This window comes from Phycodurus eques, chromosome 1 (assembly GCF_024500275.1).
Source record: "Phycodurus eques isolate BA_2022a chromosome 1, UOR_Pequ_1.1, whole genome shotgun sequence".
Taxonomy (NCBI): Eukaryota; Metazoa; Chordata; class Actinopteri; order Syngnathiformes; family Syngnathidae; genus Phycodurus; species Phycodurus eques.
Window position 1 is genome coordinate 4493369 of NC_084525.1, and position 72089 is coordinate 4565457.

A 72089-nucleotide genomic window follows, 5' to 3' on the forward strand; every position below is an offset into this window, starting at 1 on the left:
TCAGAGTTGATTTATTTCTAAACCATTTGTCCCCCTCTCTTCCGAAATGATGGCTACGGCCCTGAATACTACTTCATTACTTCCCACCACTGAATCTCGCCTCACTTGAAGTGACACCCATGGGCATAGACAGGGCAGGAAACCCTGGCCATTTCTTTGTACTTAGAGGTGAAGGGGGCCCTGAGAAACGGCTGACATTGGCCCATATTAATAACAAAACAACGACCTTGCTTTAGACATTGGAAGGACGTGTCGGAAATCTTCCATATGAACCTCCATACTAGCTGTTGGTGGCTGGTGACTAGCTGGGGGCCGCGAGAAATAACTGACATTGGTTTATATCAATGTGTGTCAAGCTTTTTACACCAAGTACCACCTAAAACATTACTTAGCTCTCCAAGTACCAGGATGCTTACAGCATTAAAATATAGTAACATACAGTTATTATAGCCGCTGTAACATAATGCACAGTTTGAAAATCAATGCTGTGCTTAAATATAGGAACATTTAGAAAAAGACATTATCGCAATAATGGTTCAATAAGGCGACACGGCTCACAGTTCAGAGATGCGTGGGTTTTCTGCGGGTACTCCGGTTTCCTCCCACGTTCCAAAAACATGCATAGTAGGTTAATTAAAGAGTAAATTGTCCTTAGTTGTGATTGTTAGTGTGTATGGTTGTTTCTCTATATGTGCCCTGTGATTGGCTGGCCACCAGTTCAGGGTGGAACCCACCTCTCGCCCCAAAAGTCAGCTGGGCTTGGCTCCCGCACACCTGCGCCCCCTAGTGAGTTTAAACGGAATGGATGGATGATTAAATTGAAATGTATAGCACAAAAAAAAAATAACTTGAATAAACTTCTAAAGACGATTGGCTGTCAACCAGTTCACGGTGTACCCCGCCTCCTGCCCGATGATAGCTGGGATAGGCTCGAGCACGCCCGCGACCCTTGTGAGGAGAAGCGGCTCAGAAAATGGATGGATGGATGGATGAACGTCTAAAAACGAACAGTTTTTAACAATTAAATACAAATGTATTATACTTTAGTTAAATGCAACTGACCTGTACTAAAAAAAATATTCTCCATGAAAAGTCAAAATGTACGGTACTGGGTTTAAAAATGTTTTAAACAGGCTGTATAAACATTTCTGATTGGATTTCATGTTTAAAAAATGTTGTAAATCTTATTTATTTCAGTGATACTTTTAGGTACCACTAGAGGGAGCCCACGTAGCACTCGCGGTACTCGTAACACACTGAGAATCACTGGTCTAAATCAACGACACAACTGAAGACTCCATATACATTCTCCCCATGGTGAAGGCTTGTTTATTGTAGTAGTTTTTTTGTTTTGTTTTTTTTGGGTTGGGGGTCCATGGTCCTTCTTGCCCGGGGGCCCCCAGGAGGTCAGAATGGCACGAGTGTGCGGTCTGGTGTGACGTCACAGGCCCAGGCAGATGACATATTCGTCTTTAAAACGACGTCACGGCGGCGGGCGCCATCCTCAGCAGGCAGCTCATTTGTCAGCGGCAGAGAAGAAGACGAGCGGCGGGATTAGACGGGAGCTGCCTTTCTCTCTCTCTGTCTCGCTCTCTCTCGCTCCATTTCTCCACTGACACGCTCTCATCCTCCTTTTCGCTCCAACTCCACAGAAACAACCGCAACCGCCTACTCCGTCACCCCTCCTTATTCTTTTTTTTTCTTTTTTTGGAAATGTTTTGAACCATCTTCTTTTTTTTTTCTTCCCCTTGCCCTACCTCTTAAGCAGAGATGTTACCCCGAGCAGAGACGTGACCTCCTATTTCGGGATGCTGGACCCTCTAAGTGGCGACGACTCCTCTTCAGCTGTATGTCAACATTTCTGGACGTTCATCAGCCTGACGACGACGTAGTAGAGAGAGCAGACGAGGATGCCGAGCAGATCTGGGTTTTTTTTTCTGTTTTTTTTCTTTTTTCCATTTTAGTTCTCTCTGAGTCTTGTTCGCCTTGACAGGGGTTGAAGAAATGAAGGCAAAGTTTGAGGGTTCGTTTTTTTGGCTTCCGCTACACCTGTCCACCTGCACGCGCCCATTAAACTCACATTTTTGAATTTTTTTAAAAATATTTTTTTATTGTAATTTATTTATTAGTATTATTATTATTATTTTTTTACATCGTCTACGAGGAAGATTGCTGCCAAATAGAACAAGTTAGAGAGTGTTTTCCGGCATCGTTGGAGGGATTCTACGTGCGCCCCCTGGGTGGATATGGCTTCAATGATGTTGGCGTCACTGTTAGATGGAGAAAAGTCCGACACTTGAGTGTCATTATCCACTGTGGACTTTGGTTGAACGCTGATCTAAATATCTAAATGGGAGGATACCCGGTGGACTGATTCGGCATTCGAGAAGGAGAACATGTGGATAAAAAGGAGTGTCGCCCGCAGGTAAGACTCTATTGAAGAAAAACAAAAATTATATATAGATATAAAGTATACTGTCGTTTCTCAATGGGGTGGATTTGATAATGTGCGTCGTGTTTAACTCTTCTGTTGGATAACGCCAGTTTTTAAATCTACGTCAGTCCAGTTTAGGAGAGACTGATTTATGACTGGACTCAATGAATATTTAACTCATGTCAACTACAATTATTTTTTATTTTCTTTTTTTTTGGTTGAGTAAATATTCCGTTACTGTCTTCAAATCAGGTGTGGCTGTTATTGATGGGGTTCGTGTTTTTTTTTTTTTTTTTTTTGAAGGAGTCTCATTTTGAGCGAGCAATTCTTAACCTGAACGCTGGGGGTCGCCAATGTAACGGCGCAAGCAGCGCTTGAGAGTCGCGGTTGGGTCTCCTCCCAAGCTCTGGCTAATTACAGGGTGAAAACAACAGCACCATTATTGGATGCCTTCTTTGTTGTCTCGAAAGACCGAAGATAGATGGGAGGTAAATGAAGACCAAGACCACATACAGTACTTCCACTTAATGGAGTGTCATTTTGTTTTGGGGTAACAAAAGATTTACATGTGATATCTACGAGCAGTTAGATACTTGCTCTCAGATCAAATACCTGGTCATTTGCATACCGGTATGCACGACACATGATGAACATCTCAAGGCTGACCTCGCAGCGAAATGATGCTCACGGGAGACATGTGCACAATGCCTAAAACCAAAACAAAACAAAACATAGTTTTGGAAAGAAACCGGTCAGATGTACAGATCTACCAGTTTTGAGTCAATTTAAATGTTCACATTATTTGTTGACTTGATAGGACGTTCACCTGTCAGACTGAACCCTCCCCCGTCGACCTGGTCAACATCCGACTCCAACTATTTGCAGCTCTCAATAACATTGTGTCAAACAGTGTTCATATACAGCGAAGCAAACCAACTATTAGCTCCTTGTTCAAACAGACAAAAAAACAAAAGAAGAAAAAAAAAGCAGGGTTGTGAGCGTTACAGCAGCGCTGTCATTTAGCAAACGTGAAGATGAGCATTTATGTCGAAATGACAAAATGAATAGATGCATCTGGAGCATTAGGTGCATGATCACTTCCTACCAAACTGTTAAATCATTTGAGTGACTTTGTAACAAATGTGATGTAATTTTTAGTTGGTCGGTACTGAAGTAATTCTCCCAGAAAAAAAGGAGCATTTGCAAATGTATTAAATAGGAGCAAGTAGGAAGGGAGTCGTTCAGGAATCATTGTATGTACTGATCGTTTGTCAAAATAAAAAAAAAAATAAAAAAAAAATGCAAATCTGATCATATTCTTTTAATCCATCCATCCATCCATTTTCTGAGCCGCTTCTCCTCACGAGGGTCGCGGGCGTGCTGGAGCCTATCCAGCTGTCATCGGGCAGGAGGCGGGGTACACCCTGAACTGGTTGCCAGCCAATCGCGGGGCACATACAAACAAACAACCATTCGCACGCACAGTCACACCTACGGGCAATTTAGAGTCTTCAATGAATGCATATTTTTGGGATGTGGGAGGAAACCGGAGTGCCCGGAGAAAACCCACGCAGGCACGGGGAGAACATGCAAACTCCACACATTGAACCCGGGTCCTCAGAACTGTGAGGCTGACGCTCTAACTTGTCGCCCACCGTGCCGCCCATATTCTTTTAATCCGTCCAAATTCTTCTTATTTATTGAAAACACCCAAAACAAAAAGAGACAGACAGTGAGAGAACCCTCAATGAATCAGGTGTAGAGCAAATTGGGGAACCTGTAATGCAGCTAAGATTTTTCCCAACAGGGACAGAGCCTTCTCATTATTAGCATTCTTGGGCACATTTCATGCTTATTTCCTGGTTAAAGTTCCCCACACAAAGCTCTCTTACTACCAAACCGCTGGAAAGAATATAAAGCTGCAGCACAATACAACTGCAAAAATATCACTGGCAGAGACACTAGTTGCCTTTCAAGTGGGCGCTGTAGGAGCTCTTCACATCAAAAGGATAGTTAAATATAGGAAACAGTTTAGTTGCAAATAAGAACAAAAAGAAAGTTGGTACACTGAGATGAAAGATTTGGGTGCTACTTTGAATTGATGCTCAGGTTAGACGGACGAACAAGATGGAATTCCAAGCAAGACGACAAGGATTGGTCAACACCGTTGCCTCAAAAAGCAGCTTGCTTCTGGCTTCCTCCCAACCGTCGTTTGGTTCAACCACTTTGAACTCTCCAGTATGTGCGAATGCAAACGGTCGTCAGTCTCTATGTGCCAGTGTTGTGATTGACAGGTGAGCTGTCCAGGCTCCAGTCTGCTTCCCGACCGAGTCAGCGAGGATCAACATATAAATCATATAAAATACTTGTGTAACGTCTATGATATAACTGATTCCAATTACTCCCTTGTGAATATGTTCAATGTGTTTTTAATCCAATCAAAGGTTTCTACCAAAGGCATTTCGAATATCATTTCGCATCGAGGTGCTTTCTGTGGTCAGAGATGAATGCTTTTGATACGGCCAGTTCAAGTCTTCGCAGACGTCGCGGCGTAAAGGTGGCACCGCTGATATTCCTGTATTCATGTTATTCAGGTGACACCCTGATAGCCTCAATGAGGGTTATTAGCAGGGCCTCTCTGGAGCGCGATTAACCTAATTTGCAGTGAAATAGGCTGTGTTGCTTCTCCGAGGTTCTATCCTCTGGTGACGCGTGCGCCTCGGTAAGCTCCAGCGTCATAAATACCCAGTGCACAGCAGTCTGTTAAATCCAGAAGGACCAGAACTGGTTGTTCCTGTGAAAAAGCGTAAGACACGAGACGTGTATGCTGGTGCATCTCAAATCCTGCTCGGCAGCACGCTGTTGCCAAGCACAAGAGTGGAGCAAAAAACAACTTGTTTACTTGTACAGAAATGACAATGCCACTCATGGGTGTTGGAACATTAAGTTTCGTTCATAAACGCATTTTCAACAACCTCATGAATACATTCTAACTATCTGAAGGGTGTACAAAAAATGGCATTATACTGGCGTTTCCTCGGTTTTAGAATCGGTGCACCAGAAACATCGCGTACCAGCGGTTATTCATTTGTGCCTTTGCGCAGCTGTCGCGGCTTCGCACGTGAAGATAATTAGATGCGTGGCGACATCATTGCCACTGGCTCTATGGCGTTAAACGTCTGGACAGAAGCAAACACATTTGCAGGTTGATTTCAACCCCCCCAATGCAGCTCGGGGCAGTTAACCCAACTATATTAAATGGATTAGAGTTTCTTGTTCTGGAAAAGAACTGTTTATAAGTTCCCGTGTTTTTCCAAGCAGCCGACTAAAACCTCATTTATCCTGACCTAATTAAACCACACTTCTAGTTGTGTTGACCTCCAAATAATAACAGATTTGTCTGTAAATTGCGTGGCATCGGGTGAGCCTTACAACCTACACAGTATGTCCATGAAAGAGCAGTTGGGTGTACTGCGGGTGTGATGCAAGTGTGCAGGACAACAGAGAGGGCTCATTTCTACTCAGCAAGCACCTTATGCAGTGCCTCAGGCGTGGGGCTGTGACAACCTGGCATTCGTGTTCCTGCGTACATATGCCCACATTCAAATCTCAAAGTCCAGGTTTTTCACCATGTCGCCGGCAGCAGTCGGGAGGACTGCCTTAATGAGCATCGTTTCAGTTCGGTGTGTGTCCATACCACAGAGGGAAGGACTTAACAACACAGAGTCCCACCCTGATTCATGTAGTGAGCTTTTTCGGGATCAATACCGTCTCTCTCCCTGCCACTTACTCGGCTACCTTGAATGAATGAAAACAGTCTCAATGGCTCACAACACTGGTAATTGATGTGGATTGAGACTTGGACTGCAATAAAAACTGATTTTTGACTGATGGTCTGAGGTTATTGGAGCATTCTTTTCAGCTGCATTGTAGCGAGGACCTTGTGCAGAAAGAGTAATTCATTACAACGATGCAAAATCCTTAGCAATTTCACCTTCAAAACTCTATAATACCACACACATTCCGTGTCCTGTCTATTTTTATTCTTTTTGTTTTTCCCACTTTGAATCATGGTTCAGCTTCACAAGTGTAGCAACAGCTAGATCAGCAGCTGCGCAGCCTTACCAGTTTCTATTTATTCATTTAGTGTATTTATTTATTTGTTATTGCGTTCACCGTTCGCTCCGCAGAGACCCGCCACACAGACGCAATCCAAAGATTTCTGCAACTCTTTGCAGAGCCAACTGTGATATTTATCGCCTACAGTAAACACATGATATCTGCTGTGAAGGGGCTTAACTCGGCACCCCAATCCTATTTTTTAAAAGCAATAAAACTGCTGTTAAATGGAGGGGGACGGGGGGGACGGAGACGGACAATAAATAATCATTGGATAAGTATGTTGTATAAAATAACCCCCTCGCTCCAAAACGGCAAGAACAACAACAAAAAAACCTAGGATCTGTCACCTGTCTGGATATTATTTCATAGCCATGTGGAGGCTTTTGAGGATTGGTTAAGGGGCACTATTATCATTTAACAGGTAGTAAGAGAATGAGCTGGAACAAAAGAATACTTGGAATACCATTTGTAAACCTTTTCTGCCACTTTGAGTATGGAGCTAAGTTGTGGTCGATTTCATCATCATGTAAGGCGAACATAATCTCTTCTGTTGGCAGAAGTAGTAAGCAATCTTGTTCATTTGCAACTTGACATTCAAGCTCACAACTGAAAAGACATTAGTGTGCTTGAATGAGTGTGCATTTATACATCCTGGGTTCTGTTAAGTGCACAATAAATGTAAAATGGGGAGTGACTAACGACACCACGGCTTTGGTCAACTGCAACTTGACATTCAAGCTCACAACTGCAGAGACATTTGTGCGCCTGTATGCATGTCTGCATTGAGACATAGTGGGATCCCTGCTGCCTCGTCGGAGAGATAGCTGCAGTTTCAATAAGCATCAGGCAGTCAACAGGCTGCAAATGGACGTGCATCCCAGCTCCACCCTTCAGTGCTGTTTTGTTTTTTTTCCAATTGTTTCTTCAAGCAAGGTGCATATTTGCTTAAATCTCACGGCGCGCCACCAAACACAAAGGTCGTGTACAAAGAGAACAACATTTTTCTGCTTGTCAAGAAAAAATAATAATGCTTTTGTTGTGTACTGAATAATGTAACTCATTTCAAGATAATCATTATTGAAACAATTCTTTTGAATGATAAAGCCTGCGGTCCCCCCTTGGTATCCCGAATCAAGTGGCCACCCCTTACGGCTCCAAACAGCTCGCTACTTGAAGTCATCACAAAAGAAGGAGGGAAAAAAAACAAAAAACCCGAAAATGTTTTGCTGATGTAGTTTGCTTAAAAATGTTAGGAAAATGTAATTGATTGTGCAGTCTTGCAGATTTGATCAAAGAGCGAGTGCGGTCTAGTGAACTAACATTAAAAGCTACGTGTTAGACTATCAGTCTATATTGAACTCAAGTATATGACACGGATGAATTTGATTTAAGCGACATTTTTAATGTGTCTGGAGTGATCTTGTGAACATTGCAGGAATTTTGCATGGAGACAGACCAAAGGAACCCAAGCCGGTTTAGTCCTTAAAACAGAAAGTCCATGGCATTAACCCCATTGGAAAACCCCCAAAAAACGCAGTCCAGAAGGGTTTAAAGTCCCGTGCAGATCTTACCGACCGGTACTCGAGTACTGTCCTATGGCTAGTATACAGATTATGGAGTTAAAAAGAAGCTTCATTCAATTGATCACTTGGTAAAACTAACAATTATAAGCAGATGGCAGAGAATTGTAACTAAAGTGTGCCATGTGTAAAAGAAATTCAACAGAAAACATGTATTCTTGTGCAACTGCTTCAGCAATAAATAAATAAATAAATAAAAGAATTAAAGAAAAGAAAAAAAAACTCATTTAACAACAAAGGACCTGACAAAGATTGAACTGCGACAGGAAAATGAATTAGACTCAGGTTAATCACTAAGACAAAACACTGCTGGTAGATTACAATGGCAGTCAACGAGCTGATTGGCGGAAACAGGAGGGGCGAATCAAGCTGAGATCAAACTAATGACAAAGAGTAAAAAAAAAGAGAATGCAATTGTGCAGCCATGGGAAAATGAGCAAAACACGAAGATAAAACTGACCAGAAAGTAGCAGTGATAAACTAAACAAAGTCCAACAGGAAAAGGAGCCATAAGCAAAATGTAGTATTCTACAAATATATACTGTAGTACTTTTTTGACATTTGCCGTTTGCTTCTTCTTTAACAGCTTATTGAGTTGATTCGATCGGAACGGCTCTCCCTTAATATGCTCGTCCAATCTTAGAGGCAGTTCCAAGTTTTTGAAATGACAGTTGAGTGTTTCTTTTGAACTGAATGTGTTTGCACTTCCTTATTGAGCACATCTAATCACATCTTTTACAAATTGTAAATTGAATAGTAGTAGAAATTAATAATAATAATAATAATAATCATAAATTCAGGGCATGAACCTCCGTTTATTTGAATCTCTTAAGCGAAAATACTTGCTCGTGCAAACACAAATGTGGCCGTTGTTCAAAAAGTTGACCAGGTTGAGCAAAACCAATGCGATGTTTTAGATTCAGCACGTCCAAATTGTCCTAAATCGGCTAAAAAAAAAAAAAGAAGTCTTAGCCAATACATTTGTTGTTGACCAGTGTTATAGTTCTTGATTTTGCATAGACTTCTAGGCATCAACAAGCTGTATTGTTTTCTAAAAGTAACATTTCGCTCCCTTATTCCTTTTCCCTGTACATTTAAAATTGAGCCATAACAGTTCCTCCATTCAGCAAACTCTGTTAACTGCCACCGCGGAAGTGCAACCAAACGAGATAATGACAACGTAAGTTTTATAATCGCATAATGGGCTTCCGTTCCCTGCGAAGACAACCAGATAGTAAATTGGGAGTGACTGTAGCCGTCAATTAGACAATGATTATGGATGCCGTCATAACTGCAGTTATTAGATAGTAATGACTCAAAACAAGCAGCATCTTCAAATGCCTTTTAACATTGCCTATTGATGAAAAGAATCCACAAGCCCATTCCATTATTTTGAATGATAGAATTGTGCCACCAATAGGTGATTTTAGAATTGAAATTGCAATGTTATTGAAATAAAGTATGTCAAATACATAATAATTCAATTTCAATTTACACTGTAAACTGAAAGATTTGTTTATGAGGCGACAAGAAAATGTGTTCACCTTGGCATTCATACAATTGCCATCGCAATGCATATCTGGAGCAATTGTCTCTCCCACCCGTAAGAGATGAGCCTCAAATATGTATTTGTATTTGGTGAAATACAAATGCTTCTCTGGTTCTCTTTGATAAAGAGACCATTAATCAAGCATGAGTAAGCCAGCGTACACCTCTTGACAAAGGTGATTATTCTCGGTCACATTCCCTTCGAGCTGCTTTCCTAAATTAATAGCATTGGGAAGGGCAGAGAGGCACTGATTTGCCCTCATTTTAACAGACCGGGGCTTGAGCGTGAAAACAAATTCCCATGGTGATTTTATAAAGGTCAGAATAGTTTCCACTATATATCAGTGTATGGTTTCTGTACAAAACAGGACAATTAAGGATTTTAAGGCAGCAATTAAGAGTGATGTAAAAAGAATGCATTCTTTTGTTATTTCATTATTGTTTGTTATGCCATTGTTTGTGGACTGTGTGTTTTTCGAGCTCAGTTTATTCTTTGGGAAATTGCGCAGCGGTTTTAACATGAACAGAGTGAATAACATTATCCAACGTTACAAGTTGGTCTGTTATCATAGTCTTGACGGTGTATTATGACATTTGTTCATTGTATATGAATTGTTTCAGCTGACCTGGCAGTGATCTGTGGAGTTGAGTATACGTGTAATTCCTGGACAGTCCAAATCCGGATATGCGCTTACTTCAGTCACAAAATTTCACTTTATGTTCAAGGCTCAGCAATAAATGTCGGCTTGTCAGCGTGCCCGCACTTCCGACGCACCAAACAATAGAACTGTCACAGCCATGTAGTGTTTTTGCGAATTGAGCTGTCATTTTTGCGTCGGAAAGGAAGGCCGCTGAGACAGACACACAGCGATGGAAACATTTTAATTGGAGCTGGAATCAAATGAGTTGTGATTTATATCGACTATTAGGGATAGACATAATAATCAATTAATCAATCATTAAGGGTTTTTAATTTGGTGTAATTGATGGTTGATTCAGCGCTTCTTGTAGCAATTAGGCAATTCTCACGTTGTGCTATGGTGGTGGGAGAAATGGATTCTTAGATGCTTCACGGGTATAAAATGATTCGATTAGGACATTTTATTAATCCATTATTCAATAATGTAATGCTCGTGGAATGATCAAAAGTGAAGTGCAGTGCCTCGCAGTGTTGGGAGGATTACTTTGGTAATGTAATACAAGTTACCCTGTTGAAAATGTAACAGTAGTGTAACTAATTTCAATTACTTTCTCAAAGTAATGTAGCAAATTAGATTTGATTACATTTTGATTAACTTTCTTAATTTAGGATGAATGCATCAACAGGACTCTCGGATGTTTCGTCGAAAAAGTGGATTAAAACCATAGAGCATTATCTTGGAATTAATCTATTTGTTCTTGCATAATTTAGACAACAGCACTTCATAGTAATGCTCCTTAAAAACGTTCAAAATCATAAAGTTGAATCTGTTCAAAAGTTCAACGCATTACGAACGAACAAAGACTACATACACCACGAGGTGGCACTTTGAGGTCATATTTGGAATAATAATGTCATCTTTGAGACTAATTGTTAGGCTACATCTTACATCATAACAATGTTCTCGCATCAGAAATGTTATTGACTGACTTATTATTATTTAACCTTCAAGGCCCGGTTGGCCCTTCCGCATTTTATTGTCGGCGAAGTGCGCGCTTGCAGTTGCAACGAGACGATATAAGCTAGCAGGCTACGTACCTACGTAGATGTGTTCTCGGGTTCGACATCGACAGCACCTTCACTGCCGGCAAACACTCTTTGCGTTGTGAGAGTCCAGCGGCAGAAAGGCACATGACCAGTGAGAGCCAATCACAAGCGTTGGCTTTCGACGGCAGAAGGAAAAAAAAAAAAGTGGAGTTGTCTTTGAATAGCCACAACTGAAAAATCGCTGTTGGCTTTTTGCAATGCAGTGGAACGTTTGTTGGCAAATATTGCCTTTTAATTCATAGTATGCACATTCCGTTGTGTTTAAAAAAAAAAAAAGATCATGGGACTACATCGGTCATTTGTTTTACTGTTTTAAAACTAGTAAGTAGTCATCACACATGAATTCTTTCAAAGGGAATTCGGTCAAACACACAGCTTTACTTACTACTGCACATTTCTTTTCGTATGCCCCTATAGAGTATTTCCTGCATTCACACTCGCGGGGCCATTGTTAATAGTTTGACGAAGCAGTCAAATGCAGCTTTCTTAGCCAGTAGAGTCGTATCTGCCCTCACAGTGAGCTGTGAAAGGGGAAGTGCCCTTGTTCTATGGCCTGGATGTTATCAGAGAATATTCACCCCCCTAGAGGGGAAAGATCGCTGCACAGCACCTTCCCTGGTCTTTCTTTTTCAATCTCTGTTGCTCTCTTTGGGTAATATAAATGCATGGTCTCTAGCCCTCTATTTTAAGTCTCCCCAGTGTGAACTGGTTTTCCTCGAGGCTGGCCGAATTAGGGGAAGTGGAATGGATGAAACCACAATGTATGCGCTCTCACCAACATCGCTTTATTGTTCCTGTTATTCTCTCTGTTTCTCTATGAACCTTTTGAATTTGCTCAATCAAGCAACACGACTATCCGAGATACTTAGGAATATGTCTTGGAGTGTACAACTTAAAAAGAAGTCATAATCCACACGCTTATTCCCCTGAGGCATTTAAAGAGAACTGTGAAAGTGTCAAAGTTTTCAGGGGGAAAAAAACTCTTCAGACATTTTTAGCTATAAATAAAATACAACAGTCATTTTTAATAGGAAAAAGAAAAAAGATCATTGTCATATTCTTACAGATTCTCTTTCAGTGTGTTGAAATAGAGTAACACACTGATTATTATAAATAAATATTACGCAGAGGAACCTGTAAGGGCCCACCGCAATACGATCATCACGTGTACATTCCATTTTTCTACTAATGCATGTATCGCTTTTGTTGCTACGTTACCACTGCCTCACAATAACTTTTAAAATTCAAAGTTCTGTGACCAGTACAGTCTGCATCTTTTTGCACAATTGTCAAAAAAAATAATAATGTACCGGCATTACCAGATAACTAGCAACCCTTTACTGCTCAGTGACTGTTTTTTTTTTTTTTTTTTTGTCAATGTCTTTCTGTCTCCCAAGCGTTCTGTAAATTGACTGTCTGTTGTCGTACAAGAGCGGCTCCAACTACCGGAGACAAATTCCTTGTGTGTTTTTTGGACATACTTGGCAAATAAAGATGATTCTGATTCTGATTACATTTCCCACCTTTGCCGTCACTGGTACACCACTGGTGGTATCACCCAAAAGAATGAAGAAGCCACAAACATTTAGAGTTAATACTCTCACAAGCTATGTGGAATGTGGTCTGGCGTGACTTTATGAAGTATGGTGGTCTGAACTTTGGATTTTGGTGCAACATATTTTTCGGAAACATTTTTTTAAACCTCCAAATTGTACATTTCGGTCAATTCGGTCCCACTATTACCACCTGCTAAAATAGGAATTGTGAGCGCACGCGCACAGTCACAGCCTTTTTAATTCGACAAATATTTTGTTGAAAAACTCTGACTTACTGTAATTGCTGTTGGGATTGACTCATCAAAGCTAGTGGGTGTCAAAAAAGATATATCCCAAAAAAACAAAAACACAAATGTGCAACAAAGAAAAAAAGTTAATTTGTGATAAAAAGCTACTGTATTATTTCTGCTGTATGTTCACCTTCTTCAGTGTCTGTTTGGACCCACCAGGGGAAACCACTCACTGCAGTTTGAAACTTCATCAACTGAAGCTGTAAATTGTTTTCCCAGTGGCTTCTTTTTCAAAGTGACATTTATAGATTTGCGTGGGAAACGTAGCTTCGTATCATCAAAAGCACCATCAATTGGTAGCGCTACCATGAATAACAGAACTCCCTGAAATTTTAGCAAGGGCCTGAATACAACATAGAAACGTCCTACTGAGAGTTTAAAAAAAAAAAAAAGAATCTAAATCCTAAATCCTGTCTGGTAAAGACAATCTGCTGCCACGCTTGCCTTTTTTCAGGACTGGAGTCACCTTCACCAAGCGACTTTCAATGGCTGTGTGGGTCCAAAAATGATGTGTACTCAAGTGGTGAGGCTGTCAAGAACGCTGATAACATTTCTTTTGACAACACTTGGGATGACCGCCTATTGAAGCACCACTTTTGCAAACTCAAGAGAAGTTCTAATTAAGACCTACACACGAGTGATCACAGTGTGATACCGACACTAGAAGTGGGCCAAGGATACAGTACAATAGACAATAATTAGGTGCCACATCTAATTAGCTACAGGCATAATTGTTTACGGGTTGTTATGTGCCACAAAGAGTGAGTCAGAAAGAACGTAATGACTGTTGATTTAGACAATGTAAAGGAGGATAGAGACCGAGCCTGACCGCAAATACAGTAGCAAAATTCTGCGAATAATTTACAATGAAGAATTACTGTACCAGTACAGTCCGATGTTTTAACTGCCGGGTGCCGGTGCTCCGTGGGGCGAGTCGTGCTGGTAGGAAAGGCTGCTGCTTCGTAGGCTGCCGAGTGGGTGGGAGTTTCTGTGTTCATGAAACCGCCGGATCAATGCTCTGACAACTTATACTTGCGATGTTAGATTTGTGATTGGATGAGCAATTTGGGGGCTGGGAGATCAGCAAGTGAGCGTGTCCGGAGGTGGAACTTCTGGCTACACACAACCTTCTGCTGCAGAAGTTTGGTTATGTGAAGTTTGGTTATTTTTTATTTTTTTTTGGTGTGGTTACGGCTGACAATAATTGTTTGTTGTCACAGTTATAGAGATGCTTTAATACAGTAAAATATCATGCATACGGTAGATAATATTTTGCCACGAAAATAGCAAAATAACTTTCAAACATCTTTGCCCTGTTAGAGAAAATTGCAAATACCGTAATTTCTCGTGTATAATGCGCACCCATGTATAATGCGCACCCCCAAAGTTGACCTCAAAATTCTGGAAAACCCTTCTACCTATGTATAATGCATTTTTACAATGCATGATTTTGCTTCTGGCGGCACGGTGGAAAACTGGTTAGAGCATCTGCCTCACAGTTCTGATGACTGGGGTTCAATCCCCGGCCCCGCCTATGTGGAGGTTGCGTGTTCTCCCCGTGCCTGTGTGGGTTTTCTCCAGGCACTCTGGTTTCCTCCCAAATCCCAAAAACATGCATGGTAGGTTAATGGAAGACTCTAAATTGCCCGTAGGTTTGAATGTGGGTGCGAATGGTTGTTTGTTTATGTGTGCCCTGCGATTGGCTGGCAACCAGTTCAGGGTGTACCCCGCCTCCTGCCCGATGATGGCTGGAATAGGCTCCAGCACTCCCGCGACCCTTGTGAGGATAAGAGGCTCAGAAAATGGAGGGATGGATGGATTTTGCTTCTACCCATATGATCAAAACATCAAGTATTATCTGTATTTGGTTAGTTTTTTCAAATAATTATTCTGAAGTTAAACACCGTATTTGAACGCAGAATGTGGTTCGGCATTGTCTTGCTGAAATAATTCTGTTGTATGAATGGCAACAGGTGGATAAGCAGGTTCATTGTACTTTCTGCCATCTAATGGAAGAGCATTTAACGGTTTTGCCTTTCACAATATATTATTGACAAAGACAGAAGCAAAGAAATATTTGTAATTAATAAATCATTTTCAGGCAAACAAAGTGAATTTTAACTCCTTCCTGCGACGCCGCTGATGATCACTCACAACACACAAACGTGCCACTGCACCTTGCTTCTGAATATCCTTATGGCTGTCCTCCTTCGCGGAGATGATACCATGCCGTCATTTCTGCTTATCTATGTCCCACTGGTACATAGTTATAAGAATCGTACTTTACATAATGGTATTTTTCTGGTGAAAAATAAACAGACGTTGGTCATTGTTTGTCTTATTTCAGATCTTCGACATGTTGCCACAAGTAAAGTATTTTTATGATGGTGATGGTCTCCTGTTACAGTTTAAAGGTCCTCTTGCACTATCCTTGGTTGGTGTACATTGATATACATTATACAGTAACTGTTGGTTCAGTGCGTCACGCCGTCTGCTGCAGATGTCCTTATTTCTGCTTAACAGTTTTCATTTCAACATGTTCAAAATGTGTCTGTCGCAGTATTGCAGCTCAACACAAAACTACAAATAGTATCTCTTTTCCGTTTATTGATAGTTTTTTTTCAAACCTTTGATGAAACCTTATTTATTTCCCAAATTCACATCGTGGTAGATAAGCAACACTTACTGCACTTGATTAACGGAAATAGAAAATCCAGAGAATGTCCATTGGAATACAATAGCTGGAAGGTTTGTGGCTGGTATTCAACATCTTATAGCCTATCGCGTATGTAGTCCTACATTTCTGTCTAAGGGAGTCACTATACTGTGGCAAAAACACATACAATCACTTGTTTAATTGAATGAATTCAAATATTCTTTGAGGGAGGAAGGAAGACGTAAATGAAAGAACTCCAGCATTTTCCCGTAATTTTCACGGACTTCAGCAGTGCAATGATTACTTCTCTTACATTCTCCCTGTGCTTGCAGTCTAAAAACAATAATTGATTAATTGAAGTCTCTTGGTGTAAGATAGAGTCAATACTTTTTTTGTCTAGAGTTTGTACCCCGCCTTTTGCCTCCAAGTCAACCAGGAGAGTATCCATTTTACAGCAACCCTGGCAGGATACATGCTAGCAAATGGATGGATGAGATAGTGGGTTGACTTAATTGTGCAGGGTTGATGAAAGAGCGCTGACGAAAGGTGCTAAGACCAGAACAAGTAAAAGCAGCATCACAGTGGAAACAGGTGGTTGGTGCAATTAGTCTGAGCTGCAGTGTTGTGACAGTTCCAGGCCATTATTCTCTCTCTCTCTCTTTTATTTGTCACTTTATCATATCCACACGGTAACTCTTAAATGAAGCAAAAAGAAGGGATTTATAATATTTTTCTCTCAAGTGTGTCAGTCCTCATATTTCCAAAGCTCTCAACTTCGACTCTGGCTCATTTCAAACATTAAGAGAACAGACTAATACTCATACAACACCCAAAAAAGGTTACTAGGGCAATATCCGCTCATGCAAAACAATCTTTATCTTAAAGGCCCTGTAACCAAACAGTAAACACACGCATACTCATCCTTTCCTCTTCATTTTGTTGTGAAGTTTACTATAAAGACTATTCTTCATTCATTTTGATGACATAATGTGGGTCATGTGATGCTTCATGATGTTAAGAACTTGGCTCATTTGTTTAATTAGTCAGCCCTCACTTTTCATGTTTGCAAAGCACCATGGACCGGGACCGGTTCCCTGCGCATTTATTCGATTTCATTTTATAATAAAAGGCGGCACGGTGGGCGACTAGTTAGGACATCTGCCTCATAGTTCTGATGACCCGGATTGAATCCCGGCTCCGCCTGTGTGGAGTTTTCATGTTCTCTCGGTGCTTGCGTGGGTTTTCCCTGGGTATTCCGGTTTCCTCCCACATCCCCAAAAACATGCACGGAAGGTTAACTGAAGACTCTAAATTGTCCGTAGGTGTGAATGTGAGTGTGGATGGTTGTGCGCCCTGCGATTGGCTGGCGACCAGATCAGGGTGTACCCCACCTCTCGCCCAAAGTCAGCTGAGATAGGCACCGGCACACTGGCGACCCTACTAAGGATAAGCGGTTCAGAAAATGGATGGGTGGATTTTCTAATCAAATTATTTTGGTCTGTGCTGAAAATGTTTGCCATCAAACCGCTGCTATAGTATACTTTAACATAATAGTATGGCTGTTGAAGAATCAGTTTACAGTATATAACAAACAAATGTATCTTGGTGAAAATAATCAAGTACCTGTGCCAAGTATTAGATATTAAACATGACCCTCATGTTTAATATCTATCTTAAAATAGCACAAGGGAGTGGGAAAAGTCATGCCCGGTCACCCACCACCACAACTTACTGCAAATTCCAATTTCACTTTACAGCTGCAAAAATTAATTCTGAACTATTCTCCCGTTTTACACAGGGCTCACCATACTGAGATCCGTGTAGTAGGCTAGTAGCCAGTTGGGTCACTAAATAGTGCTCATAATAGCCTGTGGTCAACTTAAACCTCCCTATTCTTCTTATAAACGTGAGTACAAATTGTTTTCCATCACACCAAAGGTTCCAATTTTTCAGTGTTCTGCTCCAAATGTGGCTTTTAGATGAAAAGCCATCTGTCATTTTCCCTACAGAGAGAGCGCAGACTGCCACAATGCTTTGTGACCCTGCGCTCCGAATCAGGGCTCATCACAATCTGCACTAAAGGGATTTCCCAACGTATTGTTTAGACTTAACTCTCTACTTAAGTTTGTAATAATGGTATGATGGAGCATGTGCTCCTAAAGTAGGACACCAGGCACCCATTTCCATCAGAAAGCAATCTGGTATGCTCACATCGCTAATACTGGTCTTTAGCTGCCATCTGTGCTGTATGCTTGCAAATTATATTTTCACCGCATGGGGTGTCAAAATATTAGACTTGTTCTTAAATTATGAATCCATGATGCCTGTTGAAACAGTTTGTTTGGCAGAGGTGGCAGATTGTAAAGGTATGGGCAGATCCAGGTAAACAAATAGGGGCCTCAGTATATGTAACACTGACTCTGGCACAGTCCTTAGGAGATGCAAAATGTTTTATAAAAATGTGCACCCAACCTCATTTTCTGGTCTGTGGTCAACTATGAGCTATATGCTTCCTAATTCAGCTCTCTTTTTGAAACATTGCAAGAGACTTCATTTTCAAGATCAGAGAAGCCACTCTATGCCTCTTTGTTGTAGCCAGAAGCAGCAGAGTAAAAGGCAAAGAAGGTGCTTAATAAACATAGCCATCAAAAAAAAAAAAAAAGGTCCAGACGTTGCATTAATCTGGCTGGAGTCGCCTCCAGTGTGCTGATGACCAAGATTTCAGTCGAGGTCAGGGCTGAAGCTCTTGAAATACTAATTACAGCTGTCAATAATATGTCGACCTTGTCGCTGCTGTGTCATGACCACATCAATCACCCTTTATGGCTCAATTAAAATGCCACCCTAAATTATTTATCAGCCAGTATGTTTGTGCTTTATTTCCCACCCTTTCTATTTGAAAGCAAGTTTCATGATCTCTCAATGTCAGTCGGTCAACAATAAAAGACATCGGTGGAGAATAGTATGAACTCATTCAATGTGTCGACTAAAATCCAAGTATTAACTTGATCATATCATATTTTTACAATCTTATTGATTGGTGATTAGAATTGATGAGGTGATTCCAAATCAAATCTTCTGCGTACTTGAACTGAAGTTGTTGAAGGACGGTAGCCTTTAATGAGTCCAGGAATGCACGTGTAGTTTTGTCGCTGGGGCTCGTGAAGGTTGTCCACTGTTGATGTTTAAACATAAAAAAAGGAACAGAATTTGGTGGTTAAGACATGAATGCAACATCTATTTCGGTCAAGATTTTTGTGATCTGCCTGTTGTTCTCTCTCTGCAACAGCTATAGAGTGCTACGTTTCTTATCATCGCAATGCGTAATCAAACAAGCTAAGCTCTGGGAAACCTACAGTATCATTTTTGTGCCCGTCGTAACTAATGCATGAATGACGATAAGCTGAAGGATAAATGACCTTGTGTTTTACCTTAACTATCCCTGGGTTCATATGCGTCTGTAAATTGAAGGCGTTCCACCTGCTAAATGTAAACGGGAATAAAGCCATAATCTTTTGTGTTGTACATTCACTTAGTCTGATCTTTACACTTGAAATGAAGTGTGTTTCAGTGAAACAAATTATTATCACTGCTTAATTGAGTAGAAGTTGTGGAGCAAAACTTGGCCAAGAGTTTAAATGGAGGGTAAATAGAGGCGTTAATCTTACTGATAGATGCTTACTTATCAAATTTGTATGGTATGAATATGTAGTGCATGGCCTGAATCTAAAATGACTTTTCTCTTTTAATGTCTCTTTTTATCAACAGCCCATCTGCTTTGAGGCAAGGCAGCTGTGTGGGGCACCGGGTGTGGATTCTGCTAGCAATGACCCACATGACCTTGGACTTCTCTGTCTGCAGCCCCCTCAGTCAAGGTTTGGGGATCAAACTCATGCCTAAGCCGGTGCCTCGCTCAAGACCTCGCCTGCAGCCCGATTGGGACGCGCCTAGCAAGTTCCACTGGAGAACGGTGGGCCCTCTGGTCCCGCAGGCTTTTGAACCCTATCCCTGCACCCCAAGACAATAAATTAGGGATATGGCCAAAAGTCACAGTCCAAAAGCATCGGAAGCCCCTGCACAAACGACCAACGCCGTGTAAGGAATGCCGGTTGGTGTACTCGGAAATGGAGACAGATGATCCGGTAATCGCGGAATCTCCAGCAGCTTTTTCCAGTGGGAACAGGGGAGACACAGCAAGGTTGCTACTTAGAGCCAGAAGGCAGCTCAAATGGGAGAGCTTTGACAAGTCTCAGGAGGGCCGGACTACTACGGTGGCCGGATTTATTGACTGGGGACCCACAGGGACAGATAGTATAGATGAGTATGGCAAACCAGAGCCCAAAGTTAACCTGCCTACTAGGGCCTCAACGACCACAGTGGCCACAACCACTAGCACTACTACAAGGCTCTCCCAAAGGACGTTCAATGTGGTGACTACACCAGAACCCAAGAGGCTAAGCACCACCAAGGCCACAAACAGCTTCGGGGAGACTGTCAAGCCACCAAAGCCATATGGGGATACATCAGGTAAGAGATCCACATCTATTTGCTTAGCGGTCCATCTGCCACTGATACAGAGATTTATTGTGCACAGAACACAGGTCACAGTTTTGTTTGGATTGCCTTCACATTTTGACCAATGACAAGCATGATGAGAGGTTGTTTTCATCCCTCTTGATTTTTTTTGTATGTTATTGACTTTGTTCAGATTGCACAAAAATTTCAAATATTTCAAATGCATTAGGTGACGCATGCATTGCATTGCATTACTTTTTGTAATTAAAATGTGGGTTGAGGATTTTTTGTTTTTCTCGTCATCGTTTCGCCTCAATAGAAACATCAACCCTGCCCCAAAGTGCATATAGTACCATCTTATTCGCAATATAACACACTATCTAACATACTACAATATATCAACCATGACTTTGCTTCTTTTATTACATTTTGTATCAGTAATTGGATAAAAGGGGATGATGCATTATTTATTTGCACTTTTTACAAATTCACTATAGCCTACAGCCATTCACCCCCCCCCCCCCCCCCCCCAAAAGGTAGTACAGTTGAGTAGCCTCATCTAGCATGCACTGTTTTTCCGTTTACAGTAGTTTTGTATTAATCCATTGTTCATACCACCTTTGGGATTTGGCAGATCGACTTCATATATATATCTATTGCGATGTAATTAACAGAGTCGTGTTTAACTGTCTTTTGTCAGGTATCCTTGGTGTTATGTAGACTAAAATCTTTGCCACCTTGGTGGACGTCGGCACTCTCCTGAATTATTCTAATTTTTGTATGTATGTAACAGTACTTGATGATCTCAACATGGACCAACAACCTTCTGTTTTGCTGAAGTTCTAGACAGTTCCTCTGTGCTGAGGGCACACAAAAACTTCATCTAGGAATATTAGATTAACAGTTCCCTTAAATCCGCAAGAGGACTCATCTTGGACCAATTACACGTCATGTTGAACAACATTTAAACATATGCTGTGGCTGCACGCCAAAGGGCAAATTGTCTTGTCAGCATCGTTTTGTCTCCGTTTTCACATGATTAGGATGTTAGTGGGAGATTTAAAAGTCCGGTTTGATATTAATAAAGTCGACAACTGTTAACTGAAAGCTAATGAGGGGGGGGGGGCATGATTTTTCCAGTTGGGTGCGTGCTACTACATCAATGGACTGACTCATCAGAGGAGATGAATAGAATCACTTTCCATGGCAAAGCCCAGGTGCCTTGCTGTTGTAGGAAACGCCTTCACAAGACATTAACATGTCTGCCTCATGGTGGCCCCGAGGTAGGATATAATTACCACACAACCAGCAACATCTCGGTTCTATGGGAGGCCTGGACAATTTTTTTAGGTTTGGTCAACTCTAAACAGATACCGTATGGGCCAACAGCCATTTAAATGATGTGACTAATGAAGTGACTAATGGTTGCACACTACCATTTAGATATAAATTATTACAATAACAAAAACTAGACATTTCTTTTTTTTTTTTTTTTACAAAGGGCTTTGTGTTCATTATGTATGTTTCCTGTGTTGTATTTTAGACTCTCAACAATACTTTCATACAGCAACTGTGTGCAATTGGCACCCAGCTGTTGTAGGGGGTATGTGCATATATGTTCATTGTCCTGTTGTCCTTTAGACTGACCCTCATTGTGCCAACTTAACTATGATAAATATGTCAGGAGAGTGATTAAAGATTCCATTTTGATGTGGCCTATTTGAGTAAAGGCAAGCTTAAACATTCCCTTTCACCAAGCAGGCGATTTCTCTCATATGGGGTGCATTATAATACAGCCTATCGAATTAACCTAAATCAGTTTCATCACCAGTCATTCATCACCATTGTGTTTTGCTGTTTTTGATTCCCTCAAAGCCAGAATCTTTTCATGGCACTGTCATTCAGCTTATGCAAATAAACAGAAAACTCAGTCACCCTTTGGAATACTTCTTCTTCTTATTATTATTATTAATATTATTATTATTTTAACACATCTGGCATCAACCGTACACCCTGCTGATTCTAACATTATTGACGGAGAAAAGAAATCTCCTAAATACATTTTGCCTCAGATTCGATTGATTAGTTTAACTGAAGAAACTGCAGTGGATTGTGTAACTTTAAAAATACTAATAACTTTACATAAGGCTCCTGTCACTGCAGATTAGAAAAAAAAGTACTTATCATAATTAGTCAGGCTCTCAGTAACTGTGAGATTACAGTATGTGCACTCACCCTTGCACTAAATAAGCCGCATGAGTCAAACTGACTCATGAATAACGTCAGCAGTCAGCACAAATAAAATCCATTAATGTACAGTATTTTGTCTCAGTGAATAAGCATGCGTGTAAAATGACCATAATTATCTGATGTGTGTTTATAGTTGTCTGGGATGTATTTGGTGGGCGGGTGCTTCGTGCACTATTCCAAAAAATTCATTCTGAAAAACGCCCTTCTGACAACAATGTAGTTGATGTGCCAGTGTATGGATAAAGCTTCAGTTGACACTTCCGCAAAGGAAGTATTATCACAGGATTATCACAATACGAAATGCAAGCTTCTGAGGATACTAAAAACACTGTCAGGTTTTTGCCTCCCAAAATTAAATGTCTCTGTACATTACATCACATTTTCTTGCTCTTCAGTAAAAACGCTACAAGGACAACGAGGGAATCCTCATTAAATTTGCCGTGGAGGCTTTGTCTCCCCCTTACTGTAGGCATAGTAATTACTACAAGCCAACTTTTGTTGTTTCCATTGCCATAATCCAAATCCTAGAGCTCTTTCTGTAAATAATACTGGGAGCATAACAGTATGTCCAGTAACAGCAACATGACATTCACTTCGTTTTGCCACTGTGCAGACGATTACCAACCCTTAGCCAGCTCAGCCATAATTGAAATATTGCCATTCATAATCTATGTTGTTGCTCTTGCAAAACAGAATGTGACTCATTGCCTAAATGAAGAATTTAGTATTCTGCAATTACATTCCGATTAATTTCTGACGTGAGGTGCTGCTTGAAGGCAGGTGTACCCAAGCGCCCGGGCAGGGGGCAGCAAAGTGAATATCTCGCCAGCCACTAAAAGACACAAACAATTAGCAAGGAACAAATAGATGCAAAGGATCTTGTAAACAATTATAGAAACAGCTGGATAGAACATGTAACTGATAATTAAAGTAAGTGCCTCTATGAAAAATTCAAAGATTAACATGAATAATTAGTATCTAACGTATTCATTAAAACAATACAGTGGACGCTTTAAAGATCAATGCCTCAATTCATAAACTTGCAATCATGAAAGACCCCATAGCGTCTGTTTTGATGTCTCCAGATGCTTACTGGTTGTACCTCAAAGGTTGCGTTCTTTTTAATTTGTAACTCACTCAATGCCACACAGACGGGGGGCTGAAAATACAGTCAGTAAAAACATTTGCGATAATTGGACCCTTGCCAAATGCTAATGAAAATGTGAATAAAAGAGTTATGTTTTACAGGTCTGTGTTGAGCAAGCAAACATGGTCATTTGTAATATATTGTGGTCTTACGCATTTCTCCTAGAATCCTGAAGGGTTTACAGGTGACTAAGTAAGTGGACGGTTGAGCAAGTGAGTGAGTTAAATGAATAGCGGAAATAAGTGGAGTCAGCGTTCACAGCACAGCTAAGTGAGGTCATGTAAAATGAATGTTAAAAGTCTCAGGAGGAGTTTAAAGAAGTACATCCACCGAGTATTGAAATGGTGGCATTTTGACTCGTGGTTAGACCTGTAAAGGCATATAACAACTCGACCTCTTGAGCAATGTAAGACAAGAGAAAACACATGGAGATACAGAAACCACTTTTACCATCGGTTGCCCTGGCAGTCCAATTAATTGACCCACGATCAGTATTGACGATTGAAAGTGGATGAAAATGAATCCCCCTCTCCCGGGTATTTAATCTCGACTTAAATGCTGACTGTCTGTTGACAGGCGAGGCGAGTCACACCCCCTTTTGCGCGATTTACACCCAGCCAAGAGGACACGAAGAGACCAGAGTGTGCAGACGCTCTTTAACTGTCTGTATGTCCTTTGCTCAGCAATTTCTTCATGGGTTGACAGAGAGTCTAACCGCCTAAAGCAAGAGAGGTCCAGATGCTGGCCCGCCTAAAGCAAGAGATGATGCTGGCTATTTTTGATACGACTATTAGATTAGGGAAAACAGTCTTTTGGAATATTTGAGATGAATGGCTTTCTAATGTCCATCTGCTAACCAGTGAAGCTAATCTTCTCAAGATAGAAACATGACATGACACACACTAACTGATTTTAAACGTACCCAGTGTTAATTGGGCATTCAAAATTCTGACATCGATTGTGGATTCATGTCTTGTAGCAGGTGAGGCAAAATGGAGTGCACAATATATACAACCCGTGTTGTAACTATTGTGTGCTCTTAAGAATTTCAAGAAAATCAGTTTGGAATGTTGAACATCATCTCAGTCCCGGATAGAAATGTCTTTTGGCATCGCTAGCTGATACAACACTGACATTGAAAAAGGACTTCAGAACATCCAGAGAGACATTCCACCACACCCACTGAAAATATTAATAATAAGAATAAAATAAGAATTCTAATAATGGCTTGTTCAATTCCCCGTTAGTCCAAACAAGTATTTGCAGGATGCGAACTATTTAATGAATGCAGATGCACATTACCCTCTTGAGATGCCACCAAAGTACCAATACACCCGAGCTTCCTCTTTTTGGCCTCCTTTTTAGAATTTTCCATCCAGACTGACTAAATTATTCAGTGATGTCGATGACAATGAGAGCGATGCATCGTAGAACAATTGTTTCTGATGTCTCCTTCAACCTTTCCCTCATCTCTCTCCGCCCCACTCGCCACTCTGCCTCTCTCAGCACTCTGTCCTTCAGTAAGTGTTTTAGATTGCCTGGTGGCTCGGTGGAAATCAGTATAGATTGACACTTTGACACCAACGTTAATTGCCAATTCCTAATTATCAGCATGCTGCCTTTGACGGAAGTCTTTCCCTCACCTGTCCTGTCAAGGTTTCTGACTGTGGCAGAGGTGATCTTGGATGCGTTACAAAGTGTATTAAGGTGTATTCAATATGTCTCCATCTCCAGCTTTATTTCTGTCAGCTCCAACAACATTTCAAAGGGGCGTTCCCCACATTATTCAAGAGCTTTATGAGTGAATGCTGCGTGGGTGCTGTTGCCATTAGTTTGAAATGGCTCTTATTACAAATGCTTGCAATTACACACTGATAGCCTGGCATACGCACAAAATGAAAGCTGTTTGACACTCATAACTCATTTGCTCAGTAATTTCAACCTCGTCGCCTATCATTTCTCCATATATCCCCATTAATGCATTGTTAGGTCATGCATTTTAGCAGATAAACAGCCCCTACTTCCACATAGTTGGTTGATAGTTTGAATTTATAGTCATTGTCTCACAAATTCAACACAGATTTTTGTGGAGAGCACAGGGTAGTTATTTTCCTTGGAACATGTTCATATTCTGTGTTCGTAGCAGACATGCGGTCTCAAAATAGACTATTGATAACCACGATATAATTAAATGTGGGTGTGCTGTTCTTTTCTGTCATTGGTAATACAGGAAAGTGCGAGTGTCGTGTCTGAGCGAGGGAAGGCAAGGCAAGGCATCTTTATTTACGGTACATAGCGCATTTCATGCAGAAGGTAACTGAATGTGCTTTACATGATCAAAAACATTTAAAAGCAGAGCATAAGAGATTTTAAAACAAAGTACAGAAATAAAAGACTTAGAAAAATCACTAAAAGAGCATACAGTGTTTTTTTTTTTTAAAGCGCCAAATTGTAAGCATGAATAGTTTTTAACATGGATTTAAGAAAAAAAAATCTTCTGTTGGAAGCTTTTTCCATTTGTGTGGAGCATAACAGCTAAATACTGCGTCACCATGTTTGGTTTGAACTCTGGGCTCCACTATCGGAGCCAAGTCTGCAGATCTCGGAGCCCTACCGGGTTTACATTCCATTAGCATTTCTTTAATGTATTCAAGACCCAAACCATTTAGTGCTTTATAGACCAGTAGCAGAACTTTAAAGTCTATTCTATAGCTGACTGCGAGCTAGTGTAAAGACTATAATTGGAGTAAAACTTTAGGACGTGATCACAGTTCCCGGTGAGATTGTTCTGTAAAACCAGACACCATAACTATCTGCTTAAAGTGGCCTTTTCTTGCGTTGTATTATTTATAGAAACTGGTCACACGGGGTTCCATGGGTGCGAGCATAAACCACTGCTGGTTGCTCATTGGCTGAGGAGATTTGTCAATGCTACGCCATTGTTGAGGATATGTGGCAAGAAATGACAAAAAAAAAAAAAAAAACACCAATACTCACATTAGGGATTAGGGACCAAGCCGTGATTCAAATAGTAAAAAAATCTGCAAGCAATTAAAGCCCCCCCCGACCCCAAAAAACATTTTTTTTTAGAATTGTTTATTAAAAGTTTAACCGTAACTATTCCCCAATCTACATTCCCTGAACACATTAATATCATGTGAAAATGATCTTTTTTTTTAATACTCAAATGTTTGAAATCCATATGTCAAGAAGACTTCAGTCTCCAATTACTGCTAGCTGTTACCGGCTGATCAACTGTTAACTTCCACCATTGCCAAAAGTCAGCTATGAGCTGGTGGCCAATTCTAGCTACTCCTCCGCTAATATGGCACCGTGGAAGGCATTTGGGTTTGATCTTAGGGTGTAACTGGAACCACAAATCAGTGAGTTTTGCAGTGAAGACTTGTTGGTTATGTTCCACGGGAAAAAAAGTCACTAGTGAGTTCCCGAATGGTGAAATGCGAAAACATTGGGGGTTTACTGTACTCTAGAGTCTCCACTTTGCTATTATAGACAGTTTTCTTGTTAGATATTTGGGAATTCTATTGGTTTATCCACTGTTTCATTTTGTAATAGATCATATTTTAACAGTCCTACAACCTGCACTAGTGAAACTTCAGATTACCTTGTACATTTATTACCACTGCTCTGAAGTTTTATATGAAGATCAAGATCTTTTATTAAATTAAGTAGCATGGGGGCATAATCCATTTCTCCAGTCTCCTTTGTCATGTACATCAAAGCATCATGAAGGATGACTGCAATGCTTGCTGCCCAGAGGTCTGTTCTGTACCCTTCATTTTTATCTACTGTATCATCTCCTCTGCCTCTTCTACTTGGCAGCAATTTTTCCAAACGGAGTATCTTTAAAGGAAGGTGCCTGCCAAATGCGATTTTTCAACCTGACTGCCAGCACAGAATGAGTTTTACATAGCCAGGCCAAATGCTCCTCCCGTTTCCTCCCTTGCTTTGTATATCGCCATAATAGTATTGTTTGTTTAGTTTCACTTTACATACTATATACTGTTCATTATATTATATAAGTGTCATTATTTATTCATAAGAAATGTGCTTCTGCAAATGAAGGCCTCCCCTGTGGTAAACGGCATTCTACTAATAGTCGCCTGGTCCTCTCAGCAATGAAACAATGCTGGCCAGTATATTGGGGAATACGACATATGACTCAACCTCCTGCGGTTTCTGTGCAGGATTTAATTGTTTGCGGTTTCATAAGATCGATGCAGTATATGTATTAGATTTACTATATTGTGACCTGAGAATAGCCCCTTCTACCCTGACCATCCATATAAAATTAAACTATTCTGGACTGTAGGGACCTCAGCTATTGATCAAGGTCAGGGGCTCGCTCTATTATGGCTGAGCTCGGACAGATGTTAATTTATACAGTAAATGGACACAGCCTTGACGTTTGTCACGGCCAGAGAGTGTATGAAGGGAATGCAAATGACTTGTCAGAAGTTAATCTGCTTTTCCTTTGGCAATGGACTCCTGATTGCAGCTGGAAGCTAAGTCTTTCCCTTGCCAAGTAGAGCTATCATTCATCTAAGGTTGACTTGGACCAGAGAAGTTTATAATCCAAGAGGAGGTTGTCCAGCTAGGCACCAGGCAGCTTTTCCAAAATGACTGCACTTCCTTTTGAGCTTTCCAAAGACGAATTGGCTTCGATCAGTCCCACTCGACAGCTGGTTGATGGAGAGGTGAGATGTGTAAGGCCCACCGGGGCCTTTTCATCATGACGCCGATTTTCTTTCTCTCTTCTCCTCTTGAAGCGTGTCACCTGCTGCAACATGTCATTGTGTCCAATAAGCTTTCACGTACTATCGCTCACCCACACACAGCATAATTAATCCTGAAATATGAAACAAAAAGTTTATGCACAAAAGATAAACTCAGGCATAAATGTCACCTTTTTGTTGTGGGTTAGGATTATCGTCTAAATTAGTGTGGGGGAAAGAGATGCAACAAATATTTGTAGCACATTCTGAACTGAAAGTTTGTTAAAGGTGAAGTTCACTAATTCAAGACTATCATCAAAATTAGTGACGCACCGAAATCAAAAATTCTTGGCCGTAAACCTAAACATATCAAAAAAAATTGTCAAATTTGACTGTGTACTAACCTCACTAAAATCATATCGCAATTTTTTTTTTCTGATCAGTCTATCAATGTGATTATTACAATATGAAACAAATCACTATTTACAATTTTTTTCCCATCTAAAATGTTCCGTGTTGCTCTTAACCTTTTGAGTTAAATATTTATTTTCGGTCAAACTGTCAACCTAACTTGGCCTGGTTCTATTGACGCCACAATTATTGTCTGTCCTGTTTCGCAGTTCTTGTTTCGGCAACAGAAGTCCTTCGGCCGAAAACCAAAAATGCACTTTTGTGCCATTTTCAGCTGTAAAATTTCTGTGGCCGAAAATTCGGTGCATCACTGACAAAATCTTTTCCATATTGAAAAAACCTACAAGGCGGGCTGGGTGTTTCACTGATATAAAGGATTCGCTGAGAGGTGGGGTCAGAACAATGTTTTGCTTTTGTTCCATCGAAAACGTCTTTTAGTTCATTTTTAATGCATTTTTATTTATTGATGTAAAATTGTCGAAATGTCCTCATGTTTTATTAAAATGTATTAAAGGAATGTGTTTAAAAAGACATTTTCTCCAAGGAATTAGCACTTTTTGTTTCCCCATATTATGTATAAAGAAATATTTTGGAGGTAAAATTCTGTGGAAGTTTGTACAAGTTAATGCTGTTACTGTATTTGTGTTCAGGACAACTAAACCATATCCCAGAAGAGTAAATTTATTTGAAGTCATGAGTCAATGTCATTTGCTTTTGCTTGATAAATATATATATATAAAGAATTTTCTCTTCTAATATTAATATTTCTTTTTGTGTTCTTGTCTTGACTGTATTTTAGGTTTGGCAGTTCACCAGATAATCACTATCACTGTGTCTCTCATTATGGTCATCGCAGCCTTGATCACAACACTCGTCCTTAAAAACTGGTAGGAAAGTCCCCTTTCTTTATACTCATGATAAGACAATAAAAAGAAATCTTCACTGTCTTCTTCAGGTAAGGTATGATTTGAGGCACAAGGTATGATTTTATTTTGTTTTCTTGTCTTTGGTGCGTGTTTTTGTAGCTGTGCACAGTCAGGAAATGGCCGCCACAATAGCCATCAGCGCAAGATCCACCAGCAGGAAGAAAGCTGCCAAAACCTGACAGATTTCACCCCAGCCAGAGTTCCCAGCAAGGTGGATATCTTCACTGCCTACAATGACAGCATGCAGTGCTCTCATGAGTGCGTTCGGACTGCTGTGCCCATCTACACTGACGAGATGATCCAGCAGACGCCTGTCTACAAGACTTCTTACAATGGAAACAGGTACACGAAACAAGGCCCCATCACACTCATGTTAGTTATTCAAACAATCACTGCCATCATCATGTGCCTCATACAAAAAGCGTGTACTACTGTTACAGTGGAATTCCTGAGGTCGTACAATTTGGAATTTGGCCAAACATTTTGGTCTCAAAATCTTACGTTTGAACCTCCGGCAGCACTGTACTGTATTTCAGGCTCATACACACTGTTTCACGTGTTTTATCACTGACAATTAAAAGTAGTTTTCATTTATTTGACACATTTTTGAAAGGGAGCTGGGCTCTGCGACATGGTTCGCCATCCATTATACTGTCATCATTTGCCATTCATCCATTCATGTTTTGATGTGTATTTTAATTGCAGTGTTACTTGAAAATGCCTTTACAGTTGAAGAGTGTATGATAGAAACAGTTTGCACCAAGAATGGATCATTTTCATTTCCTGTGCGAAAAATCTTTTAAACTCGGAACAAATCCGGGGCTGACCAGTGACCCAGAGCAGATGATGATCAACGTAAGAGGTTCATCTGAATATCGTGATTTTTGTTATCTATCTGGCTGGACAAACCCGAACAACCACAGTTTTTCCGAGTTGAGGCTGAAACTATTGTTTGCGAGTCAACTATTATTTAAGCACAATTTTTGTGTCGGGTCAAGAACATGAGAACATATTCTCTTCAAATGAAAATCTATCTACCTGTCACTACATTTCAATTACATTATGTAAGCCTAAAATGCCCATTCCATGGTCTTCATGTTTGGAGTGAGAATCCTAGCTCCAGGCCACATACTGTTGGAGGAATGTGTCGATTTAAATGACCTGTTCATTTACTGTATATACTTGTGTACTTAATTGCTCCAAAAATTATATTTACAATACATAATGTATCTTTGTTCATCTATTTGTGCCAGTGACCGACAGAACAAATGATAAATGGTCTTCTATTAGATGGCAGGAAGTACATACAGTAATTCATGTGTCCACTTTTTGTGACATTTTTGTTTGGTGGTGTGCCGTGAGATTTTTCAATTGTAAAATATGTTCTTTGGCTCCATAAGGTTGGAAATCAGATTATGTATTCTAATCAGTCAGGTCAAACCAACATTACATGACAGAAATAATGGGTGCTAACTTACTGTAATTAAATTACTTGATTTTTAATCAAATTACTTCACCCACACCGAAACGTTGGAGCAGGATTCGACAGAACGGCGGCATGTTTAGTCCAACCGTTCGTGGTTCGTGTTTTTTATTTATTTATTTATTTTCTTTTTCCAATAACTTCATTGGCCGTCAGATATTTACAGTACGACGTCAAAAGACACACGACAAGGCTAAAAATAAACTAGCCTTTGGATTCAAATATACTGTGCACGCGGCGACGCGGAGTAAATATCTTTTGCGGAGCCGATCAATGACGTCATTAATCGGATCGGCGAATTATGACATGAAAGCCGATCAACATAAAATGCTAAATATCGGCCGATACCGAATAAAATCGGAGTAAAGTCAAATATAAACCTGAAGTAACCTTGCAGGTCCCAAGAGTGGTGGGTGAGCAGCATGCCCTGTACACTGAGTCGCACACTCGATTGATTGAAATCTGCTGCTGTTTTTGTGTATAATGACTCGGCCCATAGATGTGGTGAAATGGGTTAGGAAGTCTCTAAAGGGATATTTTCTGCTTAATAGAAATTGCAAACAGGTACTGTATATTATTTTGAAACGTCAACTTCACCTCTCAGAAGGCTCGCAATGTAATATTTGACAGCTGCAATATATCCATGTCGAATAAAGTAGAGTCACCACCGCAACCTAACACTTAAATCCATGTTTAGATGTTAACCACGGGGACATCCCAAAACACAAATGCTCGTAAAGCATTGGTGTGGCTGTGTTTCACTCCAATTTAAAAAGCGTTCCACTTTGTGGATGAGGATGGCAGGCATGGGTAACATTAAAACCTTGCCTTTTGGAGTTTCATACCTTGAACATTGTGTGCGTCGTGTGCCGAGAAGCTTCTTAGTTTTAACAGCATTCACTGTCAAGAGTGGATAACAGTTACTGTCATTTGAGCTGCTAGGCATGCAAAGACGGTCACACTTGCTTATTGTATCCAAAGCCTGCAACAGATTTATTATGCTGGCAGTGAGGGAAGAGTAATTCATCTGGTACAAACAGTCCAAAGCGTCTTCAATAATTAAACACCCTGCCTACAAAGTCTACTGCCGGTAAATATGTATACATGATTTCTGTTGCTTGTGACTCATTAGTTATCCAATTATGATAATTGCCCACATATAAGTGCCTGTAGACAGTATACTTTATGACTGTCCAATAAAACGGCCTAGTATTTGAATATTGTAAGATGATGATGTAACATATTTAAACTTCACTCACAGGCCTTCCCCCTCTGAAAGACAACTGATTCCTGTCGCCTTTGTGTCAGAGAAATGGTTTGAAATCTCATGTTGACAATTTAAAGGCCTTGTTCAATTCCCTTGGGAGGAAGAGGATTCCTGAATTCATGCTTTGGTAGGTACTGTGCTGTTACATTCAAAGTACGCTTGATATTTTATGAGTGTCTGTTCCTTAATTTCCTCTGTCCTGTCTCAGGATTACTTAATAACATTCAAAGTTTATTGAATAATCTAATCTTTTGGGATTAGGGATGGTCGATGATGTGGAGTTGATTGTTGATGCAACATTTCTTAATGCAATGGAGGCAAAATAGAGGCCAGCAGAGGTGCTTGTTTGCCGTCTAAGGAAAAAGAGGCGCAAAATACGCGGAATTTTCAACCCCAAAGCCGACAAGCAAAATAAGAGGAATTAAACGGAAGTTTGTTGAATCAAGAGAGCACACGAACGTGATTAACAACTGCAAGGTACTGACTGAAAACGACAAAACTGTCGACGCGGAAAATAAAGAATCCATAGTAAACAAACTAAAGTAGCTAGACGACGCAACAGGGTATAGAAGTCATGAAAGTGAAAATAAGAACCACATCTTTACTGCACATTAACCGCAACAAAGGAACGTAATCTTAATTTCGTCAACTATTGAACGGGAGGTTTAGATACATCCACGGTTGGCAAGCCCGCCTGGTAGCATAACTTGCCACAAAACAACACTAGCGCCAAAGCTGGAAGTCAGAACATTCAGCGAGAGATTCTTGTCTCGTGAAAAAATATTTGAAAAAATAAGAAATAAATAACAAGTTCATTGACCTACATTTTCTGCAAAATCCGTCAAAGGAATTTGATCAAATGCCCACCTATAGCCTATATCATGTATCCGTCTTTTAAATTGTAATGAAATTGTGAACGTTAAACACAAGCTGTGGTCCCACAGTGTTGCAGGAGATAAGACTGCCTTTGACCCATATTTGAAAATGAATAGATTTCCTCCAGGTAGCCCAGTGAGAGAAGAGCATCTTTCTGATCCTGGACATTCATTTGTCTCAGTCAATGCAGGTCTCCACGGCGCCGCTCCCGTTGCTACATTCTTTTAACAGCACTAAATTCCTTATTATCTCTGCAATGTCAGAGACCGTTACCTCAAAGGTAATCGACCTGTATTTTCTTTTTCAGGGACAGAAACTAACGCTAACTGATAGATTTGATAAAAACTAAAAAGATGGCTGTGTTACAGTGACTCTTATAATCAGGTGTAAATGATTTTGTTCTTTGCATCTTTACAGGATCCAAATGGACGCAGCGGCTTCTTTTGTAAAGTAGTGTGATCTCTCTTTGGACACTGGCGAAGATATTTATTTTTCTAGAGATGACAAACAGAGCAGTCACAGTGCATACAGACTCCCATATTTCACTATTAAGACGTAGACTATATACCGTATTGGTACATTCACAGGACGTGTGGACGAGACTGTGAAGATCACTGATATCTCTAATCATTGATACATATTTGACATTTGACAAAGGCACCCAAAGGGGCTTCTGTGGGTGGAAGATGAACTCGATTTCTGAACAATGTGCCAATAATGCCACTATGTGCCACAATCTGGATAGAAGGAAGTTCTAATGACAACAGATGGACAAAACAAAGAGAGCTATATTAACCTTGTATCAACATTGTTTTTGTGTTTTTGTTTTGTTTTTTTAAGAAATGTGAAAATGCTACACGTATTTGGATATGTAGTTTTAAGACATTTTGGGAAAAAGGCTCATAAAGTTATTGATTTAAAACTCTAATAGACCGAGAAGATGGAAGGAAAAATATAATATAAAGTCCCATTTTAAAAAGAGAACAGTGCTATTTTTTTTTTAACACTGAAAAGCCTGCCACACCCTTGACAACGAAGATCCAAAGCCCCTTGGCTTTGTCGCTCTTAATGAAAGACTTCCATCCAACATTTTCTTTCCTGAGTTGAATGACTGGCAAATTCATAGTTTTGTAAAACGGACTTGCTCGCTGCAGCATATCTCTCAGCCGCCCATGTATGTATGGATTCAATAGGGACAACTATACAACAAACTACATACTACTGGACAGAACATTTAACTGCCTCAGGTCTGTCTAGCTCACGAACATTTTATTATATTACACTCAAAAGCTGCTTTGGGGTCAATATTCTCATGTTTGTTCATAATTCAGCAGTCAATCAACAAGCCTCACAAGCAAATATGTATTTGTGTGTACGGTATGTGATTACTCACATGAATAGGAAACTAATTATAAGATGAAACCCTCTTGAGTGACACTTCCCTGAGTTTATCCAGGTCATTTGCAAAGAACCAAAAGTTAGACGCACGCAAGTCAGTATCACGCATCCAAGATTTCTGGGGATTGTGCGAATAGTCTTTTCCACTTTTGTTAACCAAGTTCATGAGCAGTAAAGACATGAGGTTGTGCTTTCATACTTGTTTTCTGGTCCAAAACAGTTGATGGATTCGTAAACCTGGTACATTTTCCCCTTGATTTGGTTTCTTTTCACATGGTAAAAAAATCCAAGCGGACCAAAATGTGTCACGACAAACCACATTCCGTCGCTCTCTTCTCTAATTGGTCTACAACGGGCACAAGAATGTAAACCGGAATAAGGTTTTATTACCCCAGAAAATAGCTGAGTGCACTTAAAGGGAACGTCGCAAATGAATTAACTTCCACATGGTAACTTCATACGTGCAAAACGTGAAGGCGAAGCGAACTCGCCTTCAGCTGTGAGCTACCTTTCATTGTGTTACCGTGATGGCGTCAAGGGTATGTTCTATTTATTTGTCAGTTGGAGCAGATCGAGGGCAGGTTTTGTTTTCTCAACAAAACATAACCACACTAAGTTTGCTTGGAAGCCACCAATTGATTTGGTCCGCATCCGAGTCCGCTTGCTATGTTCTTACTTGACTAAACAAGCCTCAGCAAGGGGGAAAACAAAAGCCAGTTCATTCAAAACGGACCAAAGAGCGCTAGTGTGAACGAACTCTCGGGTTCTCGTGAGATCCTTCCAGCTCCAGTAACTATGAAATGCAAGCTCGTGCAAGCTTGTGCTTTTCAGGAAGCCACTGATGTATTCACGTTTGTATGTGCTGTCGGTTTGTACAAAGCACAAATACATTTCTGCAAATGTAAATGTTTTTGGCTGTAGATAGCACTTGACAGATGCGGACTTAACTGTATTGGTCACCGTAAGTCACCAAGGTGATTATGGGTTTGGAGTGATTTCGTTACGATAGAGCACAGCAGGTTTTCCCCTCCCGTGAGATCAACATCATAAATGCAAGCTATTGAGGAGCGACCCAGATGGTCTGGGAGAAAAACACTGTGGTGCAAAACTGCTTTTTGCCCCTTTCCAACATGAAATCCACTCTCATGAATGACATAGACCAGTTCAGCCGCACTTGTGTGTCAGGCTACCAAGTTGCTCCTTTGACATAACATATATATTTTTGAATGAAGAGTGTTATCTTAACAGACAGAGGGTTATGAAAAAAAATGTATATTATACACGTGTAAATGTATTTTCTATATATTTGCTTCTGTTTCTGTACAGTTGTGTAACTTTTTTTTTTTTTTCAACAACTCGCCCGTTTTTGGGAAGGTTTAAGCTAGGTCTGGGATAGTGTCTTTGTTTACATGTGTAACGACAGTATTTCTTTTAAAATACAAAACTAACCTTGTGCCAAGCTTCGTACCTGCACTTTCAAGCAGTACATGTATTCTATCTTTAGACAACCAGTATAATACTTCTGTAGACGCTGCAGTTAGATCAGAAACTGGAGCGTAATGTCCGGCTGGAATGTCGGGAAAAAGCAGTGACGATGAGACATCTTGGGTTGTTCTGTATTCATGGTCGGCTGGGAAACCAATGACTCCCTGTCATTTATGTATTAATTAGGATAAACTCTGTTTCCTAACATGGATAATAAATGGTATAAATCGAACAGTAGCCGCCAAGAAGCCAACTAATTGTATTTGAACAAGATGGTGTTACATTAATTTGTCACACTTGTATGTTTTTTCATATTTAGCTGAAAAGGTGAGATTTGTCACAATATTTACTCCTATTTCTTATTTATTCATGGATTTTGAATTAATAATCGGGAAAGATATCCAAAGGGAAAAAAAGGATGATGACTGGATTGATCTGTATATGAAATTAATCTGAGCTGACTCCATATGCCAAGATTTGAGCTGTCCCAGATGGAATAAGAAAAACTTTTCTCAAAGTTTATCAAAGGATAATCTTGGTTTATTTCGATTTGGGCCTCATCCTAAACTATGTGCGTGTTTCTTGAGTTGCAAGTCATAGTGACACAGTGGTTGGTCTTCTGAGTCTTAAATAAAATAAAATTTAAAAAACCTGAAATATTTACATATTGGAGAGCCTGTCAAAAAGCTTCTGCAGACATTCACTTTCACAAGTCCTTTGATAACTCTCACCCCATCAACTTTTGATCCTCTAATTAATCTTCCAGAGCTTTTTGTTTGTCATGGAGTGCCAATTTTTGCATGGATTGCTTTTAACATTTACTGAATTTGTTTGTCCCCATACTCTCTTAACATGCAAAATATCATCAACTCAACATTAGCATGTCCAGCATCTCTGTGAGCATGTTGAAGCTCGTTTTCTCATAGCACGGGCCTCCCTCGGGTCGGCTGTTTGTCAGAGGGGCCATCCACTACATTCTGCATGAACGTGGTTTGTACCTGATTTGTTTTGCCACCTTGCATGTCATCTTGTCATTCAATGAGCAAGTAAAACGAGCATGTTATGCCAATGAAAAATATTTTTCTTCCCTTAAACATATCAACAAATCTTCTGTTTAACTGACGTCAAATGAATTGTAACTGTCACAAGATATCTCCTCGAGATTAGAATACTGTTCAGATGGAAGAAAAAAAACATAAAAAAAATAAAATAAACAAAATTTAAAAAAAAAAAAATATATATATATATATATATGTATATATATATATATATATATATATATATATATAATGGCTGCATAAAAATACCTTTTGTTATCTTATGATACAGGCCTCCTGCCAATGAAAACAAAGCTGATGGAATGATAATTAGGTTCCTGGTGGAGACACAAATTACTTGTTTACAATTCCATGCAGTGTGTGGTGACTAATTATAATAAAATTACTGTTGCTGTTATGCTGGGATATGGATGAATCACAAACATAAGACCCAAGTTGCACTAATCCCAAATGACAAACAAAACATGTGGAGTGAAATTCATACTCAAACATCAAAGACGCACTGACAAATGTTGACCATTGTAACTGTTGAGGCTCCCTTAAAGACTGTGAACATATTTTGGTTATTTCTCAATTGCTTTCACTGTATCTGGCAACTGTAAAATATACATTTTTGCTCAATATTTAGTGTTGATATTTGATACCAATGTAATCATGCCAGGAAGTTTAAAACTTGAACTTTGGAAGTGTTTTTATTACAGCTAAAATTGCTGTGACTCAATCTGGGGTGTGGTGTTCATAAAGCATTCCACAATTCCGTATATTTAGCTGGGGAAAAGAAAAATCATCATTCCTCTTACCTTTGTAAGGAAATGACTCGTGCTTTGCTGCCTTTTCTTTTGTATCTAGGTGTTGTTTAAATTGGTGTTGTAGTGATGTTGATTTTTTTTTTTTTTTTTTTTTAAAACAGTGCAGACAGGCAAGTAGTCTTAATGAGACACCAAAGACTTGACATGCCTTTATGACAACAAATGAATATTTTCAGATTATTGTTTCCATCTCCTTATCTTCTTATTAAACCCGATGCTCCGCTCAGCACAACTAAACTATCAATCAGCAAGAAATACGGTCAAGATAAACCCATCTAACAAACAGTGCAACTTATTGACCTGCCAGTTGCGGTGATTACATGTTGACAAATACTTACACTGAACAAAAATTGAATGCAACACTATTTTTTTGCTCCCATTATTCATAGGCTAAACTAAAAGATCTAAGACTATGTACATGAAAGACCTATTTTTCTGACATATTGCAAACAAACCCGTCTAAATCTCTGCTAGTGAGCACTTTGCCTTTGCAGAAATAATGGCATTTCAAGATGTTGATTTGACAGCATGGTTTTTGCTCAGATGTGTCTTAGGCTGTCCACAATAAAAGGCCACTCTAAAATGTATATATTTACGGTATGGGGGGCGGGGTCTGGCAATATGCGGGGGGTGGGGAATTATACTACTAGTCAGTATCAGGTTGTATGTACAAAGTTGTTGCACTCCTCTCGGTGGCTGGGACGTTTTAAGCTTCTGTGTTCATTGTCCTTAACATACGCCTGCCTATTCCATGACCCCAACGCCACCACAGGTCACTCGATCTACGAAATTGACATCAGGCAACCGCTCACCCGCACAACGCCATTCATGCTGCCTGCCCTCCTGCCTTGTACCGTGAAAACGGGGATTCATCCGTGACGAGAGCACCTCTTTAAAGTTCCTGACGACATCGAATGTGAGCATTTGCCCACTCAAGTCGGTAACGTCGACAGCACACTCCCTCAAAAGTAAATACACCTGAGGAATTGTGCCGTGATAAAACTGCACATTTTGGAGAGGCCTTTTATTGCTGGCAGCCTAAAGCACAACTGTGCAATCATCATACTGTCTCATCCGCATCTTGATATGGCAAACCTGCGAGGTGGATGGAGAATCTCGGCAAAGTAGAAGCGTTCACTGAAACAGATTTAAAGAGAGATTCGTGAACTTTTTTAGGTCAGCTTTTGATAAATGGGAGCAAGATACATTGGGCTAACCCAATGTATCAAATGTTGAATTCTCCCCATTGTGATCTCAATTTCCGAGAAACACGCTAACTGAGAGATGAAAGCGATTTTACAGACATCATAAAAATAATTACTTGGCAAAGAAATAGTTCATTTGACAAATCAAATGTTTGAGTTAGAGAATTTTTTTTATCTTGGCTTGTACAACCCCCCCCCCAAAAAGTCTCAATTTTAAACTTCATATATTGTCCACTTGTTGGTTCAACTCCATCACGTTTTGCTGTTATATTGTCTTCTCGCAAAATTTAAGGTGAGCTCTCATCCATATTATCCATCAAGGCTTTTATAATCTCAAAATACTGAGTTACCTCGATGCTTAGCCCCTTTCGCAGTGGCTATCTAAGCCAACCCTGTTGGCTGTACTGTGTGTAAGGTATCAATGCAGGACAGGGTGTTGAAGTTGACCTACGAATTAGTCGCCTTCCACGTGACCAGAGTTTGAAGTCGAACACCTCATACTGACTGCGCGTGCCTATTTGCGTTGGAAGAGATTGTCACTGTCCCAGGTGCTGGCTTTGCCGCGCAGTAAATTATCTAAATGCCCAAAGCTGTGTGAATGCGACATCTCGCTTTGGCAAGTTCTGTCCCAAAAACACAGATGAATAAATGCAGATATATTTGCCGGAAAGGCAGTTAAACAGGCTCTTGAAGGAGTCTGTGACCCAAATTTGACTTTGAAGGAATTGATCATTCAGTATATCCTCAACTGTGTCCTCTTCTCTAATAAAGGTCACGCCCCAATTAGTCGCTTGGGGTGTCCTGCACATGAACAATTACACGCTTCTTTTTTCGCTCTTGCAAAGACATAACAGGTGGTACCACTAGGTTTGCTAGTATGTATCACTAGCTGTGATTGCTTTTTAATATAGACACTTTTTCAGAAGGCAACGTAATACAGCATACCTTAATTTAATTAGCGGATTCACCACAGGTACGTAGGTGGGGCAGCAGGACAACATATAACTCACCAGTCGGTTAAACTAAAGAAAAAAAAGGTAAAAAGCGAAACAACTTAAGGTGCTATATATTCTTCCCATTGTGTAGCATCCCAAAGTAGCACACAAAACCAGAGATCTGCTTCACAAAACAGGGCTTTGTTTGTTGGACAAACCAACCCTGTGTTGGTTTTGGGGTGAAATGATTTGATTTAAAAAAAATAAATAAATACAACAGACAAAATATTGTGCACATGTGCATCGTTTGACAGCTGTGCAGCACGTGAAGAGATGACTACACGCATCTTCAGTCAACGCCAGATCTGCTTCCGCCGCGCCGTTCAGACAGGTTCTGCCTCAAAATGCACAACACGATTAATAAGAACCAAGTATAAAAGGACACTGGGATAGCAACTGGTAATCAAGCCAACCTGTAACACGGAATTAACAGCTGGTGGTACCTGCTGTTGCATAAATGGAAAAAAAATATATTTTTTATATATCCTTCACCACTATCTGAGGAAAGATAAGTTGATTTGGGTGAGAGGGAGGGGGACACACTGTTCTTAAGTACAATCATTATTCATAGCTGTCATGAGGAAACTTGACTCAAATTGTGTTGTTGCCATGAAAATTAAAGGTTTGTAATTTGTAACTAAAAGCTTTTTTTTTTATATTTGTGTTTAATATAAACATGAGTACCTCTGTGAACTTTGTACAAGACCTATGACTATAGTATTTACGAACACGAACAAACAACACAACTCACAAAAAGGTCTGTCTCTGTGACAGCTAAATGTTGTCTAACTTTAATTCGTTTGTTTTGTCTTTACAAACTGCACCTCTTACTTTTGGAGGTATCGGTACACATTACAATTTCCAAGTGACTTTGATTTGGATACTCTTGTACTACTAAGCTCTGTATTTGCAAGCACTGTAAATGCGATTCTCATTGGATTCGTCCTCTGTACATTTAGTACTCTGATGTTGCTCTTAATAAAATGTAAAACAACATGAACCTATTCCAGAGGAAGTTTGTTGTGATGAATCCAGGTAAACAGTGTTCAGGACAAATTTAAATAGGAACATAAGATTCACTCTTTATGCATGTGTCTGCTACAGTTATGCTGTATTAGCATTTTAATTAAAGCATGCCATGCTCAATTTTATATATTGGACTTGTGCTGCCAATAAATTAAACCGGCATTAGATTTTTCAATTAATTTACAATTACTTGTTAACATTTCGCTGTGACATCAACAAAAACTGCATTAACATTTTTTAACAATAGGATGATGAATAATGTTACATGCAATAAGAGTTTTCTGTCAACTTGAAAATCAATACTTAGCTAAAACTACGATTTGTTCAAAAGACAATATGCATTTTTCAAACTGCGAGCAATATTTGAATGTGGCCTCATTTCACTCCCTGTGCCCCCGCCTCCTCACGTCTCTGCCCCAAGAAATGTTCCTAGCTCACTAAACTTTGACAACAAAAACTAACCAAGAACAGACTGGTTCATCATGCTCGCCTGTCCACCTCAGAGTGCATGCCCGTCGGCCGTGAGCGCATCGACTGCCTGCTAGAATTGGCCTCCAGCGAAGGACCGCTGCATCCCGCTCGCCTGCGGCGGCTTCTGGGTGCTCTTCGGGGCCAGCCGGGAGCACGCAACGCTACACAAAATGTTCACGGTTTGATGTTGTATTTTGTTGAATGTACGATCAATTAAAAATAGAAGAGAGGTGATCAACTTACGTGACGACTCGTTGAGAACGGGGACATGACGTAGGCGTTGGTTTTCCAAGCTCAGCCGTGCAGCCCTCTGCATATAGAAAACATACCACTGTTAGAAATGTAATATAAGCAGAAAGCTGTCCAGTTCCTCCTTTTTAACTTTTGTCGCTAACTATAGTTAAGTAATCCGGCCAAGAAACTATAATAGAGGCGAGAGACTGCGAAACGTCCCCGCGAGCCTCCGTGTGCATTGACAAAAAAAGTAAACCCTCATGAAAATTAGTTTAGAAATGAGCAAGTTACAACTTAATTTCAATGTCCATGTTGCCTTTGATGGTAACATCACCCCTGCCAATATGGCTGCCACGTATGTATCGGTTAGCCAGGCTGCTACAAGCGCTTTGGCATATCTTGTTTTCATGTCTGTGTATTCAACCCCTGACCATGGATTAAAAAAAAAAAAAAAAAAGAAAGAAAGAAAAAAACTTTTTGGAAGAAAACAATGTCTAATGTGTGCTACATGATTCATATTAAAAACAAACATCGCTCACAACTCTGAATGAAGTAGTCCTTAATTCAAGTTAGCAGGCAACTGCACGCGCCACACGTGATAAAATGATGGCGGAACACAGAAGCTGAAGGCATTTTTGTTTTGCTGCAGGTGAATAATTTAAGTTTGGCTTTAATCTCATGAATAGGTGGAGGACTCAAATAGACAGTGACTATTTTATTTGAAAGTAAGCATCAATCATCTTTTTTTCCAGAGTTCAATATGTTTTTAACACATGCAGAAATAAATTGCGTGTTCTCTGCAACAATATATGCAGTGTTCTCCTCTCTTTGGATGTCAAAAGGGTTTTGTGGCTTCCGGTGTTTTTCGTTCCGTGGGAGACGGTCCAAAAGGCTCTTTGAGCATTTAAGGTTGCCGACCCCTGAGTTAAACGTTTCTCGCAGATCGCTGGTTCGTCTGATGCAACGTGTCGGTTTGAAAATGTATTGGCCAAAATAACATCATGCCAGCGAACCATCTGCATCCGACCTCAGTGTGTTCGCACCGCGCTCGCCACCCGTTGTTTCGGCACTCCTCCAATGGCTCTGTGTACTTGGCCCTCTTCCTCTCATTGGCTCCTTAACACGGTCCTCCCGGGGTGCGGTGAGTTCCAGGAGAATAATCTGCTTGGAGGTCTCTGAGATAAGTAGCATGTCAAGCCACATTGCTTTAGTGGAGGCAGTTTCTGAGAATTTTAGTTGCTTTCCAATTTCCAACTCTTAGTCTTGCATTGGTCCAAGCAGGCCAGATGAGGTGGCTCTGGCAGCTGGTTGTTGTTCCTTCCCAGGTCAGACCAACACAATGGTGTACTCAATGGGAATTTGTATGTTTTTCAAATTGTGACCTATTTTTTGTTTTTTTTGTTTTCAGAAAAAAAACGGAATACTGCATATGTTGCACCCATCTGTATGAAAATGAATCTACACAGCATTGTTAATTGATATATTGTAGGCCTACTCCATTGCAAAGCTGATGGCGTCATCATTACCACAAGTGATACCAAAAACACTCGTAAGTCTTCAAGGCCGAGCTGTCTCGACTGATTCTCACAGTTTTCTGTTGGAATTCCATTGGTTTTCATTAGGGTTTATTTTGGTCCTTGGTTTTCAAGCTGCTTTCCTTGTGTCTGTCATTAGCTCTGCCCTCCTCCCTCCAATCCAGCTAATCAGGTTCTTACCTGCCCTTGTGCTCGACCAGCTGTGTCTCATATGGCTGATTAACCTGAGTATTTAATTCTTCATTTTGTGTTCAGGTCTTGCAGAAGCATCAGTTGTTGTTCAGTGTCTCGCGGGGGCGTTGTTTGGTGTTTTGTGTTTTGCATGGTGTTCATTATTTCTATTGTATAGCACAACCACCAAAATATTCTTCAGTTTTAAAGCAAAGTAAAGTTAATTTATTGATACAGCACATTTCATACACAAGGTAACTCAATGTGCTTTACATGATTAAAAGCATTAAAAACAAAGACAAAAAAACGAGTTTATATACATTTAAAACAAAGGCTGAACAGGAGGGCTCAAAGAACTGACCCTTGAGGGACCCCATAGTTCAGTAGAATATTATGATCTACTGTAGCAAAAGCTGCACTGAGGTCCAACAAGACCAGAATTGACACCTTTCCCGAGTCAGTATTCAACCTTATATCATGTAGCACTTTGATAAGAGCAGATTATGTACTGTGATGAGTTCGGAAAACCTGATTGAAATTTGTCAAAAAGTCAATTTCAAGAAATTGCTGAGTTGATTAAAAATAACTTTCTCAACAATCTTGGCTGTGAAAGGGAGATTTGAGATGGGTCAATAGCTTGCTAACATGGAAGCGTCCAGCGGTCTATTTTGTAGCAGAGGCTTAATGGCAGCTACTTTCAGAGCTTGAGGAAACTCGCCTGACTGAAGTGAGCAATTGATTATTTGCTGCAAATCAGCTAGCGCAGACTTCGCAATAGTAGAAGTTTTTACTGATGATTTCAGAAAAGTGTTGCTGTCTAGCCCTGACTAACTCTTGGTTAAAATTACAAAGACTTTGTCTGCAGAGGTTATAGTCAATTTGGAGTTTAGGTTTTCTCCACTTACGTTCTGTTTTCCTACACTTTGATTTAGTCTTTAACATCATTGTGCTCCTCCACGGTGTTCTAGGTCACCTCAAGATTGTCTTAGTAGCTGTTTTACACAACATAATTGGTAAATGGCGCAAAAAGCCTTTTTTAAATGTACTTCCTGTCAGGGTTTATCACTTCAAGGGTCAGTGACAGTTGAAACATATGATGTTCAGGGCGATAAACGACTTTACATCTGGCAATACGATAAATCTGCTGTTATTACCATTATAATTATGGTCGTAATGATCTCTATCGGCCCCGGCACGCCTTTGCTTTGCAAATATGTAAGGTTGGCAGTGCACTATAATTTGCCAGCATAAAGTGTCGTAAATGAGCAGTGTGAGCCAGAAATGCTGGAATTGCTATTTTTCTACCTGATTAAGGTGTGAAATGTCTCTTCTGCTGGCTTTTCTTCTTATCTTGTGCAGTCAGTCATTAATAATAGCTTTGATTAAAGCTTCGTGTGTGCAGACACTATTTGTTTAGTATTCACTTGGCAACGGTCCGTGTGAGACACATTTAAAAGTCACTCAAATTAACCAGCTCTCCTGATTACACTTTGAAACCACTAGAATTTGATTGATAATGTGTTTCACATTAATTTTGTGGGTTCATAATTGTAGCAACATAATCCTTTGGGCTCTTTTCACGCTGCGTCAGCGTTAGGATGCTTGATTAGGTTCAATTAGCAATGTCATGAGCTACTTTGAAATATACATTGTCTCACTATTATTTTGCCATTGCTGTCCGTTGTGTACTTTGTTGTTTTAGGTTTTGTGTAAGCAAACTTACAATATCTGCATGCCAATGAGGACAGAGTATACCGACAACAGATTTGAAAACGCTACAAATCTTACTCTCCACATGGAACAATAGATAGCAAGGGAAAACGACATTTCCACAAAGCTCGCGTTGTCACCAAAGTATTGTAGTGATATTTTAATAGTTCAATGGCTATTTCTATGCCAGATTGTTCAGTAAAAATGTACCTTTTGTTCCACTCATCTTCTCAAAACAAAGTTCATTTTACACAGTTGTTGGGTGGCAATGGTAGTGTCATGGTCAGTCTTGAATTAAGTATCTTAACAGAAAATAGCCTTAGTAGAAATTAGTCACTAGTCATTAATGCTTGAGTAAAAGTCTTCAAGTCTGTGATGTTTGCTGTACTTAATTATAGGGCGGACCCTAGACTGAAGGCCGGGCACCCCTGATGGCCACCCCACCAGTGTGTCACCAATTTTCGTGGCGTTTATAAAGAGCCATAAAACACCAAGGTAGAACGGGAATAAGTTTGATCACCCCCAAGCTTGCATAAAAAAATGTGTGGGTTGCGTAGAAAGGCATCTGGTGTAAAAAAAAAAAAAAAAAAAGAAAAACTGTACCAAACTGATGATGGGTCACACTTCAGACTTTTAATAATTCTGTACATGGCAGAGTAAAAAGGAGAAGCTCATATTAAAAGCTTAATAAGGTTATAATGTCGACTTATTCGTCATGAGAGAGTGATGTATTTATTTTTAGTTAATATTAACTACTAGATTTGACAGATCTATATAATTGTGGAATTTTGTAGAAAACTGTGATTAAAAGATTACTTTTGCTTGAGGTAGTCAGTTACGAGCATTAGCATTATCCTGCTTGTGATCAAAGAAAATATCCCTCAGTGCGCAGGGCTGACGACTAGAGCAACTAATCTGCAATATCTTCATTCCTTTTTTTCCACTCACGGCTGTCTAGGTGTTTTCGGAAATACTGCTCTCCTGTTTGACGGATTTACTTGGGCAGAATGAGTACTCCCTAAAGCTGGGGTCTGTCCTTGTACGGCGGCTGCTTGGCTGCATTAGAATAAAGCCAGATGGATAAGTCCACACTGACTTTGACAAGCCTACAGCACTCCCTTGTCCCTCATACATTAAGTAGAATTATGCAGCCCTGCCAACACAGGAGGGCCAGATCAATGGGGTGGACAGCGCATGCCAACAGCTGCCAGGGAAAAACTTTCGTGCGGTGTGATCAATCCTCCCTGCAAACCTTCACCTGCACCTGCCAAAGATATTGACACCCCCAAAGAGCTTGGACAGGACAGTTGACTAGTGCCTTGTTGCCCGGTACGGAGGAGAGGGCCGAGGCCACTTCCAACTGGTAGGCGAGGGCCAGGCAAGTGTTTTATTCTTTATAGACGGTATAAGATGTTTCCCCCCCCCCCCCCACAGAATTTCAAGCATTTACAGCAGCCCTTTTCCAAGGGGGCTAATTCCCCTTTTCAGGTCAGCTGTAGCAACACGTCACAGCAGTTCACCGTTCCCAGACCTGAAGGAGGTCTTCCAGGCAGGGAGTGACTTGATCTAGCTGTCCATCCAAACACCGGTTAACATTGATGACTAGCGCTAATCTGCATCCAGCAACAACACTGCAGCTCTACCTAGGTTTTGGGTTTGACATGATAGTGAATTGTGAAGGTTGCGCAACGAATAATTATTTTCAACTTAAAACAACAGCAACAATAATAATAATAATAATAAAAGCAATGGCTGTTTTTTGGTTTAATTTTAAGCTTTTATATGTTCTTTTTTTTTTTTTTAAGTTTCCAGTTATTTCAGTAAACATTGTTTTTTTTTTCTTTATTTAGGGTACAACAAATTTGTGTGTGTATATATATATATAAAATGCAAAAATGTACACCATTTTCCAGTCCGTTGCAGACCAGTACCGGACCGCGGGCCATTTGGGACAGAGGGAGTGAACAAAAAACAACAACATTTTATTCATCATCAGAGTCTGAGAGAAGTTTGATTTTGAAAATCAGGTGCAGCTGCCTGTGCCACTGTACACGACAAAGCACTGTACTCTGTCCCATGATATGATAAATAAGATAATAAGCCCACAAGCTAGCAAAAAAAAACAAACAAACAAAAAAAAAAAACGTCCTTGGAGATCTTCCAAAAGTGGAAAAGCCTAAAGGAAGAGCCTACCACTTAGAAGGAAAATTATGCATTTAAGAGACAATATCAGCAGTCCTACTTAAAATGCGGGTTTATCGCGACAGGTAATTCTAATGCACCAAGCCTCCTCTGCGCAATAAAAGGTGACAGGCTTGTAAATGTGGCAATGAAGCCTTCAGAACGGCTTTGGGGCATGGAGTCGTATTCTGGATCAAAATCAAATCAGAATATCCAAGATTCTCCAAAAAGCGCTGAATTCCTTGCTTTCATTACCAACATCATATCTTTGTGAAGCGGGATGTTCCGCAACGACGACAACCAAAATGAAATTACGGCGTAGACTGGACACAAGTAGCACACTTCGGATGTCATTTTCTCTCATTACCCCAAGATGGGTCTGCCTCGTTGAAGAGAAACAAGCCCAGGCCTATAATTAACAAATACTTTCAAGCGCAATGGTCACTTGTATTTTAAATTTATTTTTATTGGTTTCTATGCCAGTCTGTCTAAATACTGCTTCACGTGAAACGGGGCTGTGGAGAAAAGAGATTGGGGACAGTTAGGGCTATAAGAGTACAGGGTAGAGCAAGCATTAAGGAGTCGTTAATGGTTGAATATTTTGGAAATCGGCATGAACAATGGAATCAATGCCTGACACAGAATCGGCGTCTATTGTTGCCTTAATTTTAATCCTATGGGACCTTAAGACCAGACAAGGCTGTCCAGCATTTATGCCATATATCTTAATTACTTTCAGTAATGCAGGAATAAGTTTGTAAATGATAAGAGATTGTTGACTGAAGAACTCGATGGTGCTTCCAGCTAAAGGAGCTCAAATCAAACTCATTTCATCTTTGACAGACACATTTGAAAATATGTTCAGTCGTATAGCCCAGTATGGCCAGAGGTGATTGGTGGTGATGTCATCCAGCCAAAATAGCTCCTCATTAGCACCTCTGAAGCAGGCCGTATGATTAATCATCACCGAAGATTTACAATCCAATTAGAGAATGTCTGGGGGTGGAACAAATGATTCACCTTTCTGAGGGAAGCACATCAATGAGAGGACCCAAATGGGCTTTGGGGACAAGTATTGTGCCCCAGGCTGATTGATGCTCAGGAAGATTGCTGATGTCCCCAGGACAGCGGATGTTTGTCACATCTGGAGGACTGCTGGCTAGCATATCATTGAAAAATGGCAAGCCAGTAGATTTACAGTTTATTCTTGACATCAAACACTTTGGTAAAGCGGTTTTACATTACAATTTGACAGAAAACCGCAACCAAACAAAATACGAAAAAAAAAAAAAAACTGGGTCTCGCTAATGTGAGACCGCGTGCACGGATTTGCCTGTGAATGCTTTTCTCGGAGAATGACTAATTTAGCAGCGAGCGCCATCCCGCTCTCCGGCATAGCCTGAAGTTTTAATCCCCACATTTGCATGGCTAAACATAGATCAGCCTCCACACAGCCACATCGGATATTGACTCAAGGAATACAGATGCTTGTTTTAACTGCAGGTCAAAACCTCGCTGAAACATTCATGATCTCCGCCGTCGCCGGCGGTGTTCTCTCCGACATTACCTGTGCATGATACAGCGAGACTGTAATGCAACAATTTCAATATATTCCTTTCCTTTTGGGGCCAAGCCAGTCTGCGTTCCATAAAGTGATTCAAGCACTTGCAAACAGGCTTCCCCAAGAGCTTCTTTGTCGGGTTTTTTAAGGAGTTCACAGATGCGGAACGGATGCAATAACCGCCGACTCACTGGCTGATAGAATAGCTTTCTCACAGAGCACTTACTTGCACTGTGGAGCTGGGGGTTTCTATCAATCTGTGGCGATGTATACAAACAGATATACAAACGCATAAAATGAAAGGAGCACAGGTACATGATCATTAGAATCTACGTAAATGGCTTTGTAGCAAAGGGAAAATACACTTAAATTTTTGGCCTTTAGCATGGATTACAACATGCATTTGTTGTGGCATTGTTTCCTTTAGCTTATGTAATGTATTATTTTAGAACAGTTCCGTGTTATCATTATTAATAATAAATAGGTTGTTTCGCCATTACAGTGGAACCTACAGTAAGGTTGAAAACCATACTTTGAGAAGAGCTCGACCTGTTTGGCTATTGAAAACAAAAAAATGTTTCCTGAGAAATTGTTGTTTTGCTGTTTTTAACACCTGAAAACTGTTTTAATTGGTGGGGAAAATAGCATGTTTCCTTCCTGAAACTAATGATGAATCAAATGCTTAAATTTTCTTCTGGCTTGTGTCATTTTGTATAAGCTGGATACTTGGCATTTTTCTTAGAAACAGGTTTTTTTTTAAATTATTTTGTGTAGAGATTCTGTGGATTGACTGCGGGTAGCCTAGCTTTTGTGCTGCATTATGGGTTTCATAGTTTGTGTGTCATTAAGCACTTCACAACATGCAAACAAAAATGTATTGTGGCATGTTAGGTAATTGCATTTCCCAGCATGCTTTGCTGTCATCACTGATTACACCTGACCATGTTATCACGCCTCTTTAATATGTTATTTTATACAGACATGATGTAATAAATAACAGTGGTGTTAATGTTAGTGCAATTAATGACACACTGGCCTCGATTGTGTCAAATCTAAAGTCGGTATCGGTGAGAACGGCAAAGACAGCATACATTTACAGATTTTTATGCTCCCTGCACAGCCCTCTTCCACGCTATTCATCAAATTGTTCCGCGGGCCAGATGTAATTGCATACCGTGCGTGTCCTTGGCAAACAAAATCAAATGGTCTTCATCTTTCAAAATAAGATTTATTAATCAAAATCCCAACAACATAATAAACAGATATAGATTTTTGCCTTTTCATTGGAATGGGTTAGACTTAGTGTTAGCAAACCAACAAATATAAAACAGACTCGAGTTCAACATTAAATGATCTCGTTAAAGTGTGACGTAATTCGAGTGAGAATTGCCTTGTTCTTCATGATGATGTTGAATGACACGAAAGTGAAAATTCTCTGACGAAAATGCTCCCTGATCTCACTGCGCAGTAACACAATGGATAGACACAGGTTTCACCTGCTGTAGCTACAGTATTGATTTCCTCCCTGTGGATGTTAAATGTTTAGTGAGCGGTCGCCCGAAGGTTTTATCGTCTCCTCTCACAAAGGAAGCTCCCACCCACCAAAACGCCCCTGCCCTCCACCTGCTCTTGTCTCCCTTTGAAGCGAACACATTGACTTTATGACAGTCTAGATCTGCCTCCACACGTCTCTCTTGTGGGGCCCCGTCTATTCTAACCGTCACAATGATGCTCTTCTCTCGTCCACACATAACTTTGATTGCTTTCTCTCCAAGTTGCCGGACAAGGGGATCAAGAGGCCTGGGATAAAAAGACCAAGCTGAATGATTGTGAGCTGCTGCGAGATTCAGTCTGCCATCTCTGGCTTTTTTTTTTTTATTCATGCATATACTTTATTTCCAACTCTAGTGTCTTTCCACCAACTGGGAGAAGATTGTTTGAATATTCAAACCCCAATTTCAATGAATTTGTAAAATGTAAGTTAAAAACAGAATACAATGATTTCAGAATAATTTTCTATTTATACACAAGTGAATACAGACACTACAAAGACAATATATTCTATTTGGTATATACTGTATATATGTTCATAAACTGATAAACTTAATTATCTTTTGTTTGTTTTGGGAAATATTCACTCATTTTGAATTTGATGCCTGTAACACGTTCCAAAACAGCTTGGACAGAGGCATGTTAACCTCTGTGTTACATTACCTTTTCTAATAACACCACTCACTAAGCGTTTGGGAACTGAGTACACTAATTGTTGACGCTTTGTTAGGTAGAATTATTTCCCATTCTTGCGTTATGTACAAATTAAGTTGTTCAACAGTTTGGGGTCACTGTTGTTGTAGTTTACCAGCCGCGCTGTTGTAACACATGAAGAATGTGGCTTGACATCGTCTTGCTGAAATAACGTGGGACGTCCCCGGAAAAGACGTTGCTTGGATGGCAGCATATGTTGCTCCAAAACCTGTGTGTACCTTTCTGCATTATTGGTGCCTTCATAGATGTGTAAGTTATCAATGGGCATGGACAAACCCCAATACCATCACAGATGCTGGCTTGTGAACTTTGCGCTGATAACAGTCCTGATGATCCTTTTCCCTTGTCCATGATTTCCCAAAACAATTTGAAATGTGGACTCGTCAGATCACAGCACACCTTTCCACTTTGCACCTCAGATGAGCTGGAGCCCAGAGAAGCCAGCGACATTTCTGGGTGTTATTGATATATGGCTTTTTATTTGTATGGTAGCGTTTTAACTTGCATTTGTAGATGTAGTGACGAACTTTCTTAACTGACAATGTTTTTTTTTTTTAAGTGTTCCATGGTAATATAATTTAGACAAGGATGCCATTTTTTTAATGCAGTTTCACTTGAGGGATCGTAGGTCACGGGCATTCAATGCTGGTTTTCCGCCTTGCTGCTCACATGCTGAGATTTCTCCAAATTTTCCTAATATTTTGATGATATTATGGAACAAAAATGATGAAATCCCTGAATTTCTTGCAATTGTCTATTGAGAAACTTTGTTCTTAAACTGTTGGACTATATGCTCACACAGGTGTTCTCAAAAGTTGTGAACCTCGCTCCATCCTTGCTTGTGAACAACTTTTCAGAGATGCTCCTTTTATACCCAATCATGACACTCACTATTCCAATTAACCCATTCACCTGTGGAATGTTAGAAACAGGTGTTTCTTGAGCAGTCACTGATGGTATAGTGGTACACTCCCCTGACTTTGGTGCGGGAGCGTGGGTTCAGTTCCCACTCAGTGACGGTATGAATGTGAGTGCGAATGGTTGTCTGTGTCTATATGTGACCTGCGACTGACTGGCGACCAGTTCAGGGTGTAGTCTGCCTTTCGCCCGAAGTCAGCTGGGATAGGCTCCAGTGTCCCCGCGACCCTAAATAGGATAAGCGGTGTTGAAAATGGATGGATGTTTCTTGAGCATTCCACAACTCTCCCAGTCTTTTGTTTGCCCTGTCCCAGCTTTTTGGGGAATTTGTTGCATGTATAAACATGATACAAGATATATATATATTATTATTAATATTTTTTTATCTACTATGAAAATGGCTGGCATGAAAAATAAATTCCTGTATTTCCCTGTGTGAATACAAATACTGTTGACCCTACTCTCAACTTGAGCGTATTGAACAAGACTAAAGCAGTGGAGAGAAATTGCACTTCTGCTTTGAGCCAAAAACTCTTATTTAATCCTGTTCAAGCATTTGCTTCAAATAAGAAACACAGCAACTGAACTGAGAATGTTAGAACTACACAAACTGAACTTGTGCACTTTGAATGCAAATGGTCAAGTGGAAGTAAAGTGCAAATGTTTGTGTTCTCATGTAAACAAATGTAACATTCCAACTCAGTTCTTGATATCAAACTGGAAAATCTATGTAAGAATCTTGCACACAGTTAATAGAGCATAGTGCTAACACCATATCCCCTTTGTGAAATTAATTTTTACTGTTGCGACATATTCCCACTCAGAAGCTCATTGCCGGCAGGTAACAGATGAGGTGGCATGCTATCATTATTTCACAGTAGTTGGAGATTTTCATATTTTGCAGACAGTGCTCCCGCCGCCTTGACCTTTTGGCTGTTTTCATGGCACTGCCGTGTTTGTGATCAATAGAGCATCTGCCCTGCTGAGGATTGAGCCCTGCACTCAAAATCTGTGATTTCCTCACCAGGCTCTGAGTTCTGCTGAAAGAGTTGGTGAAGGCTTATTTTTTTGCTACATGTTAGTTTAACTCACTAAACTCCAATGTCTGGCGATGTGACTAATGGAGGGCCTGGACAGTATGAGTCAGCTGACTTGAAAAGGACACCATGCCTAATACTGTATCTGCTAGACTGAAATTGAAAACACCGAAGAGGGACTGTAAGAAAATTGAATTCGTTTTTTTCACTCAGCCTAGAATTAAATCACCAATAATTGCCTGGAGCTGTGGTCCTAATACCTTTGAAAATAAGTTCACTTTCATTCACAAGTAATTTTGGATACAACATGTAACAGCAAATTACAACATCGCCTGATTAGATCTGACAGGAATAAGACCGCCTGGTGCTTGCCAGAATGTTTAATCTGGATAATAATTGTATTAACTTGGTTTGACAGTAAAAAGATCTTAACTTGCAAAGATGTAGCTAGTGTTGTAAGATTGGACCGGCCTTGAGACTACTATGCAGTCCTGTCTTGGAATTAATTTATATTTTAAGTCTACTGTATCTGGTCTTTGAATCAGACATGCGGGACCCATGATTTATTCTCAAAACCAGTCCAAATTTCTACAAACATCAAACAAGCCTCGGACTTGTCGACTTGGTCTCAACCTGTCTTGATCTTGATTCCTCAAAGTTTTGGTCTTGACTAGAACATTACATTAAGCAAAGTCTTTTGTATGACATTTAACATGTTGAGTCCTCCAGACATTGCAGTTATTATTCAAGGTCAATTATACATGTGAAATAAATGAAACATGGATCTGTTCTTGTCTTGACGTTGTTACAAGTCTTGTAGTCTTAAGTGGAAAATATTTGAGTTTGTCTTATTAGGAACATTCATTTCTATCAATCCATTGTGTAACGATTGTCTTCATTAGGAGTCACAGGTAAACTGAAGCCTTTTCCAGCTGACTTTGGGTCACATGCTGCGCTTAGTGGGAACATACCGCATAAAGAGAATAATATGATTGGGCGATTATTGGTACTCTTCTGTTAAAATGAGAAAATCCCACAATGGTCACTATCATAACTTTTAAACCGATGAGAATGACGAGATGAGAGAAAACTGGAGCTTTTTGGCAGGTCCCATCAGGTCTTTTTACAGAAACAAACCCGAATCATACTAAGAACATTGTATCGAATGTGAAACATGGAGGACCCTCGGTTATCTTTTGGGGTTGCTTTGTTATATCCGACACAGGCTGCTGTTTAATCTGTGCAGGGTGCAACAAAATCCATCAAGGCATTCTGGAGTAAAATGTGGAGCGAAGTGTCAGAAAGCTTAGTCCAAACAGGATAAAACACCCAAAACATAAAGCCAAGAATGGCTAAGAAAAAAATATCAGACTATTGTGATCAGTCGATGATGTAGTCTGTCTGTAGTCACCTGGGATAGGCTCCAGTTCCCTGTGACCCTTAACAGGACAAACTGTGTAAAAATGGATGCCTGTGCAACAAATATTAAGTTCTGGGTGCCATCAGTTTCATTGGTTTTGTTTTAGAACTCTGTTGGCCCACAAAAATAGAGCATTGACTCTTTTTTTGTGGGTTAATTTTCAATCCACTTTTATTTTTTTACTTTTGTCAGTTTCTATTCATTTCATTGACCATTGTGGGTTTTTTTCTTTATTGTTTGTGTTGTTCTTAAAGTGCTATATAAATAAAATTGAGTTGAGTTGGATAGGTAGCAACAATTTTTGATTTTCTTTCTCGTTGCAGGTGAGTTAGATCCTATCCTAGCTGACTTTTGGGGAGAGTTCCAGAAGGTAAGGTGTACCTTCTGGGCCTCTCGCCCAAAGTCACTGGGACTAGATTGTCCACTTAAATTTCCATCATGATTTTCTTTATGAAGTGTACCGCGTGTCGACTGTCTTCATTAACATACATATTACAATGAACCACTTGGGAGCAAAGTCACTCCTCCAGCGGCAGTTGGTGAGAACATTAATTGCCAATCAATCGCTTAATCCATTGACTTCCTCATCTTATATTGGTAGACTGTTGTTTAATTATCAGCAAATGTAGAGACTCAATGAACTATTAAATAACATATTGATTTGGCACTTTGTTTGGATCCATGGAAGCTGAGGTGGCAGTGGGGCTCCTGTTTTCAAATTACACTGCTGGGGTGTACCAGTCTTATGCGCCTGTGGTCTCGCCACACCCACAAAAGACAATCTTAATTAAGTCAAAGCCTATACACACAACACGGAAAATGGTTATCTTTTAGTTTTACCTATGAACAGGCTTGAAAAAAAATGTAGATTCTAACTCTATCATCACAGCTTGTAACCACCATTCAACACAGCACCTGATTTACTAAAATAAAATAAAATAAAAAATTGACACAAACTTGATTGTGTCATGTAAACAGATACGGAAGCTGATCTACTAACCGGGCGCAGACAGGACTGCGTCTGCCGAATGCGCACGATTGCCACACAATGTCTGCAAATCGAATACGTTAGCACGTGGAATGTGATTTATCAATCCTGAGACGAATTACATTGGCTGACTATGCATCTTTGAACAATAAATAATAAACAAAGAACAACATAACCATTCAGCAATGAAATTTTGGAGCTGAATGATCTCACGGCTGACTTGGAGCCAGTAACAAAAAGGACCCATATCGCTTATGACAACATTTCCTTTCAACTCTGCATTTCCTTGCGTCTGGGTTTTTCAGTGCACTGTGACAATTGTCTAGTGTTGGCTTCTCCCAGAGCAGTTTTCCATCCCAAGTTTTAAATGCAATGTCACTGCAAGATGGGCACATACTGTATATCCAATTGCCACACACTCGGGATAGGTTAAATCAAACAAAGTGTGGCTTTTACTGGGTTAGTGGCTTCCTCAAAATTGTCAGAAAAAAATATTTCCTGTAACTGAGTAATACAGTATGTTTGTTTGCCTCTTCCACTAACACTTCCAATTCCATCACTTCAAACTTTATTTTGTGCTTTCGGTGCTCTCCCAAATGCTCCATGGTGAAAAACCATCAGTGCTACCGAAAGCGGAAAACCCTCTTTGAAAGAAGTAAGTCTCCACAACTTACACCTGTTGCCAATAGTGCAGGCAATCTGGCAATGACCAGTATTCACCCGCAGTGTCAGCAGTTAAGGCAAAACTCGCAGCTGTAGTTTAAACTTGAACTCTTTCAGAGGCGAGCTAAAAGTTGTGGATTACTGAAGACAATTGTAATAAGTTGGTGCCCAGGCGAAATGTCCATACAATCCACCCAGTGGCCAAAGTTAGTTTTCATCTCAGAAGCTATTTCAGCTTTCGTCTTTTTTTCCTCCCTAATCAGCTTGGAACCTGGAGAGCTCACACTGCTGTGAAGTAGACCATCAGCTCTGTCTGCCCACATCTCTCCTTCTTTTGCAGAATGCAAATTCACGAACATCTTATCATAAATCATAAAATATCCCTTTGATCTTATCCAGCAATGAAACAAAACTGAGAATGTGCAGATGTATTAAAGAGCCATTCTAGCTCTTTTTCATTTTGTTTAACCCAAGAAATTATGATGAATGACCATTTTTCAATGCAGTTCAGTTTTACTTTTGTGATTTACATATAAATTGGAACCTCTAGAGATTAATGCCCCTGATTTGATTGTTCGCAGTGGAATTGGCATCCAAACATATTCTGCATAAATATTACTGTATAAATTAACAAATAGCAAAGAATGTAATTGTTTTGAAAGCTTTAGTTTCCTCCCACAATGTGTAGCAAATGCTTTCCAATCAGTTGTGCAGACTGTATGAAGGGCATCCTTCAATGTAATGATTTCAAAATTTCAGGGTGAACGACCAGTGAACCATGACCAAATTTGTGAGTCAAAGTGCACAAGATGTTTTGCTCTAGTCCAGAATGCCAAACCAAAGTGTGAACATCAAGCTTCCCTGTGACCAGGATATGTAATTAAAGTAAATGGGGTTCGCTTCCTCTATAAAGTTGAAGACTGATATAAAGTCAACACACCCTTGTTCAAAATTTTTACACCATTATTTTGGTCATAACCTGTATAGCTCAAATTGAAAAAAAAGAAAGCTTTTCGAGAGGGGAAGTAGAACGAAACAACTAAAATAATCCAACGGCTTTAACTGGGGATGTGACAGTGTTCAGAATTCTTCAATCACATTCAAACTCATGTTAAATGGGAGTCAGAACACACCTGGCACCATTTAAAGTGCTACGGATTAACTTCAAAAAGATTGCAGATATTCTGATATTTTTTTTTTTTTGTAGCAGAAGCCTAAAGTTTTAGTCAGTGGTATTTAAATCATGTGCAACCAATGTACATGTTGAAATTAAGTACATTCAAAGGACTCTTTGTTTTCAGTGCCATGTGCTGGCGTAATGAAGCGATTGTGAGGGCAATAGGCAGCATAAATGATCACCTTGATCAATTAATAGCTGTCCTCACAAATATCAGTGGTTCATTAAATACACTGGTTAACAAATGAATTCTGAGTCCTTGCCTCAATTACATTGTTGAAATCAAATGTTTCCGGGCACGAATTGTTCATCAGTGCTAATTGTTCGTGTGTCTCTGACATACAGATGTTTGATAACAGTTTCCCAGCATCACCTCTAAGTGTCGCCAAAGCACCAAATGCCGCTGAAACGCGCGTCCGCCAGCCATGAAGTTGGCGTGAGGCACCGCACATTTCCACAGTCATTTCACTCTTGATACATCTGAACATGTCCATGAAAAAGAACGTACGCCACGTTTTTGTGCGTACGCACCTTTTGTACATGAGGCCCCTGGTGTTTGGACAGGGGTGTGTAGACTTTTAATATCCACTGTAACACCTTTGTCAAACTCCAGTGTACTCAAAGCACCACAGTCTTCTCATTTTACTATTCACGTATGGCTTTAAGGAGGACATATTTTCCCAAACATATTTTCTAGTATTTGGGATGTAATATTGTCTCTATGGAGCCTGAGTAAATGTAAAATATGAATTAAAATCATCCATGCGTTCCAGAGGTCTTTCTGCAAAGAGGCCTTAAATTAGATCATTTGAATTTTTCAAGCTTATCTACATCACTACCGAAGTTCTCCGCCTTCCCTCTCTGCTACTGAGCCAGTGCTGTCAACATAACAAACACGTGTAGTCTCTCAAGTGGGTCTTCTACATGGAGACAACCAATCAGAGGAAAGGGGGCAAAGCAGATACAAAACTGGGTCAAACAGAAGTAGCTGTTCGAGGGGTCTTTACTGGACACGTGTACGACAAAGCCATTTTTTTTAAATGAAGTTGAAACTGCAACTCTATGGTGGTCAAAATAGCCAAAATACCTATAGGTGGCCATTGAACAGCATTTTGCAACAATTTCTGTTTCTGTACTATGCACCTTTAGTAAACATTGAATGAAATACTGTGTTTTCAAAAACAGTCCCATTGCGTTGCATATTACATGCAGTATGTTGGTCTTAATGTTATATTGTACTGCATATACAGTTTTACGCTTTGGGTTTTTGTTTTGTTTTGTCTATCTCATACCACTCTGCATTTTCACACCAGTCTGTCAAGGCACTTTGGGACCACTGGATGTGAAAGTGCTCTGTAAATAAAATGACTTTGTTATATGGATGATGCAGCATCAAGAGCAACTGTTGGGTTCAGTAGTCTATTTTAACAAGGACACTTGAAAAGAGCCACTGAGGATTATATAAAACATAGTAATATTACAGTGGTGGGAAATGTGCCTCAGAAGTCATGCATGACACGGCACTCACAGCCAACCATGTTGATGATCAAATACTGGCTGCACAAAAATTCTCAAAATCTGTCGTTATGCTGCTTGACAGACAGACATACAACAAATCCAGCAATACAGTGGTGCCTTGAGATACAAGTTTAATTCCTTTCGTGACCATCCTCATCTCAAATCATCTTTCCCCATTGAAATGAACGGAAATGGCATTAATCAATTCCAGACCCCCTGAAAAATGTTTTTATTTTTTTGTATTTTTTAATAACAAAAATAGCACTTTATATAATGTTACCTTATAAAAACATACAGGGGTACACCCTGAACCGGTCACACAGGCAGGACCGGTGAGTTGAGTTCACGTCCACCATACAGCAAAAGATAATCGACCGAACGACGGCTCGTATCTCGCAAAACTCGTAAGTTGTGTCACTTGTGTACTCCAAGGCACAACGGTACTTGTAAAAAAATAAAAATAAAAAATAACAGTAGGCGATGCCCTGTAAACACCTTCCTGTTCCCTCTCGAGTACTGTATGTGTCAGTCAGGCTTCTTCAAAGGGTAAGTAGTTACTCTTATTTTTTTACAATTTATTTTACAGTGGTTAACATTTCTTAGTACTTATATTGTAGGAATTTTAAAATGCTACTTAAAACAGTTGCCTGTACTGTTAATAAAGTTTTTTTTATGAAGGTGATAGTTTTAGCCTAAAATTAATCAATGAATTCTACATTATTTAAGATTTCTTATCAGAATCATCTTCATTTGCCAAGCATGTCATAAACACACGAGTCATTTGTCTCCGGTAGTTGGAGCCGCTCTAGTACAACAACAGACAGTCAATTGACATGAATACTTTGGAGACATAAACACATAAACACACAGCTACTGAGCAATAAAAGGTTACCAGTAATGTGGTAATAATGATGCATTTTTGTTGTTGTCGTTGTATTCAGGATTCTGACATTGTATGCGCTACGAAAAAAACACCAGTATGAAGTTACATTTCCCCTCTAGGGATTAATAAGAGTATAAACTCTGCTGCTTCCTAAGCTTGGTTTAACTTTGTTGTCGTCACTTGCCTTTGCTCGCAAAGGCACTGTCTTTTGGAAGCCATCCAAATATGTTTGTCCTCTCTCTTCCTTAAGTCCACAAAGACGTATGTGAGTCATCTATCCTCTGCCGCCTCCTTGATGCTCTGGCACCGTTTGATCATCCGTCCCTTCACTCCGTACTGTGATAGGTGCTATCGTATATTTCCTCGCCACGCCTCGCTGTGACCATCCATCCATCTTCAGTGGCTTTCAACAACACATTAGCATCATTGGGCTATTCATCTTGGGTTTGGAATAGCATGAAGACAATGCTTTCACAAGTTCCTGAAGAAGGCATGATACATTTTACATATCTGGTAACTTTATATTTGCATACGGGTCATTCCACTGAGGTGGTACGCAATTGAATCATTTTGTTGAAAATATGTTAGTAAAACTATACCAGTTACATTTAGGGCTTCATGGGTTAAAAACATACATAGTTTACATTATTTGACCAGTGGTCGCTTGTAACACTGACTCTAGATATGAACATGGAAAGCTGTTTATTGTATGAAAACCTTGGGAAGTTTTCATACAAATATTAGGGTTAGAGTAGGTTCACAAACCAATTTATGTCCAACTTGTTAATGCACCACAAAGTATGGAGTAAAAAATTGACTTAGGGCAAATATAGATGTGTGTAACATTGACTAATATAATATAATACAACATGGAAAATGAAGGACCTGAAAACTAACAGGTATAAGTGAATGAATTCAGTGGATATCAGAACTTAATAGGACTTGAGAATTTGTCAATATCCGTTTCCTTACTTTGTGTGATATCCACATTGACATTTTCCATCACTTGCCAGTTTTAACTTCCAATTCAATCATTTGACCAACTATGTTTATCTCGATGTTTGTACATGATAAACAATGAAAAGTCAACATTTTAGATCATAGGGAACATTAAGGTTCTTTATATTTTTATTTTTATTCAGGTTTAACTATTGCCATTTTTTTTTTTTTACTGCTAAAACCCTAGATCAGGGGTGCCAAAGTCATTTTTGTCGCAGGCCACATCGCATTTGATTGATCCTATGACCCTATGATTATTTTGGGAGATTATTGCATCAATTCCAAATAGCCGTCGTAAAATGGTCGTTGTTTGTTTACAGTTATAAAATTGAGTGGCCGCTTGCTCGTTCAAGAAAAACCCAGCAATAAATGAAATCCACAAAATATCGACCAATTTTTTATTACATGCCATCCATCCATTCTCTGAACCCCTTATCCTCACGAGTGTGACGGGTGTGCTGGCACCTCTCCCAGCTGACTTTGGGTGAGAAGGCGGTGTACATTCACACCACAATTTAGGGTCTTCGATAAATACCACATACGGTTTTGGAATGTGGGAGGAAACCGGAGTACCCGGAGAAAATATTTATTATATTGTAATATACATTTATACGTTTATAATATGCAATTAATTGCCAATATGTGATAAATTAGAGAGGCGTAGGTATTTTATTTGTCCATGTGAGTTCACTTTACACACTCTACACATGCACATGCCAATTCAAGGCGGGTATGCTCTGCTTGAATGGCGTGAACAACAGCCCATGCGGACAGGGTGTGAACAGGCAATGTTGTGCCTTCAGCATTCCTCACACTAACAGTCCTGGTAATGTAGTTAATAAAAAGCTTCATGGTAAGCCAGAATTCATTGCAGTGATGTTGTTAATTACAGTACTCTGTTTGTACAAAATCAAACTAAACGTTTTTCTTTACTTGTACATGTTCATGTCAATATTGTTTGAGTGAGCGCATTAGCTATTCATCAGGTTGCGGTCGGTATTTGTGAATTAATTTCATAAAATTCTGACTCGGGTTGTTTTTTTTTAAACAGTGACATTCTAGCTTTGTTTTTTGTATCCTCAAGCCATTTGGTGACTTACCAAATATATGAGTTGAGATTACTCAGTAAGGGTTTTTTTTCTGCTAAGAATTAGAGGCCAGTTGACCTTAGGTGAGTCATTGCAGCCAGATAAAAATCATACAATCAATTAAGCTAACTGCATCAGAGATGTACAGATGAGTAATTGCAAAAAAAAATTACAAATAAATAAATATCCATCCATCCATTTTCAACACCGCTTATCCTGGTTAGGGTCGCGGGACGCTGGAGCCTGTACCAGCTGACTTCAGGCGAAAGGCGGACTACACCCTGAACTGGTCGTCAGTCAGTCGCAGGGTACATATAGACACAGACAACCATTCGCACTCACATTCACACCGTCACTGAGTGGGAACTGAACCCACGCTGCGTGCAACAAAGTCAGGCGAGTATACCATTACACCATTAGGGCGCAGTTCTTTGATCGACTTTGTGGTCATGTCATCGGACTTGCGGCCACATGTCTTGGACACTCGGGTGAAGAGAGGGGCGGAGCTGTCAACTGATCACCACCTGGTGGTGAGTTGGCTCCGATGGTGGGGGAAGATGCCGGTCCGACGTGGCAGGCCCAAATGTATTGTGAGGGTCTGCTGGGAACGTCTGGCAGAATCCCCTGTCAGAAGGAGTTTCAACTCACACCTCCGACAGAACTTTGCTCATGTTCCAGGGGAGGCTGGGGACATCGAGTCCGAGTGGACCATGTTCCACGCCTCCATTGCTGAGGCGGCCGACCGGAGCTGTGGCCGTAAGGTGGTCGATGCCTGTCGTGGCGGCAATCCCCGAACCCGTTGGTGGACACCAACGGTGAGGGATGCCGTCAAGCTGAAGGAGTCCTATTGGGTCTTTTTGGCCTGTGGGACTCCTGAGGCAGCTGATGGGTACCGGCTGGCCAAGCGGAATGCAGCTCTGGTGGTCGCTGAAGCAAGAACTCGGGTATGGGAGGAGTTCGGCGAGGCCATGGAGAAAGACTTCCGGACGGCTTCGAGGAAATTCTGGTCCACCATCCGACGTCTCAGGAGAGGAAAGCAGTGCACCACCAACACTGTGTATAGTGGGGATGGGGCGCTGCTGACCTCGACTCGGGACGTTGTGAGTCGGTGGGGAGAATACTTCGAAGACCTCCTCAATTCCACCGACACGCCTTCCCATGAGGAAGCAGAGTGTGGGTTCTCTGAGGCGGGCTCACCTATCTCTGGGTTTGAGGTCACCGAGGTAGTTAAAAAGCTCCTCGGTGGTAGGGCCCCGGGGATGGATGAGATTCGCCCAGAGTTTCCTAAAGGCTCTGGATGTTGTGGGGCTGTCCTGGTTGACACGCCTCTGCAACATCGCGTGGACATCGGGGACAGTGCCTCTGGATTGGCAGACTGGGGTGGTGGTCGCCCTTTTTAAGAAGGGGGACCGGAAGGTGTGTTCCAACTACAGGGGGATCACACTGCTCAGCCTCCCTGGTAAGGTCTATTCAGGGGTGCTGGAGAGGAGGGTCCGTCGGGAAGTCGAATCTCAGATTCAGGAGGAGCAGTATGGTTTTCGTCCTGGCCGTGGAACAGTGGCCCAGCTCTACACCCTCGGCAGGGTCCTCGAGGGTGCATGGGAGTTCGCCCAACCAGTCTACATGTGTTTTGTGGACTTGGAGAAGGCGTTCGACCGTGTCCCACGGGGAGTCCTGTGGAGGGTGCTTCAGGAGTATGGGGTACCGAACCCCCTGATACGGGCTGTTCGGTCCCTGTACGACCGGAGTCAGAGTTTGGTCCGCATATCCGGCAGTAAGTCGGACTCATTCCCGGTGAGGGTTGGACTCCGCCAAGGCTGCCCTTTGTCGCCGATTCTGTTCATAACTTTTATGGACAGAATTTCTAGGTGCAGCCAAGGCGTAGAGGGGGTCCGGTTTGGTGGCCTCAGTATTGCATCTCTGCTTTTTGCTGATGATGTGGTTCTGTTGGCTTCATCAAGCCGTGAGCTCCAACTCTCACTGGAGCAGTTCGCAGCCGAGTGTGAAGCGGCTGGGATGAGAATCAGCACCTCCAAATCCTGAGACCATGGTCCTCAGTCGGAAAAGGGTGGCATGCCCTCTCCGGGTCGGGGATGAGATCCTGGGCCAAGTGCATGAGTTCAAGGTCATTAGTGACCTCAATAAATAAATAAATAAATATGTTATTTTTATTTTAAAATATAAATCACCTCAATAAATAAATAAATAAATATAAAATATAAAAGTATGGCGGCGTTTTTATGAATCCCACTAACCCTAACCTTAGCCCAAACTCTAGCCATACCAAACTTGCTTGTTTTTATTTTGTACAAAATTGGAATGGTCATCTTGTTACATCTGCGTAGCCTGTCCTTCCTGCGACGCAGCAGCCAATCACATTGCAGCAGGGCATATCCTGCCAAGAACTTGAGTGGGATTAATAATAACGGAACCCTGATTGCCCTAAACTTTGCTTCACAGAATTTACATGTCTACTAGTGCTCATCTCTGAGCATCACGGCACTGAACAGTTCACTGATGCTGGTGGAAATACTTAGAATCAGAGTTTGCTTACATTCTTACAGCGGCTGTCAACACTTTCTAGGCACTGAGTTTACAAAATGCAAACTTGCAGCTGCAGCTGTGTCATCTCACCCTCTGTTCCCTAATAACATATTTTGCATGTGCACAGCAACAAAGGGCCTTGCCAATTAAATCACCACATATCCAGATTACTATGTAGGAGATACTTGACTGCTGTAATCATAGTTTACACAAGATCGATGACAGCTGGTATGTTCCATCAGTGTCATCATTATGGTATTTTTTCAATTTCAAAGAGAACATGTCGTCACAAGTGCATTAAATGTGTTGCATTATACATTATGTCCTTTGACCACACTTAACACAAGGCAAGGACCTGAACACTACTTTGTATGATTTAGCATTCAACCTACCTTTCAGCACAACATCACACTTGACACCAGTTTATCTGAAGAGTTGTCAGTTCGGCAAGCATTAAACGGTAAACTGGTGGTTAAACAGATGAACATCCACAACCAACAGTGGTTAACGTTTTTAGAGCATTGGAAATGTTAATGAAGGTGTTAAAATGGCGACAGTTAGACGCTGGTATTGATAATTACCATTCTTTCCAAATGGATTTCAAAACAAATAATTACAATCTGAACCAACAAAGATGAATCAATGCACATTAACCTTAATTGTGACTCTGGAAGTATCAATATACAATATCCCCAAAAGGTGGGGGTATTTGACTTTAACGTGAAATTTTGGGATGAAATGAAAATGCACTACAACCTTCACAGGTGAACTTAATGTGACCTCTAAACCTCTGAATGTGCATGTCCAAATGTTCAGTGTTTCAATATTTTTCACACATCTTGCTGTTCTCTAAGAAGGAGCTGTTTCATCTATGAATGGAGCAATACATTTCCTGGTTCCAAAAACAAAATAAAAATAAAGGTATTTTAACAGTCGTTTTGATCGTGCTGGTCATGTGACCAAGACTTAAAACAATTGATTAGCAGTACCTTGTCTTTGCGAGGCTTCAAGTAGGATGTTCTTGGAAGGAATAGGCCACTGAACTTAGAGGACTCTATTTTCATGAGCGGCGTCAATCTGGCGCAGCAGGTGAACTAAATCTGCATGGTGGTGGGTTAGACCGGAATTCTGTAATTTCGCATATGCGCACAAACCGGCATATTTAAAAAAGGGCAGTCTACGCGGCTGTGGGAGTAAACACAGCTGACTTCATTTGCCGCCAATCCTCTCATTACCTTTAAGTGCAGCGCAAATGACAGTCTCGAATGACCGACTTTGCCGTACGGAAGTGGACGCAATGATCTGTGCATTACTGTTTGAGCAGACCTCATATATTCAGAAAGTTCATTCCACGGGTGAGGAGCATCATAGCTGATTGCTGCTTCATTATTTTTACTTCTAATACTGGGAGCACACAATTAGCCTGTCCCTGATGACCTGAGTATTTAGGATGTTTAATATAGTCCGGAATGTATTTTGTTCCGAGACCACTGAGTGCTTTGTAGACCAGGAGTAAGATTTTGAACTCTATCCTTTGACAACAGGAAGCCAGTGTAATGATTTGAGGACTGGTGTAATAGGGTCCAATTTCCTGGTGTTAGTTAAGACTCCGGCAGCAGCGTTCTGGATCAGCTGCAGCTGCTTGATTGATTTCTTGTTTAAGCCTGTAAAGACACCATTACAATAATCTAACCGACTGAAAATAAATGCATGAACAAGTTTCTCCGTGTCTTCTTGAGACATGAAACCCTTGATTCCAGCAATGTTCTTCAGGTGGTAAAATGCAGATTTAGTAACCGCTTTCAGGTGGTTGTTAAAATTTAGGTCTGAGTGACAACGAGGTTTCTGTCTCGATTTGTAACATTTAGTGACATGGAATTAAGTTGAGCACTGATCTTTGATCTTTCATTTTTTTTTTTGGTGGGGGGAGGGGCAAAAAACCATTACTTTAGTCTTGTCTGCATTGAGCTGGAGAAAACGTTGACACATCCACTCATTGATTTGATGGATGCACCTACTGAGAGCAAGTAAAGGACTGTAGTCATGTGATGACATTGAAATATAAAGTTGTGTGTCATCTGCATAGCTGATGTTGCGATGTTCTATTAGCTGTGCGAAAGGGTATAGTAATATTTTGAAGTGCAAAATTGACTAACCCAAACAAAGGCGAGTCGAGCTAGTACTGTGCAGTGTGGTAGTGTTAGCTCGATTAAAGTTTGGTTGAGGGTCAACAGCACTGAGGACAGACATTGCTGTGGTTTGAAAAATAATGCCTGAAAAGAAATAGTTTAACAAGGTCACTCATAGTGTACAGAGTGGGCACAGAAAGACCAGCGAGCTCAATTAAGAACCCTGTGAGATCACCCCAGAGGGAAATGTGATGAGTTCTTCCAAACTAAAATAACCACCAGGTGCATTTAGGGAGGATTTATCCTATGGTGCTGTTTACTAGCCTGCAGAACAATAGGCAAAAAGCTCAAATATATGCAGGTCTTTCAAGTGAATGAAGTGCTTAAGGGAAGAAAAGCAACTTCATCTTCTCCCTAGATGAAATATGTCTCCCTTTGAGTAGCCTCATTCTTAAGTTTTATGCTGTCTTTATTTTGCCGGCTACTTTTCCAGTGAGAGTGCCATTTGCTAAATGAGACCAGACAAGCCGCATTGCCTCTGAGTGACAAAACCAAGTGATTTTAAACTGGCACCTGGGACCTTTTGTGCATTAACGTTTGGGCTTACCAAAGCAGCATTTTCTGCCCAACATTCCCCAAGGATGCCCATGTACTTCGTGTGTACACCACCTCTCCTCCTAGTATTGTTGCTATTGTAAGACACCGTGCAAAAATATGGAATGCCTTGTTTTCAGCAGCTGCTGTGTACGTATGTTTGAGTGTTTGTGTATGTGTGTTGAGTTTTTCTCCTAATTACCTCCCAAAGGAGCCCCATACTGCTGTCATACAAAAAGAAGGTTAGAGGGAGTGAGATGGAAGTAGGGGAGATGACTTAGGCCATGGATTTATGGGGAGAAAAAAGACAAAATCTTGTTATGGATGGATGCTATAAGGTGAAAGAAAGGAAAAGAAGTACCATCAGGGAGCAGAGTCTGTTTAATCTTCCATTCAGGCTCGCTCCACCATGTTGACTGTCACTTCAACTCGGGAAAACAGGTAGCATGTGTCCAACTTTGGAATAAGCTTTAAAAAATGCATGAAACCACCACTATGCTGGGCCCAACAGTCAAGCTAATGGCTTCCAACATAAATGCAGAGTAATTGTTTCTTGGTTCGCAGCCGACAGTTGACGTCTGGTGTGATGCAAGTCAACAATGATCTCATCAACTCGGCTAATGCTGGCCATACTATATTTGACACAAGTGAATTGGAAAAAGGCGGCAGGATGTGCTTCAGGAGGCCCGTATCTTCCGTTCAACGGGGCCCTTTCACATCCGATTTACTGCAAGCAAGCACAAGTGACGGCACATTGAATTGGTCTTCATTTCAATGTTTCTCGAGTTAAATCTGCTTTTAAGACACCATCGTTCTATGATCTGCTTGAGTGCAAAAGGAGTTCAGCACTGGATTGTTTGCTTCTTGTCCAGAAACATACATTTAAAACTGTACTATGAAAACCCATGAATGTAACCAAATAATATCACAATTTAGTTTCCCTGAATAGGGGTGTCTGTGGATCATTTAAAAAGTATTCCAAAATGAACGATTTAACGTACACTTAATCCTTAAAGCCATCAACAAAAGGCTTTATAAATGCGACGTTGTGCAGAACCAGCAGACAAAGGAAAATAACTCAATTCATTATTTCATTCAGTTTGTAGAGTGCAGATAAGGTAGATTTTGCGTCCGACTCAACTGTCGGTAAGAAAGAGTCACTTGCGGGCATTGCGAGTTAGAAGCCCATTGAGGTAGCTCTGTTTGTATATATACTTTATGTATATGTATATATGTATGTATGTATATATATATATATATATATATATATATATATATATGTATGTGCACCAAAGCCTATCATCATCAATATGGACTGACATCTCAACTACTGCCTCATTCCACCAGAAGAGTGGCCACCAGCAAGCTGTTTTGTCTGTTTAGTCACAGATATGTTTTTTCATGTTTCTGTCTGTGGTGGTTCTGCTCTTGGCTGAATGTTACATTATGCTATACTGTACCGTTTATCAGAAGCAAACACTAATCGATGTGTCCAACAACACTGCAGCTCTGCTAAATATTTGGCTTTAACGTCATAGTGAGATTGTGTCGTTGTCTTCGCTTGAGCGAAGAAAACTGGTGGCGCTTCACCAAGGTAGCTGCTCTGGTAGTGGGCTCAGTATTAAATAATTAAGTCAAAGCAAAAAACTCATTTTAATTTAACCAGCAAAAATGCAAAATGAGGATGATGGAGGAAACGCGAACCTAACAAAGTCCAAAGATCTTATTTTAAATTTCCAATCTTTTACCCCTATAATTGAATGCAACCTTGCGGCTGAGTCAGTTCATAAAAGGAAGCTAATCCTAAATGGGGACATCGAAATGGAACACGAATAGCAAAGGAACAATATTGCTCCCAATCAGAGAGTGAGCCTCATGGTAACCCAGTTATTCTTTGACGCATTCAACAAAAACCAGGTTACTAGAGTAACCAGGACAAGAATGTAGCTCATTGTCATTTGAATTGAGACCAATAAAAAAAGACAAACAAGACTACAGACAAGGAGTTGCATTTTAGTAGATTTGATGGAAACTTAACACTGCTTTCAGTAATCCCTGTACACAACTCTTTGGATTAAACAATAATTAGTCATGTGAAGTTGCCACTCCGCTGCTGATAGTTCAAACCATAAAAAAGAATGATGAAAAGAAAAACTTAAATATTGATGGACTGTTTCATTTTAAAAAGGAAAACGTCAGCCATATCACTTAACAAAAAGGGGTTTAATTAATCAGAAATACTGTACTGTGTTAAATTCCCAGCTCTAATATAAATATTACACCTGCACGCCTGCTTTTGCTAGCTTACTTCATTTGAGTCCAACTACTTTTGCCTCCTTTCCATGAACCCTGACACAATCCAAAAGGGAAAAGAATGTGTTGATGTGTTGTTGTCATCATCACCAGTCTATATACGTTTGTACCCGCATTTGCTCATAGAATGGGAACGAATTAATACATTTAAGGATGGACATTATTCTTTTAAAAACATCGCTATTTCATCCACATGCCAGGTACTACTGCATTTAGGTTCACTTGTTTTCCGAATTTCCGAAGAACCTTCAATTCAAATCGGAAATTTTAGTCTCCCGATTATCGGAATGTGTGTATTTAAATAAAAAATGTTCCTATCAAAAAACGTTTGCTAAATTATAGGCAAAAAGATTGTTTGGGTTAAGGGTTATTGTGAGATGTTTATTTTGTCAGAATATTTGTTGGGGTGAGTAAATTCACATTTCCTCACGCTGCAGCCTTGGAAAGAATTAATCAAGATTCCTTTGAATGTCTTCTTCCATTATAGTGGAGACTTTGCATCAGGGCCGTATGGCGTGAAGATGTGCACTTCAGTTCATTAATGCCACGCTCACTCACTTCTCCTCCTAATGTAGTTTATGTCTATTGATTAGAAATAAAATGTCAATAACATCTACCTGACTTTGGCAACATAAATACATTAGGGCTTCACAAATCAGGTTATTGGGGGACTAATTGAGTATTCCACATGTGGCTGATTGCTTCAGAGAACAGATATGGTTGGGAAAAAACAATAAAATGAAATCGGTATGGATGACTTGAAATTTATCAATTTATCCCACCCCATGTTTTGTATTATTGTTTTTCTATTTTTCAGCAAAGTGTGAAGTGGGTTTAATTCAAAGAATCATGCACATTTAATACACACCAAAAATCATTGATCCAAACCTAAAACTATGTGTAGATCATAAATGAAACACCGGGGGGAAAATAATAATAATAATATAAACTATATATAAAATGCCAACCTTATGCTTCTAACTTTTGAAACATTTTGTCCAATTTTGGCCAATATGAGACTTACTTGGAAAACAATATTGAAATCAAGTTGCCTGAGATCCAGTCTTGACTCCTAAACTCTCCATAGGTATCCAAGGTGTAGTCCCTCTTTTCGTGAATGTACTCATGGATGTGAAATGGAAGTATCATTTATTAAAATACCAAACATGGGGCATTACCTCTATGGCATATTTTATTTTCTGCTCTTCCGTGCCCCATCCCCTCGACAGGCGGCGCTGGCAAATGTGCACTGACAGCAGAGGTTACCTTGACCAGACCCCTGGACCTGGGGGCTGTATGTCTTCATTTGGCCCAGTATCTGCAGACCAGGGGAAAAAAGAAAGTTATTTTCTGTGTCTGACCTGCGAGGAAAAGTGAAGCTAATGATGTTGGCCACGTTGATTGTTACCTTGGTCCTAGAAAAGTGCTATACTTCTAGGAGCCAGCACCAGGGAATGCAAGCAGGACGGATGAGAAGGTATCAGTGTATTGTGGCTCAGTGTGTGTGTGAGGATGGGGAGTGGCGTTGGGGGTGATTGGGTCACAAGCTGGACACTCATCTATCCACAGTGGGGGGCTTTGAGCCCAGACGAAGTCATCCGGGTGGTGTGATTAAACTGAACTTTTGCGTGTCCTGCTATTAATCATCCGGTCTTTTTGAGAAGGATTATTTAGATCGACCTTCAAATTTACATACAGTATCCAATGAAGACACCACCCACGGTGCAAATTGTTAGATAATTGTTGGCTGCATGATAGCCTTTGAGAAGATTAGTCCGACATTTTGGGAAACAGTCAATCAACCTATTACTAGTTGACTAGACCTAGTGCCTACGAGTGCCCCACTTTACGAGTCTTCAAGTTGTGAGCCATCGCTTGGTTGAGTTTTGTTTGTTTTGTGTTGTTAGCCAAACTATACAAGTAGGACACCTCCCCGTCCCACGCACACACACACACACACACACACGCACACCTCCACACACACACACACTTGTTGCCTCGTTTCTCAGGATGTTGCAGTGGGTTCGTGGCTTAATAAAGTTTGGGAAAGTGGATAACGGGATTCACATGCACACCAATTATGTTTCTGATTCTGATTACAATGCTAAATATCAGTTTAATTTACATTTTAAGTGTCCAAAGTGGTGCTTTTTTCATACAGCTTCTGCAC

The 72089-nt window shown here is 40.3% G+C and overlaps 1 protein-coding gene across 1 annotated transcript; it reads left to right on the forward strand.

The window, feature by feature from the left end:
- The first annotated feature begins 1655 nt into the window (after nucleotides 1–1655).
- ajap1 (adherens junctions associated protein 1) lies at nucleotides 1656–34558 on the forward strand. Its single transcript, XM_061665078.1, is given in 7 exon segments — nucleotides 1656–2425; nucleotides 19702–19915; nucleotides 19917–20460; nucleotides 29792–29879; nucleotides 30018–30260; nucleotides 32663–32795; nucleotides 33962–34558. Coding segments are annotated over 6 exon segments (1191 nt in total). The 5' UTR covers nucleotides 1656–2396; the 3' UTR covers nucleotides 32736–32795; nucleotides 33962–34558.
- Nucleotides 34559–72089: the final 37531 nt, after the last annotated feature.